Source organism: Nomascus leucogenys, chromosome 22a (genome assembly GCF_006542625.1).
Source record: "Nomascus leucogenys isolate Asia chromosome 22a, Asia_NLE_v1, whole genome shotgun sequence".
Lineage (NCBI taxonomy): Eukaryota > Metazoa > Chordata > Mammalia > Primates > Hylobatidae > Nomascus > Nomascus leucogenys.
The window spans coordinates 53468611-53534868 of record NC_044402.1 but is presented as its reverse complement, the minus strand read 5'-3'; the positions used below and the strand labels follow the sequence as shown (position 1 = coordinate 53534868).

General features: G+C 41.1%; 1 protein-coding gene and 1 pseudogene across 1 annotated transcript; one reads left to right on the top strand and one right to left on the bottom strand.

Annotated features, from left to right (window-relative positions):
• The first annotated feature begins 20259 nt into the window (after positions 1-20259).
• LOC100581185 lies at positions 20260-57399 on the top strand (annotated as a pseudogene).
• On the bottom strand, positions 56750-62036 carry LOC100601771 (HLA class II histocompatibility antigen, DR alpha chain). Its single transcript, XM_003272148.3, has 5 exons — positions 61755-62036; positions 59101-59346; positions 58328-58609; positions 57876-58041; positions 56750-57145 (listed from the first exon to the last, which is right to left on the bottom strand). The coding sequence occupies exons 1-4, from the start codon at positions 61840-61842 to the stop codon at positions 57887-57889; spliced, it is 771 nt and encodes a 256-aa protein (XP_003272196.2). The 5' UTR covers positions 61843-62036; the 3' UTR covers positions 56750-57145; positions 57876-57886.
• Between the last annotated feature and the right edge of the window lie 4222 nt (positions 62037-66258).

Genomic DNA, 66258 nt, shown 5'->3' with positions numbered 1-66258 from the left:
TCAAACAACCTTGCATTTCTGGAATAAACTCCACTTGGTCATGATGTAGTAGCCATCTTTTATCTCACTGAATTCACTTGGCTAATATTTTCTTAAGAACTTGGCTCGTTAGAGTTATTGATCTCTTACTTCCTATTTGTTGTGAAGTTCCCTTCAGGTCTTGAAGTAAAGTTTACACAGATCTCATCAAAGGTAACTGCAAGTGCTTTTCTTTTTTTCAAATATGTTTGAAGTTTGTATAAAGTTAGTGTTGTTTGTTCCTTAAATATTTTAAAATAGTTACTGAAGCTAGATGAACCTGGGGTTTTGTCTTGGGAAAGCTTCATAGAATGAACTTACTTTCTCTATGAGATGTGGAATTCTTCCTATTTTATGTTGTCAGCTGCAGTACATTGTACATTTTGAATAATTTATTCATTACATGCACAGTACATTGTACATTTTGAATAATTTATTTATTACATGCACATTTATTTTTGTAAAGATGTTTATAATATTTAGTATGATTTCATGCTGATAAATCTGTAAAACTATAACAAAAGGTATGAAATTTGTGTCACTGGAATCTTAGAGGGAGATGACAAATGGGTGATGCCCAAAGAGTGTTTGAAGGAAGATTGACTAGTTTCCAAATTTGGACAAAGACTTAAATGTAAAAATTCAAGAATCTGTGCAAACCCAAACGAAAACAAATTCAAAGAAATTTATGCCAAAAAAATCTCGAAAGCAGCAAGAGAGAAATGACATCTCATGCACAGGAGAAAATAAATTAAATGACAGTGGATTGCTCCTTAGAAATCATGCAGACCAGACAGAATTGGCACAAGATATTTTAATGGCTGAAAGGAATGTTAACCTAGAATGTATACCCAGTAAAAATATTATTATAAAATGTTCTATCATAAATTCTTTTTTAAATTTTTTTCTTTTTCTTTCTTTTTTTTTTTTTGTTTTTTGTTTTTTAGATGGAGTCTTGCTCTGTCACCCAGGCTGGAGGGCAGTGGCGCCACCACGGCTCACTGCAGCCTCTGCCTCCCAGGCTCATGTGATCCTCACACCTCAGCCTCCTGAGTAACTGGGATTACGGACCCACACCACCATGCCTGGCTAATTTTTTGTATTTTTGGCAGAAGACAGGGTTTTGCCACGTTGCCCAGGCTGGTCTTGAATTCCTGAGCTCATGAGATCCGCCTGCCTTGGCCTTCCAAAGTGCTGGGATTACAGGCATGAGCCACCGCGCCTGGCCATGACATACTTAGAGGAAGGAAAATCAAGAGAATTTCATGCTAGCAGACGTATGTTAAAACAAGGGCTAAAGAAAGTGCTTGAACTGGAATAGAAATAATAATGAAAGAAATCTTGGACAATCGGGAAAAAAGTAAACAATAAATGAGTAAAAATATGGTTAGATACAACAGACTTCCTCAGTTTTGTAAATTAATTTGATGGTTGAGGCAAAAATTACAACATTGACAGATGTGGTTTTTGATGCAAGTAGAGAAAATAAAAAATATGTATTACACATGCAGAAGTGGAAAGGGATATAAAGGAGGTAAAGTTTCTACACTTTAGTCAAATTGGTAAAATGTCAGCACCAGTAGATTATGATAAGTTATGTTAATAGACAGATAAATCATAAAAACTACACAATGAGATACACCGAAAAATGATTGATTTAAAAATGGAATTCTAAAAATTGCTTAAGGAACACATTGGAAAATAGGAAAAGAAACCAGAGAAGAAAAAAACAAAGGAAACAAAAAAGAAAATAAAAAGCAGATGGCAGTCATAAGAGCTCACATATTAATAATTGCATTACATGTAAAGAGTGTAAAAAGACAAATGTCAGAGTGAAAAATAATGACTCTTCGATATGCTCCCTGTAAGAAACTTACTGCAAATATTACATGCCCATCTTCCCTTGGCTTCCCTGTGACTGAGGTGGCAAAAGGCTGGCGTGTCAACACTGCCCTGAGCGTGCACACACCCAGCCAGTCTGTGACAGCACTGGGGCTTTGCCCCAGCTCCACTCTGAGATCAGAGTGGGCACCCAGGACCCGGGTGAGGCCAAGGGAGAGGCCAGAAAGTGGGAGCAGACACCCCCAAGCCTGCATGGACAGGGAGGCCTTCTCAGTCTTGAGGGCGTGGAGTGTAGAGAGGCCTGGATCCTGCTGCCTGCCGGGAGGGCTGGGAGTGCGGGGCTTCCAACCCATTCCCTGGAGCCTGCAGGTAGCCCCTGTCACACCTTCTGGCAGCCTGAGGTGCGCAGATCCCCGCGGTGGGCCCAGGCCGGCATGTGGGGCAAAGATGTCTCTGCAAGTTATTCTCCTAGCACTCAGGGTGCCCGGGGCTCCCTCTCGCCTGGATGGGGCGGAGGAGGCACCTTGGGGAACAGATCACAGCCCGGGCCTGGCTGTCAGGCATATCAGGCTGGGTCGCCACCCGCGGGGACAAAACCCTGGATGGCCTCAGGCACAGCCTCTTCCTGAGGCTCAGGAACTGGGCGCCCTTGGCAGGGTGCGACAGTGGCCTTGCCGCTGGCCGGGTCCTCAAAGTGAGGCCACTCCCACATCCCACCCCGGGCCACTGAAGGGTGGCCCCAGCTCCATGCCCTCCCCACAACTGCAGGGTGAGAGCGGCAACGCAGGAGTGGCGAAGGCTCTGGGCCTGGAGGCGGTCCCGCCGGCTGCTTAAGGGTCCGGGCAGTGCAGTCAGCTGCCTCAGTGACGCGAGGCACAGGGGGCATGGGGCACAAGGGTCCCACCACGGCCGCTGCTCCCGCAGTGGTTCCTGCCCCCACCGCTTGCAACTTCCAGCTGCAGCCAGCCACTCTGGACAGCTCGCCACTGCCAGCATCACCACCCTTTTATCCTGAAATACTAAGGTGAACCTTAGCTGGCTTTCCTAGATTACTATCTTCACAATTAGTTTCTTTTTTTCACAATTTGTTTCTTCTTTTCCTTTCTTTTTCTTTTCTCCTTCTTTCTGAAGGAGTATGATCTAGTGGCTGAGCTTGAGGGGTATATAATTTGGTTCAATCTGTAGTGTACCATTTACTAGTGTATCTTTGCAAAAGTTGTTTTATCTCCATCGTTTTAGTCTCTCCACCTGTAAGCATGAAAAGGGTGTTTATTTTACTGAGCTGATGTGAGAATTAAATAAAAATATGAAGTATAGAAAGCTTTTAGTACAATTCTGAGTACAAAGTAAAATGCTCATTTTTATCACAGCATGGTGAGAATCCTTCTCCTGGAAACACTAAGGCACATAAGGAAGGAGTGCCTATGAGAACTGTGGTACAGTGTGAATTAATGCAGAGCTTTATGTGTATAGTTGTACTTTGAAGTCCATTCTGAATCTTCGGTGTCACATTTATATTAATATAAAGCATAATAATTATCTAAATGTAGAATTATATGTTTAAAATTACATCAAATGATGTAATTCATAGTTTTTCCCTAGGGTTCTCTTTCCTGAACATTCTGTAATGTATTAGCACAGTCTTCTTATATCTTCCTTTATGATAAAACAAAAGAAGTATAATAGTAAAGGGCCATAGCCTCAATCAGATGAGGAAATCCCAATGGGAACCAGGAATGAGGGATTGAACACTCTTCACATAAAATATTAATTATTTTAAAATGGAGTTGTTCTGTCAACAGCTGACTTTGAGTCCTTGATCGATCTCTCAGACCCCTGAATACTTTGATTGCACAGTTGACCTTATCACATTGTTAGGGTAAGTGCTATACAAAGTCCCCTTCAGACCCTCCATTGCACATAGGTGGCCCCTGCAAGCCCCTTGCCTGTGTGTGTTCTGGAGGTGCCGCTGAACTTGGGGGCAGCATCAGAAGACACGCTTGAAAAAAAAAACTTTTTACTCAGATTAAATTATTAACAAACTTCCCATTTCCTTTAACTTACTAAAGACATCCCTACCTGGAAATAGGTACAGAATACATTCTTCAGTCAACAACTGTCATTCTGTCATATCATCAGATACCCAGGGGCTGTTGCCACTTGAGGCCTCCACAGAATCATAGCATTTTCCAGTATTGAAAGACCTGAAAGATTGCAGTGCCTTCATATCAACTGTGAGACATGAAGTAATTTTCCCAAATCTACGACATTAACATAGGGTGCAATAAGGACCAGATTAAAGGTGTCCTGATTTTCAACCATGTTCCCTCCATCTCATTTACTCCTAAACACAGTCACTGCTGCAAACACTTCTGTTGTCAAGTTGGAAATGAATGGTCTTACAAGGCTCAAACTTGTGAACACATCACTGAGCAGCACAGAGCTGGCTCACAATAAGGACCCAGTTAAAGTGTTTTACATGCAACTTGGTCAAACCTTCCAAGTACTAAATAAAAACAATCATTTAAAGAAGGAAACTGTTTCAGAAGAGGACCTTCATATTGCATCTCTGAGGAGCAACTGATGATAATATTGAACTCCGATGCTGATTGGTTCTCCAACATGAGATTACCCAATCCAGGAGCAAAGAAATTAGTAACTTACTCCCTATGTTTGGGATGTGAGTAGAGGGAGGTCATAGTTCCCTGTGAATGTGAGACTTGCCTGCTACCCTGGCCCCTGGTCCTGTCCTGTTCTGAGGCTCCCTGGAGGCTCCTGCATGGCAGCCGTGACAGTGACACTGATGGTGCTGAGCTCCCCACTGGCTTTGGCTGGGGACACCCAATGTAAGTGCACATTGTGGTTGCTGAGCTACTATAAGGTGGGTAAAGTAGGGAGCTAAATTTGTCACTGTGCCCAGGCCATGTCCCTTAAGAATATGTGATGTTTTCAACAGGGATTGCCCATCTTTATCATGTGGATCCTAAATTATTTCCTCCACAAAAGAAGCTTCACTACTTGCCCTCTCCATGAGACTTGTGTAAGGGGCCTCTGTACAGGCCATTTCTTCTCAAATCTCCAACAATAAAACCTTTGCACCACATGTCCTCAGGGTCTTTAGAGGATTTGGAAATAAGGATGCTAAAATAAGTTCCTCATACAGCAATTCCCTTTATTATGTTGACTTATGTCAGACAAAAGGAGGTTTTTACTGAAAATTCTGTGGGAGTCAAGGAAATTCAAAGGGTCTCTCCTAGACGATCCTGTGTTGTGTCCTCTACAGGACCTGTGGTGTTGGCCCCTCTTCCTCATATGTGAGGATGGACCCAGTGGCCTCCCCATTATCTCCTTTCTTTTCTTTCTGAACTCCAATCTTTATAAAGCCTGTATCCCTGTAGCATATGTAGGTTCTCTGACAAAAGTTATACTTAGTGCTCTTTCTTTCTTATGGGGAAAAATCCCTGGAGCTGAAGCTGAGATCTTTAGTATTTGGCATCACCCTATAGACAAAGAATATCCACGGGGTGTTCTTTGGTGCCTAAAGAACTTAAGGCATCCTCTGAAAACCTGGCCCAGGTTAGTGTTTATTATGAATCTCTTTTAACCTTTCTATACTAACTTCTCCTACATGCTCTAACTAGACTCCACAAGAAGAGATTCAATGAATGTAGGATAAATTATATGAAATTCTATTTTTGTAAGTCAAAAATAGTCAAATATCAGAAATTTGTTAAGGTTCAAACGATATACTCTGGGTGGAGTTACCAAGAAAATGTGGACAATGTTCACCTCTCATAGGGCTGAAAGTCAATGAGCAAGTCTTGGAAACTCATTGTCTTGCTTGTGTCTTGTCCTAAATTTCATAGCTCCACCTATCATGCCCTCGGCTTTTCTTAATTAGCCATGTCTGCTTACCTCTTCCTCCAGTTTCTTTCTATTTTTCCCCAGTTATGTTGTCATTCTTCCCTGAAATCCTTAAAGCTTGCACAGACCCAGAGCACTATGAGGTTTTTCACAAGAGATAATTTCTTCTTTTTTTGAGACAGGGCCTGGCTCTATCACCCAGGCTGTAGTGCAGTGGTGTGATAGAGGTTCACTGCAACCTCTGCCACCAAAGCTCAAGTGATCCTCCCTCCTTAGCCTCCAGAGTAGCTGAGACTACAGGCAGGCAACCACACTCAGCTAATTATTGTAATTTTGGTAGAGACTGCATTTTGCCATATTGCCCAGGCTGGTCTTAAACTCCTGGGCTCAAGTGATCCTCCTGCCTCCCAACATGCTAGGATTACAGATATGAGCCAAAGTGCCCAGCCGAAAAGAGATGAATCTTAATTAAAAAAACTTTTTTTCTTAAAACTACTATTTCCTTGGCCAGGCACAGTGGCTCACGCCTGTAATCCCAGCACTTTGGGAGGCCGAGGTGGGCAGATCACGAGGCCAGGTGATTGAGACCATCCTGGCCAACATGGTGAAACCCGTCTTTCCTAAAAATAAAAAAATTAGCTCAGCTACTTGGGAGGCTGAGGCAGGAGAATCGCTTGAACCTGGGAGGTAGAGGTTGCAGTGAGCCTAGATCATGCCACTGCACTCTAGCCTGGCCACAGAGCTAGACTCAATCCCAAAAATAAAAAAAAAAGAAAAAAAGTACTGTTTCCTTATCTGTGAATTCTTCTTCCAACTAGAAGGAGGAGAAAGAAGAAATTTGCCTGTATTTCTCACAGGGAAGAGAAGGGGTCTAGTGTGACCTCAAAATGAAAGAGCGCTGGAGCTTGAGCCCCTTCCTGCTTTCCAGGATCCACACAGTGATCAGTTCCCAGAACACTGGTTTATTCATATAAACCAGTTATTTTTATCAGCAGCTACTTTGTACTGGGCTCCCTTCTAGGTTCAAATCATTCTATTTGAGTAAGATAGAGTGGGTTGCTCCCTACTCATGGAAGATACACAGTCATAGAGGAGATAGACAATAACCCAATAATCATTTAACAAAGAAGAAAATCTCAGAGAGTCATCGTGCACTGAAGAAAAGACCTCAGGTTTGTCGAAAGAGAGAATTGGATCCACTCAACTTTGGTTCATATGCTTAGGCAGCTCCACCTGAGAAAGTGACATTCAGCTGAGACAACAAAATAAGTAGAGAGCCATGTGAAGATGTAAGGGTCGAGTGTTCCAGAGAGACACAATAGGGGGAAAACCCTGGTGTGGGAAGTTATATGCCAGGACAGAACGAAGGCTAGAGGGGCTGACGTATAGGAAGCAAAGAAGTGGAGAGGCAGTAGATGAGGTAGGATGCAGAGAGGAAGCCAGGAGCCTTATTATATTAGGCCCTAATATTCATAGGAAGAAATTTTAATTTTATTTAAACAGATATGAGAAGCTACTGGATGGTTACAAGGAGAATCAGTTTATACTCAATTTTTTTTATTTTTTTATTATTATACTTTAGGTTTTAGGGTACATGTGCACAATGTGCAGGTTTGTTACATATGTATCCATGTGCCGTGTTGGTTTGCTGCTAATTCTAGCTACTCTGTGGGGGATTGGATTGCTGGGGTTCACAAGTGGTCAGGAAGCACAGCAGGGAATCCTCAGGGAAAACAGCTCATGGCTTCCTGGTGTGCATTAGTGATAAAGACAGTGAGAAACATGAAGTAGACAGACTTGACATGTATTTTGCTCAGCTAGTTAATGGATTACTGTAAAGGGGATAGAACAATCAAGTTTATTCTTAAGGATTTTTGTCTTGATAAATAAGTGGATGGTGGTGGTGTTTATTGAGATAGGGAAAATTGTGGGAGGCAATTATTTGAAGTGGGTGGTTGGAAATGATTTATTGACATTTATGTGGAACAATCAGAAGGTCAATGGAATTTAAGAGACTCGCAGTGAGTCCGAGGCTGGAGGTGTTTATGTTGACGGCATCAATACGTGTACTCAGTTAAATTCCAGGGAGTGGAAGAGGATACATAGGGTAATAGCTTATGTGTACAAAAACGAAGAAGGCACAGGCCAGCAAAGGGGACTGAGAGGGAGCCCCAGGGATGCTGGAGAAAATCCAAGAGAACATAATGGGTGTAAGTCAAGAAAAACAGATTTTTTTCAAGAAGAAGGGAGAAACCAATGAGTATCACTAAGTGAGTGAAGTGAGAATGTGAGAGAGAAGCAAGTGCTGGGTTTGCTGGAGTTGATATTTGCAGTCAGTGGAGTATCCAGGATGGAAAATGGATTGGACCATTTGAATAGCAAGTAGAAGAAGTGAGGACGAGGTTAAGGTTGACTGTTTTGAGTAGAGAGCTTCAGGGAAGGATGGCACTCTGGGTTCAGGAAGCCAGCTGGATCTAAAGGAAAAGGCTAAAGAGGCTGAAGAGAAGCAGGAGGACCTGTGAACCAGAGATGCTCAGTCATTACTGGCAAGGAAACACTAGAGGGTCCCTGTGTGCAGTGGTGACTGCTCATGCAAAACGCCACACAGCCAATATTTCATACAACCCATATTTATTAGTGACTTAGAATTTACTATTTATTAATCTAGGTCATGAAAATGGAGTGATGAGTAAAATGAATCTGGTCTCCATCAGTATATGCCATATAACATTTTGCAGTGACTGTGTACCAGGCCTATGGATTTCAGTATGCAATTTCAATAATGATCCTGCTGTATCTGTGGTGTTTAAAAGCATATACATCTCGGGAATCTAAAATTGAGAAGATATAAGTAAAACCCAGTATCCCAAATATAGTGCTAGAAATCAGATTGTAATTTAAATCTGAGCACGTAGAAAGTCGCTTTCTGCTATGTCAGCAGATGCCTTTTGTGTGAGGTTTGTTTAGGTATACTGCATTATTAGACATAAGCTAGTGTTTCTGCCCTATGTTTTTAGAACGAAAATTCTGTATGAAACTAATAGAAGAATAGAAGACAATTGCAAAATCATGATGAAGATACTAATTGCTTTAGAATCAAGGAATAGGAAAAATAATGTGAGCTGCAGTTAAAGGGATCATAAAAATTAAAATGGAAATATATTTGAGTGTTTATTATGTGGTCAGTGCTAAGAAGAGTCATTATTTAATTTTACACCTAAAAATAATCCTATGATGATGATGCTATTATTAAATGCATTTGATAGATTACAAAAAGGCTTATGGTTGGTAAAAACTGATCCAAGCAGAAGAGATCATGTTTCCATTCAGATTTTCTGATTCTAGAGATTGAGAGTCTGTCCATCATTAGTGAGTAGCGACCAGACTGTGTCTGAATTACTGACAGAATTCCTGATATTCACATGTACCAGGTTGTTTCTTGAAGTGGGAGCAGAGATGCAAGGGCTACTAGTTCCAATGTATAGGAGAAACTTTCATTCATTTTGCATTTATTATTTTAAAAGTTCTATATGTCTATCCTGGGCATGTGTTGAAGAACACAAGGAAGTATTAAATCACTCCTTGTTCTAAGGGTTGACTACCAAGTTGGCCTGGGGTTGCCAAATAAAATGCAGATTCCTAGTTAAATCTGAATTTCAGATACACACCATAATTTACTGGAAATCCAAAATTAAGTGGGCGTCCTCTGGTTTTATTTGCAAAACCTTTGAACCCTAACTGGGACACGTGAGCATGGATTACAGTGCTAGCCACGGAAGTCACAGTGACAGTGACTTCACACATTTTTATTTTTCAACTTTCTCTCTGGAAAGAAAGTGCTTACATAATTTAAGAATAAAAAGACAGACATTTTTTATCCAGAGCATCATTTCTAAAGGTCAAAGGAAGCTTTGTGAAGGTCGTACTCAAAGTCTGGGGACCTGCTCATTTTTTGTAAACTGTCTGAATGAGAATGTCATTTTTTTGGTTTCTCCCTTTCTAAGGGGACTTGACTACAAAACCAAGAGTTCTACCTCTGGCCAAGGCTGGAAATTTGATGCCTGCTAGTATTGTTAGGAGTGGAAGACTGAAAGAAATGAGTTAGTTGGGGCATTAAATGGGAATAAAATGGCTGTGGTTGTGATGCATTACTACAGATAATTAGTGGACCAGTGGCACAGAAAGTAAGAAAGAAGATGCTATGAAAGATAAATGATATGATTTGGTGAATGATTTTTAAGGCAAGGAAATCAGTACATCTTGGTTCTCAGCAAGTTCATTTTCTGGAAACATAGCACTATATTGGGACCAGAATTCTACAACACTTTCGTTTTATGTAGGACCAAGATTTTCAACAGATATTTTTCAAAGTAGTTCTCAGCTACTCCATAACTAATAGTGGCTTGTTCAATGCAGATTTTTTTCAGATGGTTTACACCCATGGTTCTTACCCAGGAATAATTCACCACCCCTCCGTTCCCTGCCATCACCCTTGGGGAACGTGTGGCAATGTTTGGAGGAATTTTTGGTTGTCACAACAGGGATTTCTTCTGATATTTAATGAGCAGATGCCAAGGACACTTCTAGAGAAACTTCAATGTACACAACAGCCTCCATCACCAACAAAGAATTATCTGGTCCAAAATGTAAATAGTGCTGAGGCTGAGAGCACTGGTTTATACTGTGCTCTTTCTGAAAAGCCTAGACTCACATCTTTTTTTTTTTTTTTTTTTTGAGACGGAGTCTCACTCTATCATCCAGGCTGGAGTGCAGTGGCGCGATATCGGCTCACTGCAAGCTCCGCCTCCTGGGTTCATACCATTCTCCTCTCTCAGCCTCCCAAGTAGCTGGGACTACAGGCACCCGCCACCATGCCTGGCTAATTTTTTGTATTTTTAGTAGAGATGGGGTTTCACCATGTTATGCAGGATGGTCTCAATCTTCTGACCTTGTAATCCACCTGCCTCAGCGTCCCAAAGTGCTGGGATTACAGGCATGAGCCACCACACCGGTCTAGACTCACATCTTTTATACACTCACCACCCAATTCACTTCTTTATGGTTTATTTTTGCTTGTTCCATTATAAAAAACTAGACTGTTGCATAAATTCAACCACTTTCATGTTGAATCCATTTAGTGTAGGGAGCCGGGGGCCAGAGAATCGTGACCAACTCAGCATTCCTGTTAGGCTATATGATCAAACAGCAAACTGTTTATCATGAATACAGAATAGGGGCAAACTCTCCTCTGTGCTGGCTGCCAGAAGGTTTGCTGAGGGCAATCACTCACTGGCGCCGGGCTCCTTGAGGTTATCTACTGGGACATTTAGAGCCTATTGTTCAAGGAATGCAGTCTTGCAAGGCTGCTCTGGAGCAAGCAGCAGACCCACAGCTACCCCCTTCTCGCTATCTCTTTTCAATATGTATGAAGAGAGCTCAAAGTTCATGGCCCTTGTTCACTAAGAGGAAGGTGCCCCCGACCCCTTCTTCCAAATATACTCTTTTGTCTTTATTCCTGAGTTCATCCTCCCTTGTTCAGTCCAACAGGGTCCTCGGCATAGTGACGTTCAAATAGCAACAGGGTGATGCCCTAGTGGTTTCCAAACACAGGGACACGAGGACGTGAACAAAGAAGGTCTGCTGGAGCAGAGGAACTGAAATTAACACGATGAATGGGGACCGCAGGATGAGTGTGCTGGCAGCAGATATAATGTCAGTGCCCTAAAGAGGTACTGGGAGCAATATAAGGTCAGTGCTCTAAAGAAGTATTGGGAACGGGAAGTTTTCTGAATCAGCGTAACATGGGGCAAATATTTTCTATTGAAGAAAAACATTATGTGCAGTTGCTTAAAGTTTTTTGAAACAATCTGGTGCTCAGGTTAGATCTCAGACATTAACTAAGATGCTGCAGGAGGTTATTACGCATAACCCTTGGTTCCCACAGACAGGCACTCTTGATATGGAAAATTGGGACAGAGCAGAAGGAGTAAAACAGGCTCATCAAAAAGGTCTCAAAGTTAATCCTTCTGTTTTCTCCACTTGGAGTTTAGTCCATACTGTCCTTCTGCCATTATCTCCTTCTTATACTGCTGGACAGAAGGAGTGATGTTCTGAGTCTAAAAATCTGAAAGAATCTGTTATCCCACCCACAGCTCCAATTGAAAATAAAAAACAGGAGAGGGAGGATAAAACTTGGCCTATACTGCCTCCTCCAATAGCAGAAACCTCTGTACTGCTTCCTTCAATAGCAGAAATAGAGACCCCAATACAGAAAATTTCACACTCTGCTGCTATAGCTGGGAGCCCTTAGGACCTTGCACTTTTCTTATTTCTGTAAGGCCTGATCCAAATAATCCATAGCAGCTTATTCATGAACACACTCCACTAGAGTTTAAGTTGTTGAAGGAATTAAAACGAGTGTGGTAAACAAAGGTGTACAGAGCCCATTCACTTCAGGATTGCTAGAATCTGTATTTGGTGCTGTGTGCCTTCTACCCTTTGATGTAAAGCATTTGGCTCACACGTGTTTGTCTCCCAGTGCATACCTGACATAGAATTTAAATTGGCAAGAAATGTGTGCAGACCAGTCTAGACAGAATTGTGTTACTGGACACAGAGACATTACAGAGGACATGCTGTTAGGTAATGGCCCTTATTCAGACCTGGAACATCACATGGCACTCCCAAACGCCAGCAGTGTGCACAGGCTGCTAAATGCGATTGGGCCACAATTCCAGAAGAGGGAGTCCCAGTACAATCCTTTTTACATATCACGCAAGGGTCGCAGGAAACTTATGCACAATTTCTTGCATGATTACAAGAGGCAGTGAAGCATCAGATTCCTCATACCACTGCTGCAGAAATGCTAACCTTAACTCTAGCTTTTGAGAAAGCAAACACAGATTGTAAATGTGCATTGGCACCTGTGAGGTGTACAAATAACTTGGGAAATTTTCTCAGAGCTTGTCAAGATGTGGGAACTGAGCTTCCTCGCTCTACAATATTAGCGCAGGCAACGGCTAACTTAGCAGCCGACAAATCTAAAAGGAGCCAAGGTCAAACCCTAAAATGGGAAAATGTTATAATTGTGGAAAAACTGGACATTTCAAAAAGGAATGCCGTCAGATCTCAGGACAGAAAGGACCCTACAATGCAGTGCCCCACTCAGCGGAAAAAACACCAGGACTTTGTCCTCACTGTAACAAAGGAAATCACTGGGCTAATCAGTGCCGCTCAAAATTTCATCAAAATAGCACCCTTGTGTCGGGAAACTAGAAGGGGGCCTGGACCCATGCCCCCCAAACAATGAGGGCATTTACAGTTCAGACCACAGTCCCACTTCAGGGATGGGTCCCAGGAGAAACATTGATTCCTGGTGTTCCTCACCCCAGGAACACCAGGAAGCACAGGATTAGATCTCCCCGCCAGAGAAAGAACTACATTAGTTGGAGGAGACAAACCTACCAAAGTTCCCAGTAGCATTTGGGGACCTTTACCAACAGGCCACATAGGACCAATTTTATGCCCTTAACTTGCAAGGCATGGCTGTAGTCCCTGGAGTAGTTGACTCCGATTACGAAGTAGAAATTCAAGTAGTTTTAATGTCAAAAGATCTTTGAGTTTCTGAACTGGGAGAATATATTGCTCAATTGTTGCTTATTCCCTGTAAATTACATCCTTCTCCATGAAAGGAGAAATGAGGAAATAAAGGGTTTGGGAGCACAACTACATGGGAAATCTATCTATCCCAGCCCAGCCTCTAATAGACCCACCTGTGTAGTACAAATTAAAGGAAAGAAATTTTATGGGCTTATATGGGCTCCTGTATCCACAGGAGCTGATGTGTCAGTAACATCCAGTAAGGACTGGCCCCCAGTATGGTCTCTCAGACTGATCTCCACATCCCTAGTGGGAGTAGGAGCAGCTAAAAGTGTTCAACAGAGTGCTGAGATTTTACCTTGTCTTGGTCTGAATGGACAGTCATGTACTTTTCAGCCTTATGTTGCAAATATAGCAATCAATTTATGGGATTGAGACTAACTTACAGCATGGAATATGAGACTTACAAATGAAAACTTTGATAACCCAGAATTTAAAATGTTGAAGGACATGGGATATCAGAGTGGGAAAGGTTTAGGCAAATTCCTACGAGGAAAACTTAACCCGATATCAATAACTGGAAAAACAGATAGAAAAGGGCTAGTACGTCAGGATTTCTGGTGGGGTCATTCATATTTCTCCTCCACCCTCTGCCTTACCATTAGAATGGCCAGTGAAAAACCCATATGAGTGGATCAATGGCCCTTATCTCAGGAGAAGCTGTGCAACTTCAGCAGCTAGTATAAGAATAACTGGACATAGAGGAGTCAGTTAGCCCCCAGAATTCACCAGTGTTTGTTACTCCAAAAAAGTCCGGAAGATGGTGACTGACTGCTGCATGATTGGAGAGCTATTAATGCACAATTTAAACCAGTGGGTCCATTACAGCAACATGTGCCAACCCCAGTGGTCATTCCTAGAGATTGGCCTCTTGTAATAATAGATCTTAAGAATTGATTCTTCACTATACCATTACACGAGAAGGATAAGCCTCGATTTGCCTTCTCTGTGCCTTCTATTAATCAAAGAGAACCTGTTTCTTGCTATCAATGGAGAGTTTTACCCCAAGGCATGCTTAACAGTCCTACGCCATGTCAGCATTTTGTAGGACAGGCATTAAAGGAGCCTCAAAATATGTTTCCTACTGCTTACATCGTTCATTTTATGGATGACATTCTTTTGGCCGCTCCTACAGATTGAATCTTACATCAGTTATTCTGAGAAACAAAGCAGGCTTTAACTAAATGGAATCTCAAAATAGCTCCAGAAAAGGTACAAACAACTTCACCATACCATTACTTAGACAACATTTTTACTGAAAGAAGTGTACGGCCTCAAAAGTAGTTATCCATAAAGACAGGTTACAGACTTTAGGCCGGCCTCGGTGGCTCACCCCTGTAATCCCAGCACTTTGGGAGGCTGAGGCAGGGGGATCATGAGGTCAGGAGATCGAGATCATCCTGGCGAAAACGGTGAAACCCTGTCTCTACTAAAAATACAAAAAAAATTAGCCGGAAGTGGTGGCATGCGCCTGTAGTCCCAGCTACTTCGGAGGCTGAGGTTGGAGAATGGTATGAACCCAGGGGGCTGAGCTTGCAGTGAGCAGAGATCATGCCACTGCACTCCAGCCTGGGCGACAGAGCGAGTCTCCATCTCAAAAAAAAAAAAAGAAAAGAAAAATGAGTGCCTACGTGGTAGCGTGTGAATTAATGCAGAAATTTATAAACATGGTTGTACTCTGAAGTCCATTCTGAATCTTAGATGTTATATTTATATTAATAAAAAGCATAATAATTATCTAAATGTATATCTAAATTAAATGTATATAATTATCTAAATGTATAATAATACGTTTAATATTATATAGTTACATCAACTGATGTAATTCATAGTTTTCCCTAGTGTTCCCTTTCCTGAATATTCTGAAATGTATTAGTTAGCAAAGTCATCTTATATCTTCCCTTTTGATAAAAGAAGAGAAACATAATATAAAGTGCTATAGCCTCAATCAAATGAGGAAATCATAGTGGGAACCAGGAATGAGGGATTGAACACTCTTCACATAAAATATTCGTTATTTTTAAACAAAATTGTGGCCAGGCACGATGGCTCACGCCTGTAACCCCAGCATTTTGGGAGGCCAAGGCAGACAGAACATGAGGTCAGGAGATCGAGACCATCTTGACTAACACAATGAAACCCCATCTCCACTAAAAATACAAAAAATTAGCCAAGCATGGTGGCACGTGCCTGTAGTCAGAGTTACTCGGGAGGTTGAGGCAGGAGAGTCTTTGAACTGAGGAGGCGGAGGTTGCAGTGAGCCGAGATCATGCCACTGCACTCCAGCCTGGGTAACAGAGCGAGACTCCCTCTCAAAAAAAAAAAAAAAAGAGTTGTTCTATGAACAGCTGACTTTCACAGTCTTCAATCGATCTCTCAGACCCAGGAATACTTGGATTGCACAGTTGACCTTATCACATTGTTAGGGTAAGTGCTATACAAAGGCACCTACAGACACTCCATTGCACATTGGTGGCCCCTGTTAGCCCCTTGCCTGTGTGTGTTCTGGAGGTGCCACTAAACCTGAGGGCAGCATCAGGAGACACACTTGAAAAAGATATTTTTACTCAGATTAAATTATTAACAAACTTTCAATTTCCTTTAACTTATTAAAGACATCACTACCTGTAAATAGGTATGGATTAAGTTCTCTAGTCAACAGCTGTCATTCTGTCATATCATCAGATACCCGGGGCTGCTGCTCCTTCAGGCGTCCACAGAATCAAGCATTTTTCAGTATTGAAAGACCTGAAAGATGGCAGTGCCTTCATTTCAACTGTGAGACATGAAGTAATTTTCCCAAATCTACAACATTAAGATATGGTGCAATAAAGACCAGATTAAAGGTCTCCGGATTTACAACCATGTTCCCTCCATCTCCTTTACTCCTAAACACACTCACACACTCACTCCTGCAAACAGTTGTCTTCTCAAGTGGGAAATGAATGCTCTTACAAGGCTCAAACTTGTGAACACGTCACTGACCAGCACAGAGCTGGCTCACAATCGGACCCAATTAAAGTGTTTTACATGCAACTGGATCAAATCTTTCAAGTACTAATTTTTTTTTAATTTCTATTTTCTTCATTTTTTAATTTTATTTTTTATTTTTTATTATTACACTTTAGGTTTTAGGGTACATGTGCACAATGTGCAGGTTTGTTACATATGTATCCATGTGCCATGTTGTTTTGCTGCACCCATCAACTCATCATCTAGCATTAGGTATATCTCCTGATGCTGTCCCTCCCCCCTCCCCCCACCCCACAACAGTCCCCGGAGTGTGATGTTCCCCTTCCTGTGTCCATGAGTTCTCATTGTTCAATTCCCACCTATGAGTGAGAACATGCAGTGTTTGGCTTTTTCTCCTTGCAATAGTTTACTGAGAATGATGGTTTCCAGTTTCATCCATGTCTCTACAAAGGACATGAACTCATCATTTTTTATCGCTGCATAGTATTCCATGGTGTATATGTGCCACATTTTCTTAATCCAGTCTATCGTTGTTGGACATTTGGGTTGGTTCCAGCTCTTTGCTATTGTGAATAGTGCCGCAATAAACATACGTGTGCATGTGTCTTTATAGCAGCATGATTTATAGTCCTTTGGGTATATACCCAGTAATGGGATGGCTGGGTCAAATGGTATTTCTAGTTCGAGATCCCTGAGGAATCCCACACTGACTTCCACAATGGTTGAACTAGTTTACAGTCCCACCAACAGTGTAAAAGTGTTCTATTTCTCCACATCCTCTCCAGCACCTGTTGTTTCCTGACTTTTTAATGATGGCCATTCTAACTGGTGTAAGATGGTATCTCATTGTGGTTTTGATTTGCATTTCTCTGATGACCAGTGATGATGAGCATTTTTTCATGTGTTTTTTGGCTGCATAAATGTCTTCTTTTGAGAAGTGTCTGTTCATGTCCTTCGCCCACTTTTTGATGGGGTTGTTTGTTTTTTTCTTGTAAATTTGTTTGAGTTCATTGTAGATTCTGGATATTAGCCCTTTGTCAGATGAGTAGGTTGTAAAAATTTTCTCCCATTCTGTATGTTGCCTGTTCACTCTGATGGTAGTTTCTTTTGCTGTGCAGAAGCTCTTTAGTTTAATTAGATCCCATTTGTCAATTTTGGCTTTTGTTGCCATTGCTTTTGGTGTTTTAGACATGAAGTCCTTGCCCACGCCTATGTCCTGATTGGTATTGCCTAGGTTTTCTTGTAGGATTTTAATGGTTTTAGGTCTAACATTTAAGTCTTTAATCCATCTTGAATTAATTTTTGTATAAGGTGTAAGGAAGGGATCCAGTTTCAGCTTACAGACCTCTCCACCCCAAATCAACAGAATATACATTTTTTTCAGCACCACACCACACCTATTCCAAAATTGACCACATAGTTGGAAGTAAAGCTCTCCTCAGCAAATGTAAAAGAACAGAAATTATAACAAACTGTCTCTCAGACCACAGTGCAATCAAACTAGAACTCAGGATTAAGAAACTCACTCAAAACTGCTCAACTACATAGAAACTGAACAACCTGCTCCTGAATGACTATTGGGTATATAATGAAATGAAAAGAGAAATAAAGATGTTCTTTGAAACCAACGAGAACAAAGACAAACATACCAGAATCTCTGGGACACATTTAAAGCAGTGTGTAGAGGGAAATTTATAGCACTAAATGCCCACAAGAGAAAGCAGGAAAGATCCAAAATTGACACCCTAACATCACAATTAAAAGAACTAGAAAAGCAAGAGCAAACACATTCAAAAGCTAGCAGAAGGCTAGAAATAACTAAAATCAGAGCAGAACTGAAGGAAATAGAGACACAAAAAACCCTTCAAAAAATTAATGAATCCAGGAGCTGGTTTTTTGAAAAGATCAACAAAATTGATAGACCGCTAGCAAGACTAATAAAGAGGAAAAGAGAGAAGAATCAAATAGATGCAATAAAAAATGAAAAGGGGGATATCACCACCGATCCCACAGAAATACAATCTACCATCAGAGAATACTACAAACACCCCTATGCAAATAAACTAGAAAATCTAGAAGAAATGGATAAATTCCTTGACAAATATACCCTCCCAAGACTAAACCAGGAAGAAGTTGAATCTCTGAATAGACCAATAACAGGTTCTGAAATTGTGGCAATAATCAATAGCTTACCAACCAAAAAGAGTCCAGGACCTGATGGATTCACAGCCGAATTCTACCAGAGGTACAAGGAGGAACTGGTACCATTCCTTCTGAAACTATTCCAATCGATAGTAAAAGAGGGAATCCTCCCTAACACATTTTATGAGGCCAGCATCGTCCTGATACCAAAGCCTGGCAGAGACATAACCAAAAAAGAGAATTTCAGACCAATATCCTTGATGAACACTGATGCAAAAATCCTCGATAAAATACTGGCAAACTGAATCCAGCAGCACATCAAAAAGCTTATCCACCATGATCAAGTGGGCTTCATCCCTGGGATGCAAGGCTGGTTCAACATATGCAAATCAATAAATGTAATCCAGCATATAAACAGAACCAAAGACAAAAACCACATGATTATCTCAATAGATGCAGAAAAGGCCTTTGACAAAATTCAACAACCCTTCATGTAAAAACTCTCAATAAATTAGGTATGGATGGGACATATCTCAAAATAATAAGAGCTATCTATGACAAACCCACAGCCAATATCATACTGAATGGGCAAAAACTGGAAGCATTCCCTTTGAAAACTGGCACAAGACAGGGATACCCTCTCTCACCACTCCTATTCAACGCAGTGTTGGAAGTTCTGGCCAGGACAATCAGGCAGAAGAAGGAAATAAAGGCTATTCAATTAGGAAAAGAGGAAGTCCAATTGTCCCTGTTTGCAGATGACATGATTGTATATCTAGAAAACCCCATTGTCTCAGCCCAAAATCTCCTTAAGCTGATTAGCAACTTCAGCAAAGTCTCAGGATACAAAATCAATGTACAAAAATCACAAGCATTCTTGTACACCAATCACAGACAAACAGAGAGCCAAATCATGAGTGAACTCCCATTCACAATTGCTTCAAAGAGAATAAAATACCTAGGAATCCAACTTACAAGGGATGTGAAGGACCTCTTCAAGGAGAACTACAAACCACTGCTCAATGAAATCAAAGAGGATACAAACAAATGGAAGAACATTCCATGCTCATGGGTTGGAAGAATCAATATCGTGAAAATGGCCATACTGCCCAAGGTAATTTATAGATTCAATGCCATCCCCATCAAGCTACCAATGACTTTCCTCACAGAATTGGAAAAAACTACTTTAAAGTTCATATGGAACCAAAAAAGAGCCCGCATCGCCAAGTCAATCCTAAGCCAGAAGAACAAAGCTGGAGGCATCATGCTACCTGACTTCAAACTATACTACAAGGCTACAGTAACCAAAACAGCATGGTACTGGTACCACAACAGAGACATAGATCAATGGAACAGAACAGAGCCCTCAGAAATAATGCTGCATATCTACAACTATCTGATCTTTGACAAACCTGACAGAAACAAGAAATGGGGAAAGGATTCCCTATTTAATAAATAGTGCTGGGAAAACTGGCTAGCCATATGTAGAAAGCTGAAACTGGATCCCTTCAAGTACCAATTTAAAACAATGCTTTAAAGAAGGAAATTCTGTTTCAGAAGAGGACCTTCATACAGCATCTCTGACCAGCAACTGATGATGCTATTGAACTCAGATGCTGATTGGTTCTCCAACACAACCCAGGAGCAAGGGAATCAGTAACTTCCTCCCTATAATTTGGAATGTGGGTGGAGGGGTTCATAGTTCTTCCTGAGTAAGACTTGTCTACTCCTCTGGCCCCTGGCCCTGTCCTCTTCTCCAGCATGGTGTGTCTGAAGCTCCCTGGAGGCTCCTGCATGGTAGCTCTGACAGTGACACTAATGGCGCCGAGCTCCCCACTGGCTTTGGCTGGGGACACCTGACATAAGTGCACATTGTGGGTGCTGAGCTACTATGGGGTGGGGAAAATAGGAAGTTTTGTTAACATTGTGCCCAGGCCATGTCCCTTAAGGCTTTGTGACGTTTTCATCAGAGATTGCCCATCTTTATTATTGGATCCCAAATTATTTCCACCACAAAAGGAGCTTGGCTACTTGCCCTCTCCATGAGACTTGTGTAAGGGGCCTTTGTACAGGTCATTTGTTTTCAAATCTCCACCAATAAAACCTTGGCATCACATGTCCTCAGGGTCTTCAGAAGATTTGGAAATAAGGATGCTAAAATAAATTCCCCACACAGCACTTCCCTTTATTATGTTGACTTATGTCAGACAAAACGAGATTTTTTCTGAAAATTCTGTGGGAGTCAAGGAAATTCAAAGGGTCTCTCTTAGACGATCCTGTGTTGTGTCCTCCACAGGAACTTTGGTGTTGGCCCCTCTTCCTCAAATGTGAGGATGGACCAGTGGCCTCCCCATTATCTCCTTTCTTTTTCTTTCTGAACTTCAATCTTATAAAGCCTGTATCCCTGTAGCGTATGTAGGTTCTCTGACGGAAGTCATACTTAGTGCTCTTTCTTTCTTATGGGGAAGAATCCCTGGAACTGAAGCTGAGATCTTTAGTACTTGGAGTCACCCTACAGATAAAGAGCATCTCTGGGGTGTTCTTTGGTGCCTAAAGAACTTGAGGCATCCTCTGAAAACCTGGCCCAGGTTAGTGTTTATTACGAATCTCTTTTAACCTTTCTATAGAAATTTCTCCTACATGTCCTACATGCTCTAACTAGACATAACAAGAAGAGATTCAACAAACGTAGGATAAATTATATGAAATTCTATTTTTGTAAGTCAAAAACAGTCAAATATCAGAAATTTAATAATGTTCAAACTATATACTGTGTGGGGTTACAGGGACAATGTGGACATTGTTCACATCTCTTAGGGCTGAAAGTCAATGAGAAAGTCCTGGGAACTCATTGTCTTACTGGGGTCTTGTCCTAAATTTCATAGATTCACCCCTCATGCCCTCAGCTTTCTTAATTAGCCATGTCTGCTTACCTCTTCTCTAGTTTTTCTTTTTCCCCAACTATGTTGTCATCATTTCCAGAAATCCCTAAAGCTTGCACAGACCCAGACCACTACGAGATCCATTGAAAGAGACTTTTTCCTTTTTTTGAGACAAGGCCTGGCTCTGTTACCAATGCTGTAGTTCAGTGTTATGATCTAGGCTCACTGCAACCTCTGCCTCCCAGGCTCAAGCGAGCCTCCCTCCTCAGCCTCCAGAGTAGTGGACACTACAGGCAGGAAACCATGCCCAGCTGATTTTTGTAATTTTGCTAGAGATGAGACTTTGCTATGTTACCCGGGCTGGTCTTAAACTGCTGGACTCAAGCAGTCCTCCTGCCTTGACCTCCCAACCTGCTAGGGTTATAGGTGTGAGCCACTGCACCCAGGCAAAAAAAAGATGAACCTTAATTTAAAAATTTATTATTTCTTAAGTCACTGTTAATTTTTATCTGTGAATTCTTCCAACTAGAAGGAGGAGAAAGAAGAACTTTGCCTGTATTTCACACCAGGAAGAGAAGGGGTCTAGTATGACATCAAAATGAAAGAGTGCTGGTGTTTGAGCTCCTTCTTGCTTTCCAGGATCCAAACAGTGATCAGTTCCCAGATCCCTCGTTTATTCATGTAAGCCACACTTATTTCTCTCAGCAGCTCCTGTGTACTCGGCTCCATTCTAAGTTCAAATCATTCTATTTGATTACGATTGAGAGGGTCCTGACTCTCATGGTAGTTACGCAACAGTAGAGGAGACAGACATTAACCCAATATGCATTTAACAAAGAAGATAACATTAGAGAGTAATAGTGCACTGAAGAAAAGACATCAGGTTTGTGGAAAAGAGAGAAATAGATTCACCCAACTTTAGTTCATGCGTTTAGAAAGCTCTGCTTGAGAAAGTGATATTCAGCTGAGACAACAAAGTAAGTAGAGAGCCATGTGCAGATCTAACAGACGAAAGTTCCAGGGAGACAGAATGTGGGGGTGGCGGGGGAAGCCCTGGTGTGGGAAATTATGTGCAGGGACAGAAAGAAGGCTAGAGGGACTGAACTACAGCATTCAAGGAAATGGAGAGGCAGAAGATGAGGTAGGAAGCAGAGAGGAAGTCAGGAGCCTCATTATATTAGGCTCTGATGCCCATGGTAAGAAATTTGAATTTTATTTTATTTTTTTTCATTTTTTTATTTCATTATTTATTTTTTGAGATGGGATTTCGTTCTTGTTGCCCAGGCTGGAGTGCAATGGCATGGCACTGCAAACTCTGCCTCCTGGGCTCATGTGATTTTCCTGCCTCGGCCCCCAAGTAGCCAGGATTACAGGCGCCCACTACCATGCCAGGCTAATTTTTTTAATATTTTTAGTAGAGACAGGGTTTTACCATGTTGGCCAGGCTGGTCTCAAACTCCTGACCTCAGGTAATCTGCCTGCCTTGGCTTCCCAAAGTGCTGGGATTACAGTCACTAGCCTCCGTACCCAGCCTGAATTTTATTTAAATAGATGTGAGACACTACTGGATGGTTACAAGGAGAGTCAATTCACGTTCAATTTTAGAAACTAATTCAGCTTCAAAGTAGAGGGAAATTTATAGCACTAAATGCCCACAAGAGAAAGCAGGAAAGATATAAAATCAACATCCTAACATCACAATTAAAAGAACTAGAGAAGCAAGAGAAAACAAATTAAAAAGCTAGCAGAAGACAAGAAATAACTAAGATCAGAGCAGAACTGAAGGAGATAGAGACACGAATACTCTTGAAAAAAATCAATGAATCCAGGAGGTGGTTTTTTGAAAAGATCAACAAAATAGATAGACTGCTAGTCAGGATAATAAAGAAGAAAAAAGAGAAGAAACAAATACATGTAATAATAAATGATAAATGGGATATCATCACTGATCCCACAGACATACAAATTACCATCAGAGAATACTATAAATACCTCTATGCAAATAAACTAGAAAATCTAGAAGAAATGGCTAAATTCCTGGACATATACACTCTCCCAAGACTAAACCAGGAGGAAGTCGAATCCCTGAATAGACCAATAACAAGTTCTGAAATTGAGGCAGTAGTTAATAGCCTACCAACCCTAAAAAGTCCAGGACCAGATGGATTCACAGCTGAATTCTACCACAGGTACAAAGAAGAGCTGATACCATTTCTTCTGAAACTATTCTAAACAATAGAAAAAGAGGGAATCCTCCCTAACTCATTTTATGAGGCCAGCATCATCCTGATACCAAAACCTGGCAGAGACATAACAAAAAATGAAAATTTCAGGCCAATGTCCCTGAGGAACATCGATGTGAAAATCCTCAATAAAATACTGGCAAACTGAATCAAGCAGCACATCAAAAAGCTTATGCACCATGATCAAGTTGGCTTCATCCCTGGCATGCAATGCTGGTTCAACATATGCAAATCAATAAACGTAATCCATCACATAAACAAAAGCAATGACAAAAACCGCATAACTATCTCAACTGCATCAACTGATGCAGAAAAGGCATTCGACAAAATTCAACAACTCTTTATACTAAAAACTCTCAATAAACTAGGTATTGATGGAACGCATCTCAAAATAATAAGAGCTATTTATGACAGACCCACAGACAATAGCATACTGAATGGGCAAAAACTGAAAGACTTTCCTTTGAAAACCAGCACAAGACAAGGATGCCCCCTCTCACCACTCCTATCCAACATAGTATTGGAAGTTCTGGCCGGGGCAATCAGGCAAGAGAAAGAAATAAAGGGTGTTCGATTAGGAAAAGAGGAAGTTAAATTGTCTCTGTTTGCAGGTGACATGATTGTATATTTAGAAAACCCCATTTTCTCAGCCCAAAATCTCCTCAAGCTGATAAAACAACTTCAGCAAAGTCTCAGGATACAAAATCAATGTGCAAAAATCACAAGCATTCCTATACACCAATAACAGACAAACAGAGAGCTAAATCATGAGTGAACTCCCCTTCACAATTGCTACAAAGAGAATAAAACACCTAGGAATAAAGCAAGGAATGTGAAGGACCTCTTCAAGGAGAACTACAAACCACTGCTCAAGGAAATAAATGGACACAAACAAATGGAAGAACATTCCATGCTCATGGATAGGAAGAATCAATATTGTGAAAATGGCCATACTACCCAAAGTAATTTATAGATTCAATGCTATCCTCAACAAGTAACTGTTGACTTTCTTCACAGAACAGGAAAAAACTACTTTAAATTTATTGTTTTTCTTTTTCTTTCTTTTTTTTTTTTTTTGAGACGAAGTCTCGTCTGTCGTTCAGCCTAGAGTGCAGTGGCGTGATTTCAGCTACAACCTCTGTCTCCAGGATTCAAGCGATTCTCCAGCCTCAGCCTCCCAAGTAGCTGGGATTACAGGCACCCACCACCATGCCTGGCTAATATTTGTATTTTTAGTAGAGATGGGATTTAACCATGTTGGTTAGGCTCATCTTGAACTCCTGACCTCAAGCAATCTACCCACCTTGTCCTCCCAAAGTGCTGGGATTACAGGTGTGAGCCACTGCACCTGGCCCAAAACTACTTTAACTTTCATGTGGAACCAAAAAAGAGCCCGCATAGCCCAGACAACCCTAAGCAAAAAGAACAAAGCTGGAGGCGTCACACTACCTGACTTCACACTATATTACAAGGCTACAGTAACGAAAACAGTATGCTACTGGTACCAAAACAGATATACAGACCAATGGAACAGAACAGAGGCCTCAGAAATGACACCACACATCTACAACAATCTGATCTTTGACAAACTTGAAAAAAACAAGCAATGGGGAAAGGGTTCCTTATTTAATAAATGGTGTTGGGAAAACTGGCTAGCCGCATGCAGAAAGCTAAAACTGGATCCATTCTTTACACTATATAGAAAATTTAACTCAAGATGGATTAAACACTTAACATAAGACCTAAAACCATAAAAACCCTAGAAGAAAACCTAGGCAATAATATTCAGGAGCAAAGACTTCATGACTAAATCACCAAAAGCAATGGCATCAAAAGCCAAAACAGACAAATGTGATCTAATTATACTAAAGAGCTTCTGCACAGCAAAAGAAACTATCATCAGAGTGAAGAGGCAGCCTACAGAATGGGAGAAAATTTTTCCAATCTATCCATCTGACAAATGGCTAAAGAAATCTACAAAGATTTTACACTTACAGGAAAAAAACGTACAACCCCATCAAAAAGGAGGAAAAGGATATGAACAGACACTTTTCAAAAAAAGACATTTATGCAGCCAACAAACATATGGAAAAATGCTCATCATCGCTGGTCATTAGAGAACTGCAAATCAAAACCATAATGGGATACCATCTCATGCCGGTTAGAATGGCAATCATTAAAAAGTCAGGAAACAGGCCGGGCACAGTGGCTCATGCCTATAATCCCAGCACTTTGGGAGGCCGAGGTGGGCAGATCATGAGGTCAGGAGATCGATACCATCCTGGCTAACACGGTAAAACCCTGTCTCTACTAAAAATACAAAAAAAAAAAAAAAAAAAAAAACCGGGCATGGTGGTGGGTGCCTGTAGTCCCAGCTACTCGGGAGCCTGAGGCAGGAGAATAGCGTGAACCTGGGAGGTGGCAGAGGTTGCAGTGAGCCGACATGGCGCCACTGCACTCCAGCCTGGGTGACAGGGCGAGACTCCATCACACACACACACACACACACACACACACACACACACACACACATACAGTCAGGAAACAATAGATGCTGGAGAGGATGTGGAGAAATAGGAATGCTTTTACACTGTTAGTGAGGTGTAAATTAGTTCAACCATTGTGGAAGACAGTGTGGTGATTCCTCAAGGATCTAGAACTAGAAATACCATATGACCCAGAGATCCCATTACTGGGTATATGCCCAAAGGATTATAAATCATTCTATTATAAAGACACATACACATGTATGTTTATTGCAGCACTGTTCACAATAGCGAAGACTAGGAACCAACCCAAATGCCCATCAATGATAGACTGGATAAGGAAAATGCAGCTCATGTACACCACGGAATACTATGCAGCCATAAAAAAGGATGAGTTCATGTCCTTTGGAGGGAAACGGACGAAGCTGGAAACCATCATTCTCAGCAAACTAACACAACAACAAAAAACCAAACACTGCATGTTCTCACTCATAAGTGGGAGTTGAACAATCAGAACACATGGATACATGGAGGGGAACATCACACACTGGGGCCTGTCGAGGGGTGGGGGCCTAGGGGAGAGATAGCATTAGGAGAAATACCTAATGTAGATAATGGGTTGACGGGTGCAGCAAACCACCATGGCACATGTATACCTATGTAACAAACCTGCACGTTCTGCACATGTACCCCAGACCTTAAAGTATAATAAAAATTATAAAGAAATAACCAAAATCAGAGCTGAAGTGAAGGACCTAAAGACAGGAAAAGCATTTAAAAGGTCAACAAATCTAGGAGGTGGTTTTGTGAAAAAATTAATAAAATAGATAGACCATTAGCTAGACTAACAAAGAAAAGAGAAAAAAATTCAAATAAAGACAATCAAAAATTATAAAGGGGATATTATCACTGATCCCCCAAGAAATACAAATAACCATCAGAAAAAAATTTTTTTTTGACGGAGTCTTGCTCTGTCGCCCAGGCTGGAGTGCAGTGGCGCGATATCTGCTCACTGCAAGCTCCACCTCCCGGGTTCACGCCATTCTCCTGCCTCAGCCTCCCGAGTAGCTGGGACTACAGGCACCCGCCACTACGCCCGGCTAATTTTTTGTGTTTTTTTTTTAGTACAGACGGGGTTTCACCACATTAGCCAGGATGGTCTCAATCTCCTGACCTTGTGATCCACCCACCTCGGCCTCCCAAAGTGCAGGCGTGAGCCACCGTGCCCGGCCTCAGAAAATATTATAAAACCTCTATGCACATAAACTAGAAAATCTAGAAGAAATGGGCAAATTCCTGGACATATACACTCTCTCAAGACTGAACCATGAAGAAATTGAATCCCTGAACAGACCAATAACAATTTCTGAAATTGAGGCAGTAATAAATAGCCTACTAACCAAAAAAACCCATGATGAATTCACAGTTGAATTCTACCAGATGTACAAAGAAGACCTAATATCATTCCTGCTGAAAGTGTTTGAAAAAGTTGAAAAGGAGAAACTCCTCCCTAACTCATTCTATGAGGCCAGCATCATCCTGATACCAAAACCTGTTAGAGACACACACAGAAAAGAACTTCTGCATCTATTGAAATAATCTAATGGTTTTTGTCATTGCTTCTGTTTATGTGATGGATTACGTTTATTGATTTGCATACATTGAACCAACCTTACATCCCAGGGATGAACCCAGCTTGATCATGGTGGATAAGCTTTTGGATGTGCTGCTGGATTCAGTTTGCTAGTATCTTATTGAGGATTTTCACATAGCTGTTCACCAGGGATACTCGCCTGAAATTTTCTTTTTTTGTTGTGTCTCTGCCAGGTTTTGGTATCAGGATGATGCTGGTCTCATAAAATGAGTTAGGGAGGATTCCCTCTTTTTCTATTGTTTGGAATAGTTTCACAAGGAATGGTACCAGCTCCTCTTTGTACCTGTGGTAGAATTCAGTGGTGAATCCATCTGGTCCTGGACTTTTTTTGGTTGGTAGGCTATTAACTACTGCCTCAATTTCAGAACTTGTTATTGGTCTATGCAGGGATTCGACTTCTTCCTGGTTTAGTCTTGGGAGGGTTTATATGTCCAGGAATTTAGCCATTTCTTCTAGATTTTCTAGTTTATTTGCATAGAGGTGTTTATAGTATTCTCTGATGGTAATTTGTATTTCTGTGGGATCAGTGATGATATCCCATTTATCATTTATTATTACATGTATTTGATTCTTCTCTCTTTTCTTCTTTATTATCCTGACTAGCAGTCTATCTGTTTTGTTGACCTTTTCAAAAAACCAGCTCCTGGATTCATTGATTTTTTGAAGGGCTTTTTATGTCTCTATCTCCTTCAGTTCTGCTCTGATCTTAGTTATTTCTTGTCTTCTGCTAGCTTTTTAATTTGTTTGCTCTTACTTCTCTAGTTCTTTTAATTGTGATGTTAGGGTGTTGATTTTATATCTTTCCTGCTTTCTCTTGTGGGCATTTAGTGCTATAAATTTCCCTCTACACTCTGCTTTAAATGTGTCTCAGAGATTCTGGTACATTGGTGTCTTTGTTCTCATTGGTTTCAAAGAACATCTTTATTTCTGCCTTCATTTTGTTATTTACCCAGTAGTCATTCAGAAGCTGGTTGTTCAGTTTCCATGTAGTTGTGAGGTTTTGAGTGAGTTTCTTAATCCTGAGTTCTAATTTGATTGCCCTGTGGTCTGAGAGACTGTTTGTTATGATTTCCATTCTTTTGCATTTGCTGAGGAGTGTTTTACTTCCAATTATGTGGCCAATTTTAAAACAGGTGTGATGTGGTGCTGAGAAGAATGTATATTCTGTTGATTTGGAGTGGAGAGTTCTGTAGATGTCTATTAGGTCAGCTTGGACCAGAGCTGAGTTCAAGTCCTGGCTATCCTTTTTAATTTTCTGTCTCATTGATCTGTCTAATATTGAGAGTTGGGTGTTAAAGTCTCTCACTTATTATTGTGTGGGAGTCTTAGTCTCTTTGTAGGTCTCTAAGAACTTGCTTTATGAATCTGGGTGCTCCTGTATTGGCTGCATATATATTTAGGATAGTTAGCTCTTATATTTGCATTGATCCCTTTACCATTATGTAATGCTCTTCTTTGTCTGTTTTGATCTTTGTTGGTTTAAAGCCTCTTTTATCAGAGACTAGGATTGCAACCCCTGCTGTTTTCTGCTTTCCATTGGCCTGGTAAATATTCCTCCATCCCTTTATTTTGAGCCTATGTATGTCTTTGCACATGAGTTGGGTCTCCTGAATACAGCACACTGATGCATCTTGATTCTTTATCCAGTTTGCTGGTCTGTGTCTTTTAATTGGGACATTTAGCCCATTTACATTTAAGGTTAATATGGTTACGTCTGGATTTGATCCTGTATTTATGATGCTGGCTAATTATTTTGCCCATTAGTTGATACAATTTCTTCATAGCATCAATGGTCTTTACAATTTGGAATGTTTTTGTAGTGGCTGGTACCAGTTATTCCTTTCCATATTCAGTGCTTCCTTCAGGACCTCTTGGAAGGCAGGCCTGGTAGTGACAAAATCTCTCAGCATTTGCTTCTCTGTAAAGGATTTTATTTCTCCCTCGCTTATGAAGCTTAGTTTTGTTGGTTATGAAATTCTGGGTTGAAAATTCTTTTATGTAAGAATGTTGAGTATTGGCCCCCACTCTATTCTGGCTTGTAGGGTTTCTGCAGAGAGATCTGCTGTTAGGCTGATGGGCTTCCCTTTGTGGGTAACCCGACCTTTCTCTCTGGCTGCCTTTAATATTTTTTCCTTCATTTCAACCTTGGTGAATCTGATGATTATGTGTCTTGGGGTTGCTCTTCTCGAGGAATATCTTTGTGGTGTTCTCTGTATTTCCTGAATTTGAATCTTGGCCTGTCTTGCTAGGTTGGGGAAGTTCTCCTGGATAATATCCTGAAGAGTGTTTTCCAACTTGTTCCATTCTCCCCGTCACTTTCAGGTACACCAGTCAAATGTATATTTCATCTTTTCTCATAGTCCCATATTTCTTGGAGGCTTTGTTTGTTTCTTTTCACTCTTTTTTCTCTAATCTTGTCTTCTCACTTTATTTCATTAATTTGATCTTCAATTTCTGATATCCTTTCTTCCACTTGATCGATTCAGCCATTGATGCTTGTGTATGTTTCACCACGTTCTCGTGCTGTGTTTTTCAGTTCCATCAGGTCATTTATGTTCTTCTCTAAACTGGTTATTCTACTTAGCAATTCTCTAACGTTTTTTCAAGGTTCTTAGCTTTCTTGCATTGGGTTAGAACATGCTCCTTTTGCTCAGAGGAGATTTTTATTACCCACCTTCTGAAGCGTACTTCTGTCAATTTGTCAACCTCATTCTCCGTCCAGTTTTGTTCCCTTGCTGGTGAGGAATTATATTCCTTTGGAGGAGAAAAAACATTCTGGTTCTTCAAATTTGCAGCTTTTTGAACTGGTTTCTTCCCATCTTTGTGGATTTATCTACCTTCGACAAAATTCAACGGCACTTCATGCTAAAAACTCTCAATAAACTAGGTATTGATGGAACGTATCTCAAAATAATAAGAGCTATTTATGACAGACCCACAGACAATAGCATACTGAATGGGCAAAAACTGGAAGCATTGCCTTTGAAAACCAGTACAAGACAAGAATACCCTCTCTCACTACTCCTTCAACATCGTATAGGAAGTTCTGGCCAGGGCAATCAGGCAAGAGAAATAAATAAAGGGTGTTCAATTAGGAAAAGAGAAAGCCAAATTTTCTGTTTGCAGGTGACATAATTGTGTATTTAGAAAACTCCTTCATCTCTGCCCAAAATCTTCTTAAGCTGATAAAACAACTTCAGCAAAGTCTTAGGATACAAAATCAATGTGCAAAAATCACAAGCATTCCTATACACCAATAACAAACAGAGAGCTAAAACATGAGTGAACTCCCATTCACAATTGCTACTAAGAGAATAAGATACCTAGGAATACAACTTACAAAGGATGTGAAGGACCTCTTCAAGGAGAACTACAAACCACTGCTCAAGGAAATAAGAGAGGACAAAAACAAATAGAAAAACATTCTATGCTCATGGATAGGAAGAATCAATATCATGAAAATGGCCATACTGCCCAAAGTAATTTATAGACTCAATGCTATCCCCATCAAGCTACAGTTGACTTTCTTCACAGAATTGGAAAAAACTACTTTAAACTTCATATGGAAGCAATAAAGAGCCCACATAGCCAAGACAATCCTAAGCAAAAAGAACAAAGCTGGAGGCTTTACACTACCTGACTTCAAACTATACTACAAGGCTGCAGTAACAAAAACAACATGGTAATGGTACCAAAACAGATATATACACCAGTGGAACAGAAGTGAGGCCTCAGAAGTAACACCTCAGAAGTAACACATCTACAACAATCTGATCTTTAACAAACCTGAAAAAAACAAGCAATGGGGAAAGGGTTCCTTATTTAATAAATGGTGTTGGGAAAATGGGCTAGCCATATGCAGAATGCTGAAACTGGATCCCTTCTTTACATCTTATAGAAAAATTAACTCAAGATGGATTAAAGACTTAAACGTAAGACCTAAAACCATAAAAACCCTAGAAGGAAACCTAGGCAATAATATTCAGGACATAGGTATGGGTAAAGACTTCATGACTAAACCACCAAAAGCAATGGCATCAAAAGCCAAAATAGGCAAATGGGATCTAATTAAACTAAAGAGCTTCTGCACAGCAAAAGAAACTATCATCAGAGTGAACAGGAAACCTACAGAATGTGAGAAAAATTTTGCAATCTATCCATCTGACAAAGGGCTAATATCCAGGATCTACAAAGAACTTAAGCAAATTTACATGAAAAAACAACCCAGTCAAAAACTGGGGGAAGGATATGAACAGACACTTCTCATAAGAAGAATTTATGCAGCCAACAAACATATGAAAAAATGCTCATCATCACTGGTCATTAGAGAAATGCAAATCAAAACCACAATGAGATACCATCTCATGCCAGTTGGAATGGTGATCATCAAAAAGCCAGGAAACAATAGATGCTGGAGAGGATGTGGAGAAATAGGAATGTTTCTACACATTGGTGGGTGTAAATTAGTTCAACCATTGTGGAAGACAGTGTGGTGATTCCTGAAGGATATAGAACTAGTAATACCATTTGACCCAGCAATCCCATTACTGGGTATATATCCAAAGGATTTTATTTATTTATTTATTTATTTATTTATTTATTGAGATGGAGTCTCACTGTGTCCCCCAGGCTGCAGTGCAGTGGCACCATCTCCGCTCACTGCAAGCTCCGCTTCCCTGGTTCATAACATTCTCCTGCCTCAGCCTCCTGAGTAGCTGGCACTACAGGCGCCTGCCACCACGGCCAGCTAATTTTTTGTATTTTTAGTAGAGACGGGGTTTCACCGTGTTAGCCAGGATGGTCTCAATCTCCTGACCTCGTGATCCACACACCTCAGCTTCCCAAGGTGCTGGGATTACAGGCATGAGCCACCACGCCTGGCCCTAACCAAAGGATTATAAATCATTCTACTATAAAGACACATGCACACGTATGTTTATTGTGGCACTGTTCACAATAGCAAAGACTGGGAACCAACCCAAATGCTCATCAATGATATACTGGATAAAGAAAATGTGGCATATTTACACCATGGAATACTATGCAGCCATAAAAAAGGATGAGTTCATGTCCTTTGGAAGGATATGGATGAAGCTGGAAACCATCATTCTCAGCAAACTAACACAAGAACAGAAAACCAAATACCACATGTTCTCACTCATAAGTGAGAGCTGAACAATGAGAATACATGGACACAGGGAGGAGAATATCACACATTGGGGCCTGTCGGGGGATAGGGGCTAGGGGAGGGATAGCATTAGGAGAAATATCTAATGTAGATAATGTGTTGACGGGTGCAGCAAACCACCATGGCATGTATATACCTATGTAACAAACCTGCACGTTCTGCACATGTACACCAGAACTTAAAGTTTAAAAAAAAAGAAAGAAAGAAAGAAGAAAGAAAGAAAGAAAGAAAGAAAGAAAGAAAGAAAGAAAGAAAGAAAGAAAGGAAGAAAACTTCAGGCCGATATCATTGATGAACATTGACGCAAAATCCTCAACAAAATACTGGCAAATTGAATATAGAAGTACGTCAAAAAGCTTATCCACCATGAAGAACGAGGCTTTATCCCTGGGGATGCAAGGTTGGTTTAACATGCATAAATCAATAAATGTGATTCATCACATAAATAGAATGAAAGACAAAAACCGCATAATTATCTCAATAAATGAAGAAAGGGTTTCAATAAACTTCAGCATCCATTCATGTAAAAAACTCTCAAAAAGGCATTGAAGGGGCATACCTCAAAATGTTAAGAGCCATATATGACGAACCCACAATCACTTCATACTAAATGGGCAAAAGCTGGAAGAATTCCCCTTGAAAACTGGCACAAGACAAGAATGGCCTTTCTCACCACTCCTATTTAATGTAGTATTGGAAGTTCTGGCCCGGGCAATCGGGCAAGAGAAAGAAATAAAGTGCATTCAAGTGGAAAGAGAGGAAGTCAAACTATCCTTGTTTGCAGAGAACATCATCCAATATCTAGAAAACCATATAGTCACAGCCCAAAATCTTCTTAAGCTGATAAGCAACTTTAGCAAAGTCTCAGGATACAAAACCAATGTGCAAAACTTGCTAGCATTCCTACACACCAATAACAGTCAAGCCAAGAGCCAAATCACAAATGACTTCCCATTCACAATTGCCACAAAAAAGAATAAAATACCTAGGAATACAGCTAACTAGGGAGGTGAAAGATCCCTACAAGGAGAACTACAAAACTGGTTGAAAGAAACTAGAGTATCTTGTGTCATGTCCTCAACAGGATCTGTGAGGTTGGTGCCTCTCCCTAATGTGTGAGGATGTACTAAGAGGCTGCCCCCGTTATCTTTTTTTCTCCCTTAACTCCGATGTTTGTAAACCCTTTATCTTTGTACTGTAGATTTCTGACAAAAGTTGAGGTTAGTACCCTCTCTTTCTCTTGGGAAAAACACACTGGAGTTGAGTAGAGACCCTTAGTACTTGGAATGACCCTACAGATAAGGAGCATCTATGGAGTATTGTTCAGTAACTTAAAGAACTTAAGGTATCCTCTGAAATGCCACTAATGCTACTAACCTGGCTTGAATCTTTCTAAATTAGTTTCTCCTACATTCTCTGGCTTGAGCTTACAAGAAGGGATTCAACTAATGTAGGATAAATTATATGAAATTCTATTTTTGTAAGTCAAAATAATAAAATATCAGCAATTTCATATGGTTCAAACTATATACCCTCAGTGGGGTTACAGACAGATTGTAAAGGTTGCTAACATCCCATAGGGCTGAAAGCCAATAAGCAAGTCAAGAGGACTCAATGTCCTACTGGGGATATGTCCCAATTTTTAGAGCTTGATTCAGCATGCTCTCTGCTTTCCTTAATTATTCATGTCTGCTTACCTCTACCTCAAATTCCTCTCTATTTTTTACCTAACTATGCCATCATCATTTCCAAAAATCCCTAAAACTTGCTCAGACTTTTGGCACTATGAGACCCATCAAAACAGATAATTCTTTTTTTTTTTTTTTTTTTTTGAGATGGAGTCTCGCTCTGTTGCCCAGGCTGGAGTGCAATGGTGCAGTCTCAACTCACTGCAACCTCCACCTCCCGGGTAATTTTTGTATTTTTAGTAGAGATGGGGTTTCACCATGTTGGCCAGACTGGTCTCAAACTCCTTACTGCATGATCCACCTGCCTCAGCCTCCCAAAGTGCTAGGATTACAGGCATGAGCCACCGCCCCGGCAGAAAAGAGATAATTCTTAATGAAATTTTTTTTCTTTCTTACAATCACTGTTTCCTTATCTGTGAATCCTTCTTCCAACTAGAAAGAGGAGAGAAAGGAAGTTTGCCTTAATTTCTCACAGGGAGGAGAAGGGATATAGCATGTCATTAGAATGAAAGGGTGCAGGAGCTTGAGCCCTTTTCTGCTTTCTAGAATACCCAGAGTGATCAGTTCCGAGAACTTCAGTTTATTCATTTAGACCACAGGTGTATTTCTGAGCAAAAGTTATGTTCTGGTCTCTGTTCTAGGCTCAGAGAATTCTACCTGAATAAGATTAAAAAGATCCCTACTCTCATGGAACTCAATACCAGAGGAGACAGACAATATCCCAATAAATATTTAACAAAAAAGAAAAATTCAGAGAGCAATATTGCCTTTAAAAAAAGACATCAGGATGATAGGACAGAGAGAATTGGATTCACCCAACTTCACTTCACATTGGATTCACGGGTAGTTTGGGAGCCCTCCCTGAGGAGAGCTCACATTTAGCTGAGACAAGAACAATAAGACAGCCATGTGAAGATCTAAGGGACGAGTGTTCCAGACAGACAGAAAAGGGGAAAGGCCAAGGAATGGGAAGGCGTGTTCTGTGTTGAAGAGACAGAAAGAAGGTTAGAGGCGCTGAAGGATGAGTGGCAGAAGATGAGGCAAGAGAGAGAGAAAGTCAGGAGCTGCATCATATTTGGCCTTGGTGGCCATAGTAAGGAATTAAATTTTATTTAAACATATTGGAAGCTCCTGGGAGGTTACAAGGAGAGTCCATTAATATTCAATTTTAAAAATAATTGTAGCTACTATGTGGGGATTGGATTGTTGGGGTTCACAAGTGGAGAACAGCAGAATTCTCCAGGGAAGACAGATTTGTGGCTTCATGTAGTGTAGTAGTGACAAAGACAGAGATCCAGATAAAGTGAACAGACTTGGGATGTCCTTTTGCATGACTTGTTAATGGATTAAATGTAACTTATTTCTAAGTATTTTGCCTTGATAAATAGGTGGCTGGTGGTGCTGCTTATTGAAATAGGGAAGAATGTGGGAGCAAATGATTTAAAGTAGGTGATTAGAAATGACAATTGTGTTTATTAAAATTGAGATGATTTTTGAACTCACATGAAGCAATCAGGAAGTCAACTGAATATAAGAGAGGAGTTCAGGGTGAGGCCAGGGCTGGAGGTATTTATGTTGGGGTCAATGCAGGTTCTGTGTTAAATTCCAGGGAAGTGGAAGAGGTTGCAGAGGGAGATAGATTTTTTTTTATTATTATACTTTAGGTTTTAGGGTACATGTGCACAATGTGCAGGTTTGTTACATATGTATCCATGTGCCATGTTGTTTTGCTGCACCCATTAACTCGTCATTTAGCATTAGATATATCTCCCAATGCTGTCCCTCCCCCCTCCCCCCACTCCACTTTTACACTGTTGGTGGGACTGTAAACTAGTTCAACCATTGTGGAAGTCAGTGTGGCGATTCCTCAGGGATCTAGAACTAGAAATACCATTTGACCCAGCCATCCCATTACTGGGTATATACCCAAAGGACTATAAATCATGCTGCTATAAAGACACATGCACACGTATGTTTATTGCGGCACTATTCACAATAGCAAAGAGTTGGAACCAACCCAAATGTCCAACAACGATAGACTGGATTAAGAAAATGTGGCACATATACACCATGGAATACTATGCAGCCATAAAAAATGATGAGTTCATGTACTTCGTAGGGACATGGATGAAACTGGAAAACATCATTCTCAGTAAACTATCACAAGGAGATAGATTTTTGTGTAGAAAAAATATCAGAGGGCCAGAGGACAGCATAAGGGACTGAGAAGATTCCCCAGAGATGCTGGAGAAAAAAAGCTCAAGAGAATGTGATGCATGGGAATCAAAGAAAAATGATTTTTTTGAGGTGAGGGAGTGGCCAGTTGTGGTGAGAACCACTGACAGGTGAGTGAAGTGAGAACGTGACAGAGAAGCAAGTGCTGGGTTTGGAGGAGTTGATATTTGCAGTCAATGGAGTATCCAGGATGGAAAGTGGACTGGACCATTTGAAGAGCGGGTGGAAGAAGTGAGGGCTGGATGAAGTTTGACTCTTTTGAGTAGCGAGCCTCAGGGAAAGACTACGCTCTGGGATCAGGGAGCCAGCTGGACCTAAAGAAAATGAACAAAGAAGCTGAAGGGAAGCAGGATGACCTGTGAACCAGAGACAGATGCTCAGTCATTGGCAATGAAGCACTAGAAGGCCCCTGTGTACAGTGGTGACAGGTTATGCAAAAGGCTATTAGTTCATACAGCCAATATTTATTAGTGACTTAGAATATACTAGTTATCACTCTGGGTGATGAGAATGGAGTAATAAACAAAGCAAATCTGGTCTGTATCAGCGTGGAATATTGTAACATTTTGCAGTGACTAATTACCAGGCTTATAAATTTTGGTGTGGAAATCTAATACCTATCCTATCATATCTTTGGTATTTAAAAGCATATACATCTTTGGAATCTAAAATTCAAAAGGTGTAAGTAACTTACCCACTGTCACAAAGTTAGCGCTAGAAATCAGATTGCAATTTAAATCTGAGTATATATGAAGTCCCTTTCTTCGATGTCAGCACTCTCCTTTTGTGTGAGGTTTAGGCATATGAATTATTATACATAAACCAATGTCTCTACCCTCATGTGTTTAAAATGGTAATTAGTAATAAATTAATAAAAGACAATTGCCAAATCATGATGTAGACGTTACTTGCTTTAGAAGTTAAGGAATAGAAAAATAATGAAGCTTTCCTTTATAGGGATTGTAAAAATAAAATGGTAATATATTAGAGTGATTATTATATTATCAGCACTAAGAAGAGTCACTACTTAGTTTTACCCTCAACAATAATCCTATGAGGAATATGTTATTGTTGGATCCATTTTATATATATTTTTAAAGGTTCATGGTTGTTAAAATTAACCCAAGTAGAAGAGTCATGTTTAAATTCAGATTTCCTGATTCTAGAGCCTGAGCTTACAACCACCATTAGTGAATAGTGACTAGACTGAGTCTGAATTATTGATAGAATTTCTTATGTTCAGATGTACAGGGTATGTCTCACAGTGGGAGAGAGATGCAAGGTCTGCTAGCCCCAATGTAAAGGAGAAACTTTCATTCATTTTGCATTTATCATTTGAAAACTTCCATATGTGCAGGCTGTCATAGGCATGTGTTAAAGAACACAAAGAAGTATTAAATTCACTCCTTCTGAGCATTATTAGCGAATTGGGCTAAGGTTGCCAAATAAAGTACAGGATACCCAGTTAAATCCGAACTTCAGATAAACAACAATAATGTATTTGAAATCCAAATTTAACTCGGCATTCTCTATTTTTGTTTGCTAAATATGGCAATCTAAGCTGGGCACATGAGCATAGACTGCAGTGCTAACCATGCAAGCTACAGTGACGGCAACTTCATATATTTTTATTTTTCAACATTCTTATCTGTGAAGAAGGTGCTCAGAGAATTTAGGAATAATAAGATGGACCTTATCTCATCCAAAGTGCTCTCCTTTCTGCTATCATTAGTGAAGGGAGCTTGTGAAAGTCTCTACTCAAAATCTGGGGATTTGCTCGTTTTTTGTAAACTATCTATGAGAGAATGCCATCTTCTTAGTTTCTCCCTGTATTAGTCTGTTTTCAGGCTGCTGATAAAGACATACCCAAGACTGGATAATTTATAAGGAAAAAGGGCTATAATAGACTCACAGTTCCACGTGGCCAGGGAGGCCTCACAATCACAGCGGAAGGTGAAAGGCATGTCTCACATGATGCCAGACAAGAGAAGAATGACAGCAAGCAAAAGGGTTTTTCCCTTTATAAAACCATCAGATCTCATAAGACTTATTCACTATCATGAGAACAGCATGGGGAAAGACCTGCCCCCATGACTCAACTATCTCCCACCTGGTCCCTCCCACAACACGTGGGAATTGTGGGAGCTACAATTCAAGACAAGATTTGAGTGGTTACACAGCCAAACCATAGCACTCCCCTTCTGAGAAGGCTTAACTACAGAAATGAGAGTTCTGCCTCTGTCCAAGGTTGGTAATTTGATGCCTCCTTGTATTGTTGGGAGTAGGAAACTGAAAGTTAGAAAATGAATTAGCTGAGGCAGTGAGTAGTGGACCAGTGACACAGAAATTAAGAATATGACTTGGCGACTGATTGGCAAGGCAAATAAATCAGTAAACCTTGGTTCTGAATAGATTAATTTTGCTAGAAAAATAGCTCTGCACTGGGACCAGATTCCTAAAAATCCTAAGTTTTATGTAGGACCAAGATTTTAAATAGATAGAATATTGGCAGAGTTTTCAGTGTAAATCTCAAATGTTCCATAATTAATAGCGGCTTTTTAACCATAGATTTTTCAGATGGTTTACAGTAGTGGGTCTCACCCAGGGATAGTTCACCCCTCTGTCCCTCCCTTCCCTCTCCCAACTCCCTAGGGAACATTTGGCAATGTCTAGAGCCATTTTCGGTTGTCACACCAGGAGTTTCTTCTGACATGTAATAAGTAGAAGCTAGGGACACTAGTAGACAGCTCCTCTCACCAAGAAAATATTATCTAGTCCAAAATGTCAATAGTGCCAAGGCTGAGAACACTGGTTTACATTGTGTTTCTTCTACAAATTCTAGACTCACGCTTTTAAAACACATTTATCTCTTAGTTCAGCTCTTCATGGCTTAGTTTTGCTTGTTTCATTACCAAAAAAAAAACTAGACAGTTGCGTAAATTCACTGCTTTCTTGATGAATCCATTCAATCAATGCAGGTTCGAGAACTTCATTTTTACTTTTTGATTATGCAGTTATTTCAAAATTTTGCTGTGTTCTTGATAATTACTATCTCTATTAACTTTCAACAACTGGTAATTATAAGTCATAAATTGTGATGACTGTCACAAATATTTTTCAGTAAAATGCCTCAGATTTCTGCAGTAATTCTACATTTTATACTATTGATAATGTAAGATGCTTTCTATTCACTGTGGTACATATACACCATGGAATACTATGCAGCCATAAAGAGGAATGAGATCACATCCTTTGCAGAGACATGGATGAAGCTGGAAGCCATTATCCTCAGCAAATTAACACAGGAACAGGAAACCAAACACCGCATGTTCTCACATATAAATGGGAGCTAAACAATGCGAACACATGGACACAGGGAGGACACAGTAACAACACTTACTGGGGTCTGTTGGGGGAGGGTAGAGTTGGGGAGAACATTAGGGAAAAGAGCTAATGCATGCTGGGCTTAATACCTAATGGGCTTAATATCTAATGGGTTGATAGCTGCAGCAAACCACCATGGCACATGTTTACCTATGTAACAAACCTGTACATCCTGTACATATACCCAGAACTTAAAAAAATACAAAATAATTATTTTAAAAATGCTTTCTATTCATCTCATTTTTATTAAGCACAAGGATTTTTATTTTTGATTTTTCATAGTTCATTTAAACATAAATACAAAAACATCAAAAACATATACATGCACAGTATTTGAAATCTGTGTATATTTCCACATGCATGCGTATGTTTGTATGTTTATATATATTGAAACTACAGATGCACGTCACCAGTAAGAGCTCTGTGACACTTTTGACTCCTTACCTCTTCAGATCAGATTTGCCAAATGAGTTTCGGCAACAAATTAAAAACAACAGCAAGTGAATTCCTGAGTTTTCTGGATTTAGAAAGTCCAAAAAAAAAGTTTGTGGACCTGTGTTGGGGTCATGGACTCTTCAACTGTTTCCCATTACATTTAGTATAAATCGAAATCCTAACATGACAATGATTTTAATTGTTCACTTCTTGTTATTTCTCCAGTTTAATCTTTTCCCCTCCTTTCCTTCATGCTGTGCTTTAGTGAACTTTTTTTCTGGTTTCTTGAAGAAGTTCACTAATTCTTTCAAGCTTTTGTACATGGTATTATGCTTACCTGAAATGTGCCTCCCTTTTTGTCCAGAGAGACACTCTGTCCCCTGGCTCACACCCACTAAACCTGTAAGGTCACATTTGAACTGTCACTCTCACAGTCCTTCTCTGGCACCCTAATGTAATTTAGATCATCCTATTCTTTCTTCTAGAATTCCACACTTCTCTTAACATTTTTCGTTCCTGTATAAGGTGTTGTGTGTTTGGTTTTTTGCCATCAATTTCACTACTCTTTAAGCTCCTCCAGCGGAGGGGAGAGGTCTATTTTTCCCGTTTGGATTCCCAGGAGACAGCACAGGTCAGACACAAGGTAAGCACTAAGGAAGCATTTACAGAATGGAGGCAGTGGGTCTTGTTTAAGGAATGAGTAGAGTGTGGCATGATAGGAGGAAGCAGTAAGTGTCTTTTGGATGGAGGCTCCCAGGAGGAGGAAGCGCAGAAGACAGTGATGAGGCAGATGATCCTGATCCAGAGCCTTGCAAAGAGGCGTCCAGCTCAGCTCAGAAATGGGGGGTGGATCCCAAATGGTATTCCACGCCCCTTGCGACCTCCCTCCGCCTCAGGCAGATGGAAGACTAACCCCTGGGTGGTCGAGGGTGGCTGGTGGGGGCCAGTCAAAGTGTTCCCCGCTGCGCCCTGCTGATTGTGGGCATAGCCATCACTCTTTTCCCAGGATGCCGCCCAAGAAACCGGTTCTTCATGTCCCCTCGGCACATTTCTTGGAGCAGATTAAACATGAGTGCTATTTCTCCAATGGGACAGAGCGGCTGCGGTTTGTGCAGAGACTCATCCACACCGGAAGGAGTATGCGCGCTTCCATAGCGACGCGGGAAAGTTCCGGGCGGTGGCGGCGCTGGAGCGGAGAAGAGTCCAGGAATGGAAACAGCCAGAAGAACCTCTTGGGCTGCTTGCGGGGTCTGTTGGACACCTACTGCAGACACAACTACGGGGTTTTTGAGAGCTTGTCCATGCAGAGGCGAGGTGAGCAAGGCGGGTGGAGGAGGGGAGTAGGGTCCCTGAGAACAGGGAGTGTGTGTGTATGCACACGTAAACACCCTGTGGGAGGGTGTAGGATTGTGAGCCAGAAGGAATTAGGAGGGCTCAGGTAGGTGAGTGTAGAGTGGGGATTTGTCTGTGTGTCTGTTGTGGGAGGGAACACAGGAGGGAGCTTCAACTTGTCCTTCCAGCCTTCTGGACAGAGATGAGATGAGAGGGGGGTGGGAATGGTGGTGCAGAGGGCTGGAGGAGACCTTAATCGCCCTGGGTCATTAGAGATTCAGGAAAGGGAAATTTACCTAGTCTGCTGTTGGCATGAAAGTTTAGGGGAGAAGAGATGAGAAATGATAATGTGAGGAGGCTAGTCACGAACTGTCCTTGGTACACACCCTTTATGATCCCGAAATCTCTGAAATAAAAGTGTATGATATTTGTTTGCATAAGCATTTCACTGAGAAAAAAAGTATTAGACTAATTTCTTTCTTTTTTATTTTAAACTTTTATTTTAGTTTTAGGGATACATGTGCAGGTTTGCTCTATAGGTAAACTGCATGTCAGGTGGATTTGATGTACAGATAATTTCATCACCAAGGTAATAAGCATAGTACCTCACAGGTATTTTTCCTGATCCTTTCCCTCCTCCTATCCTTCACCCTCAAGTAGGTCCCCATATGTACTGTTCTCTTCTTTGTATCCATGTGAACTCAATGTTTAGTTCCCACTTATAAGTGAGAACACGTGGTATTTGGTTTTTTGTCCCTATGTTAGTTTGCATAAGATAATGGCCTCCAGCTCCATCCATGTTCTTGCAAAGGACATGATCTTGAGGGGTGACACTGGCTGGGCTTCTGGGTTGGGCGGGGACTTGGAGAACTTTTCTGTCTAGCTAAAGGATTGTAAACGCACCAATCGTCACTCTGTAAAAACACACCAATCAGCACTCTGCATCTAGCTAAAGGTTTGTAAACGCACCAATCAGCACTCTGTAGAAACGCCCCAATCAGCGCTCTGTGTCTAGCTAAAAGTTTGTAAACGTGCCAGTCAGCGCTCTGTAAAATGGACCAATCAGCAGGATGTGGGTGGGGCCAAATAAGGGAATAAAAGCTGGCCACCCCATCCAGCAGCTGCAACCCATTCAGGTCCCCTTCCACACTGTGGAAGCTTTGTCCTTTCACTGTTTACAATAAATCTTGCTGCTGCTCACTCTTTGGGTCCGCACTACCTTTATGAGCTGTAACACTCACTGCAAAGGTCTGCAGCTTCACTCCTAAAGCCAGCAAGACAACAAACCCACCAGGAGGAACGAACAACTCAGGACACACCACCTTTAAGAGCTGTAACACTCACTGTGAAGGTCTACGGCTTCACTCCTGATGTCAGCTAGACCACAAACCCACTGGGAGGAACGAACAACTCTGGATGCACCACCTTTTAGAGCTGTAACACTCATGGCAAAGGTCTGCATCTTCACTCCTGAAGTCAGCAAGACCACGAACCCACCAGAAGGAAGAAACTTGGGACACATTTGAACATCTGAAGGAACAAACTCCAGACACACCATCTTTAAGAACTGTAACACTCACCGCAAGGGTCCATGGCTTCATTCTTGAAGTCAGCGAGACCAAGAACCCACCAGAAGGAACCAATTCTGGACACAATCTCATTCTTTTTATGGCTGCATAGTATTCCATGGTGTATATGTACCACGTTTCCTTTAACCAGTCCACTGTTGATGGGCATCTAGGTTGATTCAATGTCTTTGCTATTGTGAACAGTGCTGCAATGAATATATGTGTGCATGTGTCTTTATGGTAGAATGGTTTATATTCCTTTAGGTATATACACAGTAATGGGATTGCTGAATCAAATGGTAATTCTCTTTTTAGTTCTATGCACCACACTGCTTTCCACAATGGCTGAACTGATTTACATTTCTGTTAGCAGTGTATAAGCATTCTCTTTCCTATGCAACCTCACCAGCATCTGTTATTTTTTGACTTTTTAATAGTAGCCATTCACACTGGTATGAGATGGTATCTTATTGTGATTTTGACTTGCATATCTCTAATAATTAGTGCTGTTGAGAATTTTTTCCTATGTTTGTTGGCTGCATGTATATCTTCTTTTGAAAAGTGTCTGTTCATGTCTGTTCATGCCCATATTTTAATGAGGTTGTTTGGTTTTTTTCTTGTAAATTTGTTTAAGTTCCTTATAGATTCTGGATATTAGACTTTTGTCAGATGCATAGTTTGCAAATATTTTCTGTCGCAGGTGAGCAATAACTATCTGGGCCAGTGGTGCCAGGGTAAAAGAATTTACCAAGACAGTTGTAGGTAGAAAAAAAGCAGATTTATTAGAGAAAGTAGGAAAATACGTTGCAAGGAGGCAACAGGTAGGCCAGCAGAAGAGAAGCTGACTGCACGGAAACAAAAGGCTTGCAGGAGATTTTATAGGATGGTTCTTAGGCTGCAGAGTGCTACGTGCAGTAGCAATAATGCCAGGGTTGCAGTGAGCTAGCTTACAGATGTCTGATGATAGTTGGGCACGGGAAGACTGTGAGTTATTTGCACAGGAGGGCCGTGTGTTCTGGACCATGAGGAAAGACAGACTTATAGCTTATTTGCTTTACCTCTTTGCTTGCTTCTGGTCCCACCAGCCTGACTCCTTTTCCTGAATTAGGACTTGACGTTTTCTCCATTCTCTAGGTTTTCTGTTTACTCTGTTGATAGTTTCTTTTACTGCACAGAAGCTCTTAAGTTAAATTAGGCCCCATTTGTCAATTTTTGTTTTTGTTGTGATTGCTTTTGGTGTCTTTGCCATGAAATCTTTGCCAAGTCCTATGTTCAGAATGGTATATTCTAGGTTACTTTCCAGGGTTTTTATGATTTTAGGTTTTACATTTAAGTCATTAATTCACTTTAAGTTGATTTTTGTATATGGTGTAAGGTAAGAGTCCAGCTTCAGTCTTCTGCATATGGCTAGCCAGTTACTACAGCACCATTTATTGAATGAGGAGTCCTTTCCTCATTGCTTGTTTTTGTCGTCTTTGTCAAAGATCAGATGGTTGGAGTTGTACAGCATTATTTCTGGACTCTCTATTCTGTTCCGTTTGTCTATGTGTCTGCTTTTGTACCAGTACCATCCTGTTTTGGTTACTGTGGCCTCGTAGTATAGTTTGAAGTTGAGTAACATAGTACCTCTTACTTTATTCTTTTGCTTAGGATTGCCTTAGCTATTCAGGCTCTGTTTTGCTTCCATATGAATTTTAAAGTAGTTTGTTCTAGTTCTGTGAAGACTGTCAATGGTAGTTTAATGAGAATAGCATTGAATCTATAAATTACTTTGGGCAGTATGGCCATTTTAATGATATTGAGTCTTCCTATCCATGAGCATGATAATTTTTTCCATTTGTTTGTGTCATCTCTGATTTCTCTGAGCAGTGTTTTGTAGTTCTTCTTGTAGAGATCTTTCACCTCCATAGTTAGCTGTATTCTTAGGTAATATGTGTGTATGTGGAAATTGTGAGTGGGATCATGTTCTTGATATGGGTCTCGGCTTGAGTGTTCTTTGTGTATAGGAATGCTGCTGATTTTTATATGTTGATTTTTTTTTATCTTGAAACTTTGCTGAAGTTGTTTATCAGCTAAAGGAACTTTTGGGCCAAGATTTGGAGATTTGGGGTTTTCTAGACACAGGATCATATCATCTGCAAACAGGGATAGTTTGACTTCCGCTCTTCCTCTTTGAATGCCCTTTATTTCTTTCTCTGGCCTGATGCTCTGGTCAGGACTTTCAATACTATCTTGAATAAGAATGGTGAGGGAGGGCCAGGCACAGTGGCTTACACCTGTAATCCCAGCACTTTAGGAGGCTGAGGTGGGTGGATCACGAGGTGAGGATATCAAGATCATCCTGGCTAACATGATGAAACCTGGGCTCTACCAAAAAAAAAAAAATTGGACATGTGCCTGTAGTCCCAGCTACTTGGGAGGCTGAAGGAGGAGAATTGCTTCAACCCGGGAAGCAGAGTTTGCAGTGAGCTAAGATTGCGCCACTGCACTTCAGCCTGGCAACAGAGCAAGACTTCGTCTCCAAAAAAACAGTGGTGAGAGAGGGCATCTTTGTCTTCTGCTGATTTTCAAGAGCAATGCTTCCAGCTTTTGCCTATTCACTATGTTGTTGGCTGTGGGTTTGTCACTGATGGCTGTTATTATTTTGAAGTATGTTCCTCCAATGCCTAGTTTACTGAGCTTTTTTTTTTTTAAGATGGAGTCTCTCTCTGTTGGCAGGCTGGAGTGCAGTGGCATGATCTTGGCTCACTGCAACCTCCACCTTCCGGGTTCAAGTGATTCTCCTGCTTCAGCCTCCTGAGTAGCTGCGACTACAGGTGTGTACCACCACGCCCAGCTGTTTTCATTTTTAGTAGAGACAGGGTTTCACCATGTTGGACAGGATGGTCTCAATCTCCTGACCTTGTAATCCACCTGCCTCGGCCTCCCAAAGTGCTGGGATTACAGGCGTGAACTGAGCATTTTTAACATGAAATGCTGTTGAATTTTATCAAAAGCCTTTTCTGCACCTATTGAGATGAGCAGGTGGTTGTCGTCTTTCATTCTGCTTTATGTGATGGATCACATTTGTTGATTTGTATATGTTGAACTAACCTTGCATCCCAGGGGTAAAATCTACTTGATCGTGGTACATTAGCTTTTGATGTGCTGCTTGATTTGGTTTGTTAGTATTTTGTTAAGGATATTTGCATCTATGTTCATCAAGAGTATTGGTCTGAAGTTTTCTTTTTTTGTTGTGTTTCTGCCTGGTTTGGGTATCAGGATGATGCTGGCCTCAGAATGAGTTGGGGAGTCATCCCTTCTCCTCAAATTTTTTGGAATAATTTTAATAGGAATAGTACCAGGTCTTCTTTATCCATCTGGTAGAATTCAGCTGTGAATCCATCTGGTCCCAGGCTTTTTTTGGTTGGCAGGCTTTTTATTACTGACTGAATTTCAGAACTCATTATTGGTCTGTTTAGGAATTCAGTTTCTTCCTGGTTCAGTCTTGAGAGGGTGTATGTGTCCAGGAATTTATCCATTTCTTAAATATATATTCATCTATATTAGTCCATTATCATGCTGCTGATAAAGGCATACCTGAGATTGGGCAATTTACAAAAGAAGGAGGTTTAATGGACTCGCAGTTCCACATGGCTGAGGAGGCCTCACAATCATGGTGGAGGGTGAAAAACACATCTCACGTGGCAGCAGACAAGAGAAGAGGACTTGTGCAGAGAAACTCCCCTTCATAAAACCATCAAATCTCATGAGACTTATTCACTATCACAGGAATAGTACGGGAAAGACCTACCCCATGATTAAATTACCTGCCACCAGGTCCCTCCCACAACACGTGGGTATTATGGGACCTACAATTCAAGGTGAGATGTGGGTGGGGACACAGCCAAACCATATCATTCCACCACTGGCCCTTCCCAAATCTCATGTTCTCACATTTCAAAACCAATCATGCCTTCTCAAGAGTACCCCAAAGTCTTATTTCTACATTAATTCAAAATCCACAGTCCAAATTCTCATCTGAGACAAGGCAAGTCCCTTCTGCCTATGAGCCTGTAAAATCAAAAGCAAGCTAGTTACTTCTTAGACACAATGAGGGTACAGGCATTGGATAAATGTAACCATTCCAAATGGAAGAAACTGGCCAAAATGAAGGGACTTAAAGGCCACATGCAGCTCTGAAATCCAGCAGAACACTCAAATCTTAAACTCCAAAAAATGACCTCCTTTGACTCCGTATCTCACATCCAGGTCACACTGATACAAGAGGTGGGTTCCCCTGGTCTTGAGCAGCTCCGCCTCTGTGGCTTTGCAGGATATAGCCGCTCTCCAAGCTGCTTTCATGGGCTGGCATTGAGTGTCTGCAGCTTTTCCAGTGCATGATGCAAGCTGTCAGTGGATCCATCATTCTGGAGTCTGGAGGATGGTGTTCCTCTCTCAAAACTCCACTAGGCACTGCCCCATTGGGAACTCTATGTGAGGGTGCCCACTCCACATTTCCCTTCTGCACTGCCCTAGCAGAGGTTCTCCATGAGTGCCCTGCCCAGGCAGCAAACCTCTGTCTGGACATCCAGGCATTTCCATACATCCTCTGAAATCTAGGTAGAGGTTCCCAAACCTCAACTCTTGACTTCTGTGTACCTGTAGGCTCAACACCACATGGAAGCTGCCAAGGCTTGGGGCTTGCATCTTCTGAAGCCATGGCCTGAGCTCTATGTTGGCCCCTTTTAGTCACAGCTGGAGTGGCTGAGACACAGGGCACCAAGTCCAAAGACCACATACAGCACAGGGACACTGGGCCCAGCCCAAGAAACCATTTTTTCCTCCTAGGCCTCCAGGCCTGTGATGGGCAGGCCTGCCGTCAAGACCTCTGACATGGCTGGGCATGGTGGCTCACACCTGTAATCCCAGCACTCTGGGAGGCTGAGGCAGGTAGATCACGAGGTCAGGAGATCGAGACCATCCTGGCTAACACGGTGAAACCCCATCTCTACTAAAAATACAAAAAATTAGCCAGGCATGGTGGCGGGTGCCTGTAGTCCCAGCTACTCGGGAGGCTGAGGCAGGAGAATGGCATGAACCCGGGAGGCAGAGCTTGCATTGAGCCAAGATCGTGCCACTGCACTCCAGCCTGGGTGACAGAGTGAGACTCTGAAAAAAAAAAAAAAACCTCTGACATGCCTTGGAGACATTTTCCCCATTGTCTTGATGATTAACATTCAACTCCTCATTACCCATGCAAATTTCTGCAGCCAGCTTGAATTTATCCTCAGAAAATTGGAGTTTCTTTTCTATTGCATTGTCAGGCTGCAAATTTTCCAAACATTTATGCTCTGCTTCCCTTATAAAACTGAATGGCTTTAACAGCATGCAAGTAACCTCTTGAATGCTTTGCTGCTTAGAAATATCTTCTGCCAGATGCCCTAAATCATCTCTCTCAAGTTCAAAGTTCCACAAATCTCTAGGATGGGGCAAAATGCCACCAGTCTCTTTGCTAAAACATAATGAATCACCTTTGCTACAGTTCCCAACAAGTTCCTCATTTCCATCTGAGACTACCTTAGCCTGCACTTTATTGTCCACATCACCATCAGCATTTTGGGCAAAGGCATTCAACAAGTCTCTAGGAAGTTCCAAAATTTCCCACATTTTCCTATCTTCTTCTGAGCCCTCCAAACTGTTCCAACCTCTGCCTGTTACCCAGTTCCAAAGTCACTTCCACATTTTCAGGTATCTTTTCAGCAGTGCTCCACTCTCCTCTATTAGTCTGTTATCATGCTGCTGACAAAGGTATACCTGAGACTGGGTAATTTACAAAAGAAAGAAATTTAATGAACTGACAGTTCCACATGGCTAGGGAGGCCTCACAATCATGATGGAAGGTGAAAGTCACATCTCACATGGTGGCACACAAGACAAGAGAACTTGTGCAGGGAAACTCCTCTTTATAAAACTATCAGATCTCATGAGACTTATTCATTATCATGAGAATAGTATGGGAAAAACCCACCCCCATGATTCAATTGCCTCCCACCAGGTGCCTCCCATGGCATGTGAGAATTGTGGGAGCTACAATTCAAGGTGAGATTTGGATGGGAACACAGCCAAGCCATATCAGCACCCAACATGGGAACACCCAGATTCATAAAGCAAGTTATTAGGGACCTTCAAAGAGACTTAGACTCCCATGCAATAATACTTGGAGATGTTAACAACCCACTGATAATATTAGACAGATCATCAAGACAAAAAATTAACAAAGATATTCAGGACTTGAACTCAGCACTGAATCAAATGGACCTGATAGTCATCTATAGAATTATCCACACCAAAACAACAGTATATACATTCTTCTCATAACCACATGGCATGTACTCTAAAATTGATCACATAATCGGAAGTCAAATACTCCTCAGCAAATGCACAAGAACTGAAATCATAAAAAACAATCTTTCAGACAACAGTGCAATCAAATTAGAAATTAAGACTAAGAAATTCATTCAAAACCATACAATTACATGGAAGTTGAACCGCCTGCTCCTGAATGACTTTTGTGTAAATAATGAAATTAAGGAAGAAATTGAGAAGTTCTTTAAAACTGATGGGAACAATGATACAACATACCAGAATCTCTGGGACACAGCTAAGGCAGTGTTAAGCAGGAAATTTATGCATCAAATGCCCACATGAAAAAGTTAGGAAGACCTCAATTTAACAACCTAACATCACAACTAAAAGAACTGGTCAACCAGGTACAAACCAATATCAAGGCTAGCAGAAGACAAGAAATAACCAAAATCAGAGCTGAACTAAAGGAGATTGAGACAGAAAAAAAAACACTCAAAAGATCAATGAATCCAGGAATTGGTTTCTTGAAAAAAATTAATTAAAAAAAGACCTCTAGTTAGACTAATAAAGAAGAAAAGAGAGAAGATTAAAATAATCACACTCAGAAATGACAATGGGGATTTACTACTGATCCCACAGAAACACAAATAACCATCAGAGAATATTAAAAACACCTCTATGCACATAAACTAGGAAACCTAGAAGAAACTGATAAATTTCTGGAAACATACACCCTCCCAAGACAGAACCAGGAAGAAATTGAATCCCTGAATAGACTGATAATGATCTCAGAAATTAAATCAGTAATAAGTAGACTACCAAACAAAAAAAACCCCTAGGACTAGAATAATTCACAGCTGAATTCTGCCTGATGTACAAAGAAGAACTGGTACCATTCCTGTTATAATTATTCCAAAAAATTGAGGAAGACGGATACCTCTCTAACTCATTCTATGAGGCCAGCATCATCAGGATCAGCACAAAAACCTGGCAGACACCCACACAAAAGAAAACTCCAGGCAAATATTATTGATGAAGATTGATGCAAAAATCCTCCACAAAATACTGGCAAACCGAATCCAGCAGTACATTAAAAAGCTAATCTACAATGATCAAGTATGCTTTATCCTGGTGATGCAAGGTTAGTTCAACATATGCAAGTCAATAAATTTGATTCATTACATAAACAGTACTAAAGACAGAAGCCACATGATTAGCTCAATAGACGCAGGAATGGCTTTTGATAAAATTCAATATCCCTTCATGTTAAAATCTCTTAATAAACTGAGTATTAACTGAACATAACTTAAAATAATAAGAGCCTTCTGTGACAACCCCACAGCTAATACCATACTAAATGGGAAAAAGCTGGAAGCATTCCCCCTTGAAAACCAGCGCAAGACAAGGATACCCTCTCTCACTACTCCTATCCAACATAGTATTGGAATTCTTGGCCAGGGCAGTCATGCAAGAAAAAGAATTAAAGGGCATCCAAACGGGAAGAGAGGAAGTTGAACTATGCCTATTTGCAGATGGCATGATCCTATATCAAGAAAACCCCATAGTCTCAGCCCAAAAGCTCTTTAAGCTAATGAACAACTTCAGCAAAGTCTTGGCATTCAAAATTAATGTGGAAAAATTACTAACATTCCTATACACCACAACAGTCAAGCTGAGAGCCAAATCAGGAACATAATCCTATTCACGATTGCCACACACACACAAAATACCTAGGAATACAGCTAACCAGGGAGGAGAAAGATCTCTACAAGGAAAACTACAAGCCACTGCTCAAAGAAATCAGAGATGACACAAATAAATGGGAAAAAAATACCATGTTCATGGAAAAGGAAGAATCAACATTGTCTGGGCGTGGTGGCTCACATCTGTAATCCCAGCACTTCCAGAGGCCAAGGCAGGCGAATCACCTGAGGTCAGGAATTTGAGACCAGCCTGGCCAACATGGTGAAACCCCATCTCTAGTAAAAATACAAAAAAATATATCCAGGCGTGATGGTGTACGCCTGTAATCCCAGCTACTAGGGAGGCTGAGGCAGGAGAATCACCTGAACCCAGGAGGCGGAGGTTTCAGTGAGCCGAAATCACGCCATTGCACTCCAGCCTGGGTGACAGAGCCAGACTCTATCTCAAAAAAAAAAAAAAAAAAAAAAGGAAAAATCAATATGATGAAAGTGGCCATACTCCCACAAAGCAATTAGAGAATAGTTTATCAGTTTCTTTCTTTCTCTTTCTTTCTTTCTTTCTTTCTTTTTCTCTCCTTCTTTCCTTCTTTCTTTCTTCTTTCTTTTTCTTCCTTCTTTCCTTCCTTCCTTTTTCTTTTTCTTTCTTCTTTCTTTCCTTCCTTCCTTTCTTTCCTTTCTTTCTCTCTCTCTTTCTTCTTTCTTTCTTCTTTTTTCTTTCTCTCTCTTTCTCTCTTCCTTTTCTTTCTCTCTTCCTTTTCTTTCTCCTTCCTTCCTTCCTTTCCTCCCTTCCTTTCACCCTCCCTCCCTTCCTCCCTTCCCTCCCTTCTTCCCTTCTTCCTTCCTTCTTTTTCTCTCTTTCTCCTCCCTCCCTTCCTTCCTTTTTTCCATCTTTCCCTTTTTCCTTCCTCTCTCCCTCCCTTCTTTTTTCCTTCCTTTCTTCTTTCCTTCTTTCCTTTTTTCTCCCTCCCTCCCTTCTTTCTTTTTTCTCCTTCCTTCCTTCTTTCCTTCCTCCCTCCCTTCCTTCTTTTTGGAGACAGGATCTTGCTCTGTCAGATAGGCTGAAGTGCAGTGGCTCACTGCAGCCTCAAATTCCTGGGCTCAAGCAATCCTCCCACCTTAGCCTCCCAAGTAGCTGTGACTGTAGGGGCATGCCACCTCATCCACCTGACAAAAAACAAAAACAAAAACAAAACGAAACATTTGGCTGGGCACGGTGGCTCATGCCTGTAATCTCAGAACTTTGGGAGGTCAAGGCAAGTGGATCACGAGGTCATGAGATCAAGACCATCCTGGCCAACATGGTGAAACCCTGTCTCTACTAAAAATACAAAAATTAGCTGGGCGTGGTGGTGTGCACCTGTAGTCTCAGCTACTCGGGAGGCTGAGGCAGAAGAATTGCTTGAACCTGGGAGGCGGAGGTTGCAGTGAGCCAAGATCGCATCACTGCACTCCAGTCTGGCAACAGAGCGAGACTCCGTCTCAAAAAAAAAAAAAAAAAAAGTAGACGCTGGGGTCTTGCTATGCTGTCAGGCTGGCCTCAAATTCCTGGCCTCAATTTATCCTTCCTCCTTGGCCTCCCAAAGTGCTGGGATTACAGGTATAAGCCATCATACTTGGCTAAGTTTGGCAGTTTCTTGAAAAACTAAACATATATTTCCATATGCCCATGAATTATATCCCAGACATTTATACCAGAGAAATGAAAACTCCTGAACTCATGCTCATAGAAAAACCTTAAACACATGTTCAAAACAGCTTTATTTATAGTGACTCCAAACTAGAAACAGCAAAAATGTTCAATAGGCAAATAGTTAAACAAACTGTGCTGCCTTTAGACCATGGAATACTACTTAACAATAAAAAATAAAAGATTGTCGATATATGCAGCAGCTTGGATGGATCTCATGGGTATTATGCTAAGTGAAAAACACCAGTCACACACTGCATGATTCCATTTAACTAGTATTTTCAAAATGACACTATTCTAGCGATTAATAGCAAATAAATTAGTGGTTTTAAGTTGTTAAGGTGATTGTGTGGGGGGAATTTGGCTATAAAGGGAAGCATGACGAAGATCTCTGTGATATGGAATAGCTCTGTGCTTGATTGTGGTGGTGTTTACATGAATCTACAAATGTGATAAGACATATGCATAAAACTATACACACACATTGTATCAAGGTATTTTCTTGGTTTTGCTACTGTGCTATAATTACTTAAAATATAAACATTTGGAGAAACTGGGTGAAGGCGTATGCAGAATGTCTCTGTACTGTCTTTGCAATTTCCCATGAATCTATAATTATTTTAAAATAAGAAAGTATTAAAATGGCTTTCTTGCTGAAATCCCAAACCCCAGAATATCAAATGCTGGCAAGGATATAGAACAACAGGGACTCTCATTCATTGCTGGTAGGAATGCAAAATGATACAGCCATTTTGGAATATATTCTAGTCATTTCTTACAAAGCTAAACATACTCTTATCATATGATCCAGCAATTGCACTTCTATGTATTTATCCAAAATGGAAAACTTATGTCTGCACAAACATCTGTTCATGGATGTTTATAGCAGCTTTATTCATAATTGCCAAAAATTAGAAGCAACCAAGATGTCCTTCAATAAACTAATGGGTAAATAAACCATAGTACATTTATACAATGGAGTATTATTTAACATTAAAGAAAAATAAGCTATGAAGCTATGACAATATATGCAGGAAACCTGTATGCATATGGCTGAGCAAAAAAATCTCATCTGAAAAAGCTCTATACTGTATGATTACAAGCATGTGACTTTCTGGAAAAGGCAAAATAATAGTAAATAGCTCAGAGAATGCCAATGGTTCAGAGGGAGGAGGGAAGGATGAGTAGATGGAGCCTGGGGCATTTTTAGATCAGTGAAGCTATTTTGTATGATCCTGTAATGGTGGATATATAATATTATGTATTTGTCAGAACCCATATAACTGTGTAATACAGAGTGAACCCTCGTATAACTATGAACTTTAGTTAATAATAATTATCAGTATTGGTTCATCAATTGTAACAAGTGTACCACATTAATACAGGATGTTAAGCATTGTAGAAACTGGGGATGGTGGAGCTCTCTATACACTTTCTGCAATTTTTCTGTTGACTTAAAACAGCTCTAAAAATAAAAGTCTATTAAAATGGTTTTCCTTTTTTTTTTTTTTTTTTTTTTTGAGGCAGAGTCCCGCTCTGTCTCCCAGGCTGGAGTGCAGTGGTGTGATCTCGGCTCACTGCAAGCTCTGCCTCTCGGGTTCACGCCATTCTCCCGCCTCAGCCTCTCGAGTAGCTGGGACTACAGGTGCCCGCCACCACACCCAGCTAATTTTTTGTATTTTTAGTAGAAACGGGGTTTCACCGTGTTAGCCAGGATGGTCTCAATCTCCTGACCTCGTGATCCACCCACTTTGACCTCCCAAAGTGCTAGGATTACAGGCGTGAGCCACCGTGCCCAGCCAAAAATGGTTTTCTTACATGGTAATATATGGGTTTACTTTTTGCTTTCTTAATCCATACTTGTCTAAGTTTTAGTGTATTCTCTGTGTTAAGCTATTTATTTTATAATAAATTTTGTAGTCATGTAAGAAAGACACTTGTACCTATTCTACCTTCAGTAGTCTCAAGATTCTGCTTTGATTCTCTGAACCAACAGTAGAGAAACTTTTTTTTTTTTTTTTTTGAGACTGAGTCTCAGTCTGTTGCCAGGCAGGAGCGCAATGGTGCGATCTCGGCTCACTGCAACCTCTGCCTCCCGGATTCAAGCAATACTCCTGCCTCAACCTCCTGAGTAGCTGGGATTACAGGTGCCTATCACCACACCTGGCTAATTTTTGTATTTTTAGTAGAGATGGGGTTTCACCATGTTGGCCAGGATGATCTTGATCTCCTGACCTCGTGATCCACCCACCTCGGCCTCCCAAAGTGCTGGGATTACAGGCGTGAGCCACTGGGCCCAGCCGAGAAACTTCTTATTTATTAGTAAGGCTTAGAAGGTCATGATGCTTTGGTTTATCCTTGTTTTGTTTAGCTTCTCTTAGATTTTTATCATCAGGTTATAGAAATTTTGAGAAAAACAACAGAACTTATAATTTTTTGCGATATTTTATTATCACTAAGTGTGTATCTAATTACTTTGCTTGCATTTTCCTTTTAATTCTGATATTAATTCAGTGTAGTAAAAATTAACGCCAGTATTTTCATGAGTAATGTGAGGCTAAGTTAAGTAAGTTACCAGTGAAAACATACCTAGTAAATGATACAGCCAAGCTGAAACCCAAGCCTAACTCATTTCAACAGCATTTATTTGCAGTCTACCACACTATCATGAATAGTTTATCTTTGTGGTTTATGGCAGGTTCTGGAAACTATTTTAGAAATAAATATCAAGTCATAGTTTTATAGACAAATGAGCAACAGTTGTGTTTCAAGTATTCTTTCCTCTCATCTTAATGTCATATCTTTCTCCCCAACCCCAAATTTCACTCAGCTTTTCCACTCAAAGACACATCTTCAAATATAAGATGGTTTCAAGAATCAGTCTGACTACTCTCTCGGTAATAAAATAGGCATCTGAGACTATGTCTAACAGAATGGGTAAGGCCAGTCTTCAGTGTCCAATCTCTTTGCTCATTAAATCTGGAATGAACGATGTTGATATGTAAGTCCTGCAATGTTTATCGATTCTTGTCTCTTCCTTCTCCCCACTCTAACCCCATCTGCTCCCCTCCATCCCATGCATTCTGAGATCCATACCTTGGGGTTTCAGATTCACTCTACTGAAGATACAGTTATATCATTGCTCAGTAGAGATCTCCCAACAAACCAACCCCACTTTAGGTTTTCCTGATGAGGACCAGACCACAACAAGAGGGTTGCCTGCAGATGCACAAAATGAGACCAAGCCCAAATGAACCGGGATATGTCTGATGAATTCTAGAATTTATAAGATGAATTCTAGAATTTATAAGATAAATTCAACATTCAGATATTTTACCAGGAAAGGATCACATATATTCCCCAGGACCAACTCCCCACCCCCGACCGCCACCCAAAGAACTGGCTTAAACACCAAAAATTCCACCCAAGATCATCAAAATAGTTTATTGTGTTCAGAAAAATCACAGTTTGAGGAAACCTTAAACAATAAGTACACAAGAGATGCCCCCATGGGGCATTCCATAGCAGAGACAGACTCCTGTATGTTTTATTCCAGAGACGTTGCATGGTGATAATAAAATGATGGGAAATAGAGGAAAATAGATACAGGAAAAGGCAACAGACAGGGAAGCCAGCTAGATGTTAGAGTACGGAGCAATCGAGGAGGCATAATCACACTTGGGGTGGCTATAGGGCTGGAAAATGCTGAAGATGACTGCTTTCACTGAGGTCAAGGATTGGAATATTGCCAGCTTTGTAAAGCCATTAAAGCAGAAGTTTCTTCAGTGATCTTCTCTCTAAGAAACACCATCACCTATAGCAAGACACACATAGTTACTAAGGAATTTAAGATCAGTTTTGAGCTCCTTGCTTCAGATTCCTTCCTCTTCTCTCTTAATCCTTTGACTTTGCAAAATTCTTTCAACGTTCATCTGACCTTTCCAACATGAACTAACTGTATACCCTACTCTCCAACTGAACATAATAAGCACCCATGCTTTACCTTTTTTTACAGTTTCTGATACTACATTTGAGACTAAAGGAGCAAAAGCAGGCATTGGCCTCTAAGAGATTCCCATTTCATGCAATGAATTGACCCTAACCTGAAAGGAGCCAGGATCTGGGAATGCTTCTGAACTGATGACCTGCCCCAAGAAATACAAGCTAGGATGTGCCCAAATCTTGAGGCTTATTTTTCTAGATCCCTAGACTCAGTATTTTCTAGATCCCTAGACTCAGTATTCTAATGTATTTTCTAGATCCCTAGACTCAGTATTCTAATGTGAAACAATGGTTTTAGGTACTGGAGATGATTTCTAAGACTGGAGCCGTGATCGAGGTGCCTGTCTATGGAAAGGGATGACAGACCCTGAAGCTCTGGGATGCCAGATGATACCAATGTCTGATTCGTTCTGGCAAAGAGAAATCAAGAGCCACATCTGTTCCTACCTTGTCTCTTAAATGCATTATATTTCCTTTCCCCACCCTGTTTTCCTCCCTCAGTTATCTCCATATATGTCTTCCTCTGACCACACCTAACTCACCTCCATGTGCCTCACAGAGGCCCCCTGCGTTCTGCTGCATTGCTTTTGCGCACACCCTTGATGATGAAGATGGTCCCAGTGATGATGCCCACCAGACCCACAATCAGGCCCAGGGCACACACCACATTCTCTGTAGTCTCTGGGAGAGGGCTTGGAGCATCAAACTCTGGGGGGAAATAAGGTAGAGTACATGGTAATGAGTGTGGCAAGAAGTAACACTCAGAATCAAATGTAGGGTACTTAATAAAGAGAAAAGTTATTCATAGATTAAAGAAGAGGAAGACAGAATGATGTATTGAGAGAATTACAGATTAAAAAGAGGAGGAAGCTGGGTAGTAGAAGACAGTTGTATTAATTGTAGCAGGTATTATGAAACAGTTAGAACACCGAGTTTCACACAAGCATCATAGGAGGAAACCTTGAAATAAAGGAGATTGAGTGATGGTCCATACCCCAGTGCTTGAGAAGAGGCTCATCCAAGCCCCAGTGCTCCACCTTGCAGTCGTAAACGTCCTCAGTTGAGGGCAGGAAGGGGAGATAGTGGAACTTGCGGAAAAGGTGGTCTTCCCTGGGCAGGAAGACTGTCTCTGACACTCCTGTGGTGACAGGTTTTCCATTTCGAAGCCACGTGACATTGACCACTGGTGGGGTGAACTTGTCGATGAAACAGATGAGGACATTGGGCTCTCTTAGTTCCACAGGGCTGTCTGTGAGCACAGTTACCTCTGGAGGTACTGGGGGACACATGACAGACATGACAGAAATCAGCCATCACTGCTTAGGCTCACCCCTCTCCCTCCCATGCTCAATTGTGGTACAAACCTATCTAAAAACCCTAAAGCTGAAAAAGTAGTTGAAATTGTGCTCTGAGAAATCTATGTCACATCCTCAGATAACAATCTCTGACAGCACCCCCTCCCCAAGAAATTGAGCCAATATTGAGGCATAAGATATCCAAGGACTTCCCTTCTGGCTCCCCCAGCATGAACTTAGGGCAATGACTTCATAGGAGACCATGGATGACAGAGACAAGACTTGAGCACATCAAGATAGGATCAAACCCATAAAGTTCTCAGACCTCTGGCATGAGAATTTGGAGCTTGTTTATGGCAAAGTTAGGCCCTTGGAGGGAAAATCAGTTACAATAATCTAACACAAAGAGCTGAAGCAACTACTTTCAAACTATGGATTCCCACGTCCAGGAGTGCAGCAGAGAGGAAGGTACCATTGGTGATCGGAGTAGAGTTGGAGCGCTTTGTCATGATTTCCAGGTTGGCTTTGTCCACAGCTATGTTGGCCAATGCACCTTGAGCCTCAAAGCTGGCAAATCGTCCAAATTCTTCAAGCCGCCAGACCGTCTCCTTCTTTGCCATATCCACGTGGAAAATCTCATCACCATCAAAGTCAAACATAAACTCGCCTGACTGGTCAGGATTCAGATAGAACTCGGCCTGGATGATCACGTGTTCTTCTGAAAGGCAAGAAATGGAGAAAGAAAGTTGGGTGGGGGGAATCAGGAGTGGGAAATGAATAACCCACATACATGTAGGCAGGAAGTGGTGGAAAGAGATTGGGCCAAGAGGAATGAAAGAATGATGGTGAGTAGGGATGAGTGACAAGACAAGGTCTAGGTGAAGGCCATGCTGCTGAACAAAGCTGGGAGGGGAGAAACAAGAAGGACTGGTTATAAAAAGGGTGGATTGAAGGAGATGAGGGCTAAAGAACCCAGAGTCTTGTGAAGCTGTTGTTTGGCTCCATGTTACTAGCTGAGAAATTATTTTCTTTTTAGAAATCCAGCAGCAGCCCCTAAAGAGAAATGTTCTCTCACTTTCTTTACCCAGGCATTAAATACACTTAGGCCAGAATTCCAGAGCATCTCTTTCTCAGAACATTGTACTCTAAGAAGAGAGAAACGCTGTTTGAAAGGTTGGGTTTTAAACTCTGGGATCAAATAAAATCTTGAATTCTTATTCAGCAACTTACCTAGTGATCCTGAGCAGATTATTCTACCTATTTATGTGTAGTTTTCCTATTATGTAGCCCTGCTGTGGTTTTGATCTTGTCAGGGGTTTGTTTTTAAGATTAAATGAGATAAGGTGAGTAATTTCTTAATATATCAACAAGCCTGTAACAAGCACTGTTTACATTTTAGAGTCAGAAGCTCCTTTTTATTTAAGGTCCAAATCTATGGAAAATATAACTGGGGACTGAAGTACTCCAAAAATTAAAACTGAGACCTTGTAGTGTCGTAGAGCCCCTGCTTCCCGGCATCCAAACCCACACGGTGGTTACCTCGATGAGAAGGTTCACGTCTGGATTGACCTTGGCAATTCCACCTTTTATCTTAATTCTCCTTAAATTGGGACTGTTATTACAGAACGTGTTCTATTATGATTGACACTGAGAATAACCAACACCAAGGGAATAATGAACATGAAAAAGGAAAGCTACACTTGGAGAGTATGCTGCCTCTGTGGAGTTTGTCGATGAGTGGGAGATTTTTTTTTTCTCTAGTCTTCAAAAATAAGGTGAGATATTTTGTTTTGTTTTGGTTTGGTTGTTTGAGACGGAGTCTTGCTCTATCACTAGGCTGGAGTGCAGTGGCGCCATCTCAGCTCACTGCAACCTCTGCCTCCCGGGTTCAAGCGATCCTCCTGCCTCAGCCTCCCGAGTAGCTGGGACTACAGGCATGCGCCACCACACCCAGCTAATTTTTTGTATTTTTAGTAGAGACGGGGTTTCACCATGTTGCCCAGGATGGTCTCGATCTCTTGACCTCGTGATCCGCCTGCCTTGGCCTCCCAAAGTGTTGGGATTACAGGCGTGAGCCACCGTGCCCAGCCAAGGTGAGAGATTTTAATGTTTGACTGTATATTGATAAACCTAGGAATTTATTTACCATTTGCATCTGTGCAAACACACACAAATATACTAGCTGCCTCTTCACAAATCAAGGGAAGAGCCTCTGTCTTTCCAGGTAAGTATCCCTATGTATGGCTCTTTTGGGGCAATAGAAATCTACAATTGCCACTATGGGTATGGGAGCTGGGTTATTACTTTGCTTATTTCAAGTCTACCTGACACCTTCTGTGGGGGTCACTCTGGGTGGAGAATACTTTTCTACAGTACATCTTTACAACAGCACCAATGTTGCTCTGGAGATGAGAGAGAATAATATCAGATTCCCCACTTCCTTACTTATTTTTCTACTGTCTTGGAAATATTACTAAGTTAACATGATATAAGATCTACTGTACCATGGAGATGCAAAGGCAGGGAATGGCTATCACTGTCCCATGAAGCAACTCATATCAGCATGCCTTCCCTCCCCTTTTCCTTGGGTAAATTGTTGCTTTTTGATGACTTTTCCTTCCAGTAATCTTCAACACAATATATGTGCTTAATATATACCGACAGGATTTACACTCCAAAAAATAACTACTGTATCATGTATTCAGATAAGAACAGGGCTAATAAATTTTCTTTTTTTTTTCATTTAATTCTAGCAAAACTATGTGTGGTTTTTAGTTTTTAATTTTACTAATTTTCCAGAAAGAATAATTAAAGCCCAGAAATATAGCTTGTTAATGCTTGCCAGAAAATATTCTTCCTCCCCCACCCCCAGTTTGGCTTGTAGAAGGACCATGCTATTCATCAATACACAACTCAGTTTTGATCCTCTAAACCAAATTTGACTTACTTCAGTTTGTGGTGAGGGAAGAACTCCACCAAACCACAATTTGTTATACTTTCTGTCTAGACCACATAATACCTGTCACACTTTTCTTTCACTCCACACATTATATTCCAAATGTCCATAGGTCATTTCTCCAATGCTTCGTAGTCTATTGTCCCAGATTTCATTCCCTCAGCACCTACCTTTGATAGCCCGTGATTCCTGAGCTCTCATCAGCACAGCTATGATGAAAAATCCTAGCACGGGGACTCCACTTACGGCCATTTTCATCTTGTAGAACTTTTTGGGAGTCAGTAGAGCTCGGGATTGAGGCAGAACAGACAAGAATAAAAGAAAAGAGAATGTGGGGTGTAATAGAGTCTGCCATTAAAATGCAAATAAATTATTCATTGGCCAATCAGAAAAATATTTTGAGATGACGCATCTGTTGCTAGGGGAAGGGTTCTTGCAAAGGGTCCAGGACACAAGATACTCAGTTCATTGGATAAAGAAGTAAAGTTCTTAATCAAACAAACAGGACAACAACGACAACAAATCAAGTATTTAAGACTGTCAGTCAATCACGGACAGACTCTTTAATCCCAATCTGAGTTCTAGACAGGGATATACCTGAAGCACATTAGTGAGAACAGAATCAATGGAAACACCTAAAGTGAGAGCTAAATACAGATCATACGTCTGTGCCATGACAGCTGGAGAGTTTGTGTAAGGGACAATAAATTACCCAAATAGAAGGTAAATTGTCAGGCCGTGGAGATTGTCTGAATTTTGGCAGTACTGAGGACATAGCTTCACTAAAGAAGCTCTTTCATGCTTCTTGGAGTCCTAGACTTCAAGATGATCAACTCAGGCCAAGGCTTGGGATGGCTGGCATTGTGTCTCATTTAGAGAAAATCAGAGAAGAAACTCTGAGGTTCAACACTCTCAACACTGGAGAAGGATGGAAGGCTATATCTTGAAACACAAGTAGTAGTTAGTGGAAATAGTGGGCTGTAAAGGAGCTACCTTCTTCTCATCTCTACCATCTTATATATGACAAGAGATTGGAGTTGACTAATGGACACACCTCATTTGAGGATTCAGGTCAATGAATATGAGAGAGTATAGTGGGCAAAGCCTATTCTTTTTTGTTGTTTTTTTTTTTTAGACAGAGTCTTGCTCTGTCGCCCAGGCTGGAGTTGGTGGCGTGATCTCAGCTCATTGCAATTTCCACCTCCCGGGTTCAAGCGATTCTCCTGCCTCAGCCTCCTGAGTAGCTGGGATTACAGGCGCTCACCACCACGCCCAGCTAATTTTTGTATTTTTAGTAGAGACGGGGTTTCACCATGTTGGTCAGGCTGGTCTCAAACTCCTGACCTCATGATTTGCCCACCTTGGCCTCGCAAAGTGCTGGGATTACAGGCATGAGCCACCGCACCCAGCTGGCAAAGCCTATTCTATTGTGAACGTTAGAGATAATAACCCACAGGAGGGCTTTAATATTCCTTCCCTCGTGTCATAAGATTATGAAAGTTTTTCTCTTGTCATATGATTATTAAAGATCTGTTCTAAAGAATATATTTTGATTTTCAACATAGACAGTCCTGAAAATAAGAGACTTCAACTCTCATGTTTCTGAAAATACAGTGTTATGAAAAGGAAAATGTTAAGTTCTTTCCGTAGAAAGGACTGGAATACAAATACTTCCATGAAGAGTGACCTGGCAGTGAGGGAGCCCATCAGATAGTGAGTCCATTGTTCTTTTGTTGTTGTTGTTTTGTTTTCGAGATGGAGGTCTCGCTCTGTCGCCCAGGCTGGAGTGCAGCGGCGCAATCTCGGCTCACTGCAAGCTCTGCCTCCCGGGTTCACGCCATTCTCCTGCCTCAGCCTCCCGAGTAGCTGGGACTACAGGTGCCTGCCACCATGCTCGGCCAATTTTTTTTTTTTTTTTTTTTTTTGTATTTTTAGTAGAAACTTTTAGTTTCACCGTGTTAGCCAGGATGGTTTTGATCTCCTGACCTCGTGATCCGCCCGCTTCTGCCTCCCAAAGTGCTGGGATTACAGGCATGAGGCACTGCGCCCGGCCAGTGAGTCCATTGTTCAACATCAGTCATGACACATCTGCTTAGGGTGGATTTTCCACACTGTTGTGCTGAGGTCTTATCCTGCCATGCAGCCGTTCTCACAAGTTATGAACACAAATATTCCATATATTACTGATTATTTGATCACATCAAAGGGCTTTGAACGCACTGTGGCATTAACGCCTAGATCACTAGAAAGAGACCTACAGCATGGTCTCTCCTGCAATTTTTCAGGAATACCTTTCCTGAAAGGTAAAGAGTCAGGAGAATGCGCCAGGTGAGAGCCTATGGTATCAGTCTGTGCTGAGAGTCTGATCCTATGATTTAAGCTTGTCATCTCCTCTTTTAGAGGCAAAACCATGTATAATTTTCTATGTCTGCCCTTTGCTGGCTGCCATAATGCCTTGTTCTTAAATGGTGCTTCAGAAAAACATGGTAAATTCAAAGACATTTCATATATTATAATAGCACCTTCAATCCACAGTGTTGCTCAGCAACTTATGACACTGTTTAGTCCGAAAACACTGATTGGTTCTTCTTGTGAGATTACTAAATTTGGGAGACTTGAGAAATGACTTTCAGTTCCCTTTCTCTGTGATAGGAGAGAAGTTCCTATTTGGACAGTGCTCATGGTTCTCCGTTTTCTTTCAAACTCTAATTTCCTGTGTGTTTGAGGGAATTTCCAAAGGCACCTGAGTGAGGACTTCTTGGTGATGTCAAATGGTGAGGAGCCACTACAGCCACGAGAATTCAGTCAAGAAATGGAATCCCTGTAAGCAGTCTAAGCAGAACTGAATATATTACAGGGAATTAGCCCTTAAAACTGTTAGGGGGTCTGGAGGAGCACAAGTCACTGCAGACCCCTAATTTTAAAAGATCAGGAACCCACAGGAAGCCTCTGCTGATGCTGCAGATCCTCTAGAGCCCCTAGGAGTAAATGTCTTTAGAACACAAGGCTGCTGCCAAAACTCATGTCTGTGAAACCTGTCCCTGAGATGGCTGTGGCCTGACTTCCACCTCCCAAATCTCATAATACTGAGTTGAACTGGAGAAATGTATTCCACATTCAGAAACCTGGGGCAGAGCAAGCCTGAGAGATGTAATATTCTTACATTATTCCCGAAGATACAGACAGTACCAGAGAAGCAAATGGAAATTTTACAAAAATTACTGAATGCGAATATGTGTGTCTGTGTTTGTGTGTATATCCACCATAGATCACTCTGGTTCTCCCCACGGCGCCAAGTCTAAAAGCAGAGGACATATTCTTCTGGAGAAATAAGTTAGGGCTTTCACACTGGGCCCAGATCAAGTCTGGGACTTCAATACTTCATTTGTTTGTGTGGTTTGAATTCTGAGAACCTCCAGCCCCTTCTTTTAGCTTCCCTTCCACCACCCCCTACCCCCTTTTCCTTCTGCACTAAGGGTCTTCATGGTGTTTTTCTCCTACTAAGGACTTCCTACCAGAGGTGCTGAGGGAATATTGATCTAGGTATTTCCTTCTCAATTCACTACATAAGAAGCTTTTCTTGTGTCACTTTTTCGCATCCTGAGAGGTCGCAGAAGCTGGTCTGCTGGAATAGATCCCTATCAGAACAAAAACTGTGAACTGTTGATATCACAAATGCACTAGGACATTAACAAATGTGCTAGGGCAGTGGGTTAATGGACCTTCCTAGCATGTCCTGTGTTAATAGAGGGCTCCATGATGACTGGACTCATCTTTAACCTGGGAGGATGGCAGTTTGAGTTTGATTCATTCTCTCTTCACCTCTACCGGAAACCTGATGCTTTAAAGACCAGAATTATCTTTATACAGACCTCCTGGGGTGTGAAATTACCCCTCTTTACTTGAGTAGTCTTTGTAAATTAGAAAATGCATGCAGGTAGGGGGGTGTGTGTGTACGTGTGCACACTTAGAAACTTTGAATCCACATCTCAGAATATTTTCCTGCCGGCCAACTACAAGTTTCATTGCTATAACTTGAGCACCTGTAGTCAGATTGTTCTATAATTCTCTGTGTTCTTGTCTGTTCTAAATGGCACAAGCTAAGTCTTATAATTGAGAGACTCTGAAGGAAAAGATTAGCTTGACCAGTCACCAAAGAAGTCTAAGGGTAGTTGTCTCTGATAGCTGCCCCCATACGGCCAGTCCATGGCTTGATTCACTCACTCAACACCTCCTGTTCCTTAGAAATTCTGGCAATTTGTTTTCAGAGTTCCTTCCATCTCTATCATATTGGCCACTCCAAAGCCAGCACAGAGAATTAGGATATAGGACATGCTGATGCTTTCATCTTCTCATCTTTGTTCTCATCTTCTGAAAAAATTCATGTCCTCACCTGTGAATCCTTTCTTAGCTATTCTTCCAAGAATAGGGAATGATTTTACTCAATCATCCATGTAAAACAGAGTCCAGAAACTTCATTTAGACATTATGTTCTATTGCATGAGTAAACTATGGAATCTCATCAAGGTCAGAATGATTTTATAGAATTCAGATGTGTTTGTATGCATACGTGTGTGTGTGTGTGTGTATGTGTGTGTGTGTGTGTGTTGGAGGAGAATTAGGAAAGTATCAATTTCAATCAATCTAATTCATATAATTTTTTAATTTACTCAT

What these genes read in the sequence shown, in the direction of transcription:
- LOC100601771 (XM_003272148.3), bottom strand. Translation starts at nt 61,842, where the DNA reads ATGAAAATGGCCGTAAGTGGAGTCCCCGTGCTAGGATTTTTCATCATA. An exon ending in GGAATCACGGGCTATCAAAG is followed by an intron (nt 59,347 to 61,754) that starts GTAGGTGCTGAG and finishes CTTGCCTTTCAG; the next exon opens with AAGAACACGTGATCATCCAG. An exon ending in CTCTACTCCGATCACCAATG is followed by an intron (nt 58,610 to 59,100) that starts GTACCTTCCTCT and finishes TGTGTCCCCCAG; the next exon opens with TACCTCCAGAGGTAACTGTG.